The sequence below is a fragment of the Macrotis lagotis genome, chromosome 1 (assembly GCF_037893015.1).
Source record: "Macrotis lagotis isolate mMagLag1 chromosome 1, bilby.v1.9.chrom.fasta, whole genome shotgun sequence".
Lineage (NCBI taxonomy): Eukaryota > Metazoa > Chordata > Mammalia > Peramelemorphia > Peramelidae > Macrotis > Macrotis lagotis.
Genome location: NC_133658.1, coordinates 927,304,253 through 927,376,341, shown reverse-complemented (window position 1 = coordinate 927,376,341; position 72,089 = coordinate 927,304,253). Strand labels below are relative to the sequence as shown.

Genomic DNA, 72,089 nt, shown 5'->3' with positions numbered 1-72,089 from the left:
GGTAGGAACCTGAAGAAATTCTCATACTTATGACATTTTAGATAGGGGGAACCCCAGTGTTTTATATGTCTTTTTCATATCTAATCAGGAGTCCTTTAGTAATTGGATCTTTTGTGAGTTCTGACATGAAACAGACCTTATGGATGGATGAGAGAATCAGAAAGAAATGAATGGCACCTTTATGCACAAATGATTTGGCCACCAAAATTTTATGGGTCTTTGTTTCAATTTTATAAATGTAGATAGAGCAGTGAGGTGGCCCAGTGAATAGAGCACTGGCCTTGGAGTCAAGAGGACAGACTTTGAATCCAGCCTTAGATCCTTGCCATTTCCTAGCTGGATGACCTTAGTCAAGTCACTTAACCCAACTGCCTTGCATCCAGTACCATCTCCATTGGTCTTAATTTCTACCTGGTCACTGGACCCAGGTGACTCTGGAGGAGACAGTGAGACTGGTGCCTTAGCACAGCCCCCATCCCCCTTCCCAATACTATTCATGTACTTGTCTTGGCCTCACTTCTCCTGATTGAGGTTTTTTCTGAGAGTGAAGGTCAAAAACATCCACATCAAACATAAATAGACTGTTCATTGAATTCTGTTTTGGCATTTGGAAGGCTGCATCCACCCGTGGGTTTTGGCAAGATCCCAGAGAAACAAATTTCATTTCTAAAACTAATTTTATTGGATTTTTGGCCCAAGAATATGATGGTTAACAGAGGTCACTGAAATAGGTGGCAGCCTCTCCCCCTCCACAAATCAGTCCATAGATTTCTTCATTCCTCACTCACCCTTTAGTATTTGAGTGGAAATTTTCCCCCTAACCTCTAAGGAGGAAAATGTCCCACCCAGGAGGGCAGGAAGTGGAGGCTGCAGAGGAGGCAGGTGGGGCTGCTTTTTTGCTCTGGTTGCCCAGAGCTGGGTGCCTGGAGAGATGGTGGGAGGCTCTGAGCTCACTCTGTATAACCTTGAAGGGTAGAAATTCTGGTCTCTTCACCTGTGCCAGGCCATTGTGCCAGCTTACAAGTGATGGACGTTGTGGGATTCCCATTGGCTAGAGAATTGCCAAACACTCACCAGAGGGTGGATCAGCCCTTCAGCAGTTATGGATGTTGGCCACCTGGTATAGAAAGGGCTCCTTTGCCACCGAGCTCTGTCATTCCCTGGGGTGCTGGCACTGCCAGAGACCTGGGCAGGTGGGGAGAGATAGGCATTCCAAGGGCGGCCTGGAGCTTGGACAGAGCATGGTTGCCCCCCAAAAGTTCTCCCAGCCCAGCCCAGGGCAGCTTTCCCGGAACCGGTTAGGATCAGGGGGTGCTGGAAGGGAGAAGCAGAGAAGGAGCCTGGTGGGGGGGCAGCCTGTCCAGTTGGGGAGGTGGGGGTGGTGAGGAGAGGCTCCTGATGCTGGCTTTTAGCTGGGGAAGGGGTGGGGGGTTGTTAGGAGCTGTTAACCATAATGTCTTAAGCTAACAAGGAAATAATAACTAAAATTTTGTTTTATCCATGAAGCTTTATTCTCCAGGATCTTTCGAACCTGGGGGTGGATGGTATTCCATATGCCAACTTTTTTAATAGAATGAAGCATCATCTTTTTTCTTCACTTGATTTTTCTTGAGGGTTCTCTTGGGGGGGGATGTTTACTTTTATATGGTGACAATTATAATAATGATTTTCATGGCTTCCCATTTTTATACTCTATCAAGTAACTGCTTTCTCAATGGGGGAAATGGGGTGGGAGGAAGGGAGAGAATTTGAAATTCAAGGTTTGGGAATGGATTTTGCACAAAGCTCAGGGAAAAATTTTGAAATAAATTTAAATTAAAAAAAATTAAAAGCAAAATTATCTTTAGTTCTTAGTCCAAGAGCCCACATGACCCACTTGTTTCTAGTGGATGGTGTTCTCCCTTTTCCAAAGATTGCTCCCTGTTCCCCTGTGCCAGCTTCCTCCAAGATTCAGTTTTTGTGCTATCCTCTAGAGAAGGCCTTTTCTGATGCCTTAAAGTGCTGGCAGTTGCACCTTCCTCAGAAAAGGGACTCTACTTTATGCACTTTCCATTTACCCATCCCCATACCTGTTTCTTACAGAGTGGAATGGGAGCTCCTTGCCAGCAGGGACTGTTTCTTCCTGAATATTTTGTATTCCTGGTGCATAGCACAACATTTGTTATGTTTGAAATGTTGACCTCTGATCTCTGCTAGCTCTCTCTCTCTCTCTCTCTCTCTCTCTCTCTCTCTCTCTCTCTGCTTTGACATCTGGAGTCAGTCATATGTTGCTGTCTCCTAATTTAAAACATTTTAAAGAGGAAAAATATTTTATTTGATTAAGGATTTTTGATTGATTTTAAATATTAACAAAAGGTTAAAACTGTTCTATTTGTAAAATCACTCTAAAGGAATTATCAAATGTATATGTTAAAAGCTCAAAATTAATTTAGTAGATTTGTAAAGAATTCATTTTTGCAGTGAAATCCTCATTTTTATTGAAGTTAATTTTGTTCTGTGAAATAGAATCTACCAAATAAGGAACTGAATAAATAAAAACAAAACTAGTTCAGTTCTTGAAATTTTCCATTTGTAAATAAGTCTATGTGTGACAACTGACAAATTGAAAAGTGAGTTTTGACCTCTTTAAAATTCCGTGTTGAGATTTTTTTTTATCAGAAGGAAAGATATCAAGTAATCTGAATGTACTTAGAAAAGCCTGGTCATTGACAGACTCCAGAGATACAGAAGGACATCAGATTTCTCCAGAAGAAGAAGAAATGGACCAGAAGTTTATGTAATTGTTTACTTTCTTCCTTTTGCCTTGATTTGCATGGATTATTTATTTAAAGAGGGCTGTCCTCTTTTGATCTTTGTAACTTTCCCCTTGATTCTGTAAATGCAATGTCCATCCTTATGCCCCGCCCCCAGCCACGGACAGACCATTTGTTGCTTGCCCATTCTTCTAGTGACCCTTGGCCTCCAAGGCATGCTATCTCTTCCTCCAATATGCCCTTCATCTTTTTTCTATACCTCTTTAGTTGATCTGGTTCTTGTCCTTCGTTATCGAAGAAGACCCAAATGACACTACTACTTTTAAGACAAATTACAGTGTGTCCTACTGTGACTGGTCAGACCAGTATGAGATCAGCATGCTTTACCACAGATTGGGCACATTTAGTCCATTGAAACTCCTCGGGTGGGTCCTCTAAACTTATGGATGTCACGTTTCTTTTGAACTGCCATGCACCGATGGTGAGTGGAATCTTTTATGAAGAAGATTTTTTGTAGATTTTTTTGTGTCTTGATCATACTGTGGGATGCCTACCTGCTGCAGTAATTAGGCCAGGGTTGGGTAAGCAGACAATTTTTAGATCACCTTTTCTAGCCCCTTCCTCACATCAGGAGGTGAGCAGTGTGATCTTTTAAAGGGCTACTCAGTCACCGAGGCAGCTGCCGAATCCCACTGTTTCTTGCAGTGGGGAAACACACCTATGGCCCTGGACTGCCTATGTGCAAGGTTATGACTACATCTCCCAGTGTATCTACACCTGCTGCTTCATCACCTGGCTGTTGAGACTTTGAGGAATGGTAATATGAGTGATGTCTTTTGTTGTATGTGTAATTTGGATTTAAGAGAGGAAGTCATTTGCCTCACTCTCTCTTCCAACGTTATCACAATCCATCATAAGACAGTCAGGACAACTGGTGATGGCCTTAGATGCAGTGAATGACTTGTTCCAGAAAGATTAGTACCTTGGTATGAGGGCTGCTTTCCACCTTTGATGTCCATCTGAACCATCTAGCTCTCAACCTGTGGCTCCAGGAAGCTGTAGCATGCACAGCAGCCACATCCCTGCAAACCATTTCTGCAGGCATTTGAGGGAGTCTCAAGCTCATTGGTCAGTTGTAGGGGTCCCCCAAGCATATGAAGTCTTCCACTGGGGAATGGGTGGAAGAGAACAGTTCATTCCAATGATTATGAAGCCAGCTGAAGCAGGTGCTATGGAGTGCTTAAAGCTTAGTTAGTTTATCTAAAGCTATGATCAAAATGGAAGATAATGTTAAACATAATAATTTTTCAGAACAATAATCCTGGTAAAAATTGATTTCTTTAGAAAACACTCAGTCTTCAGATATCACTAAGAAATTAAGACTCCTAGGTTTTCTCTTCCTTTGTTAATCACAATCCCACAAAGATCATGATCAGGATGCTGGCAGACTTGTCCTGCCAGGAGGAGACAAGAAAAGTTCACATAATATTGAATAGGGTTGAGAGTCTTTGAGGAGCACTTTGGGCAACTTAATACTATGCAGCTCTCATGATCAGACCACAAAAGGAGGTGAATAATGTTCCCTTTTCTCTGTTTTGGTATAAAAATCAACTCTTTCCCAGTAGAAGGTTTGGTCATTTTTCTTAATGGCCTCCACCTTAAGGTTAGAAGTAAGATCTTAGAGAATAACTTACATATCTAACCTATATTTTTCTGTCATTTTATTGTAACCCTATTTTTTTGTTTTGGGGTTTTTTCTTTGGTTTTTTTGAAGGTAATGGGGTTAAGCGACTTGCCCAAGGTCAAACAGCTAGGTAATTATTAAGTGTCTGAGGCCGGAATTGAACTCAGGTACTCCTAACTCCAAGGCTGGTGCTCTATTCACTGTGCCAACCTAGCTGCCCCATAACCCTATATTTTAAGAGCTTTACAGTTTTAGGGTTGGCAACATTTACCAACTACTCTAATCCAACAATAAACCCAAGGATTTCTATTTGTATTTTTTCCTAAATAGTTAATTTGCTGTAGGCAGAGAGGGCCTTCTATTCCTTCTCTTTCCATACTTATTCCTTTACTCTGATGTCCCTTCAATCTCTGCTTCTCCTCCAGTACAATAGCTAGAAATCTCTTCTGAAGTCATCACATCTAATCCTTTCATTTTAGTGCTAAGGAAATCTAGCCCCAGAAGGATAAAATGACTTACCCAAAGTCACACAGTCCCTGTGTCTTGTCTGTTTCTTCTTTAATTTACTTTTGAGCTTGATTCCAGGGTTGGAAACTGAAAAGCTGCAAATATTCAGATGCAGAAGTGTTTTTCAGTGACAAAGTAATTATGTGACCAACTCTCACCTTCAGTCCAATCATGAAAATCACCCACTTTTTCTGACACTCCTGCTCACTGCAAGCACTAGCTCAGGGCCTAGCCATCTGTCCACCAGTTCAAAAGCTTGCTGAAAATTATCTTGGGAGTAATGGGCTCAATGAGTAAATTGAGGCCCACTGGAAAGAATGATGAATGTAAGAGTCATCCTCAGTTTGGCATAAATGATCTTTCTTGCTCTCAACATAAGGGAGATAAGGATGAGACTCCAACATTCTCTTTTCTGAGTTTGAGACCTCAACCCCTCTCTCTCTTGACTTTATAAAATCTCCAACAATTATGTTTTAGAAAAACATGCTTTAATAATGTATTTACAAGCCCTGTGCATCTTGTAACAAACATTTTCATCTTGTCTGATGCCCCATCTAGCCTCCTAAAGCCAGGTTCCCCCTAACTTCTTTCTTGTATCCTGATTGAAGCTCCCTCAAGTCTCAAGTCCAACACCCCCCACCAACACATCCTTGCACCTGTGAAAGAATTTTTGTTTACCTCATCTTATTTAAGCATCCTATCCCAGTTCCTCAAGCCCACGTTGGTTCAGTTGGTCCAGTCTGTCTCTTACCCACAGGGCTAGAGTCCCTCTAGTCCCCTTGGTCCCAACTTCCTGCAATAAAGCTTATCAGCCCTAAAACTGTAAAACTCTTTAAAATAAAGGATCAAATAAAATGACAGAAAATATGAATTAGACATTTTAAAAATTCTATTCTCAGAGATCTAACCTCTAACCTTAGATGGAGGCCATTAAGAAAATGACCCTCCTTAAATTGGAAAAGGGTGATTTTTATACAGAAACAGAGAATAGCAGAAAGTAATAACCTCTTTCTGTGGTCTGATCATGAAAGTTCCACAGTATAAAGTTGCCCAAACTGTTCCTCAAAGACCATCACCTTTATATAATACTCTCTGATCTTCTGATGTCTCTTCCTGACAGGACAAGCCTCCCAACATCCTGATCATTGTCCTAAGTTTATGATTAACAGAGAAAGGAGCTCCCCAGGAGTCTTAATTTCTTACTAAGTTTGGCAAGGTGACTAATATGAAGGTTGTATCCTCACCACAGAAATCAGGATTCCAGTGTTGACAATCTTATACTTTGACCAACTTTCCTTGACTGAGAGACAGTCTGAGTCTGTGAACTCCTTTCCCAAGGTGCCTCTCCCCCAGACTGGATCAGTAACAGCACCGGTCCTACCTGTCTGATGTGCAAATTGGGAACTTTTCCCTGCCTACTTCCCAAGACCTTTGAAACTGCTTGTTAAGCTTGTCTCCTGAACCACTGACTCCTGGGGGTCAGAGATGGTCTGTTACTATTTTATTTCTTCTCTTGCACCCACTCTTTTCAAACACATGAAGTTTTTGTTTTTCTTGTTTTGTCAAAAGTGACTGATTGTAAACATATTTCTGTAACAAGTGATTGGAAATTCCCCCATCTCAGAAAGCTTCCTTTTGAAGACACTGAATTAGAGAACAGAGAGGGGTCCAGTCACAGACATCAAAGTACCTCCTGGTACTTGGAGATGATTCCCTAAATTGAATAACAAAAGAAGGGCTTGCCTTCTTCCCCTCAGAAGCAAAGGAAATGACATTATTTAAGCCTCTCACTCTAGTCTGTCTTCCCCTGTCTCTTCAGCCAGGTTTGATCAGGTTACTCCTCTATTCCATAAATTTCACTGGCTCCTTATCACCACCAAGATCAAAAGAAAAATCATCTAACTTTGGGCCCTTCATAACCCATCCTCAGCCACCATTTTCCTAATCTTACATTTTATTTCCCTTCCACTATCCTCACCTGCCTCCTTGGATCCAATGACTTTGACCTCCTCAAAGGAACACTCCATCTCCCCACAAATAGATTGCTTTGCCTCCTCATGTACATCTGGTTTCAGGACAACAACCAAGCAAACTGGTGAACCATGTCAATGCTCTAAGCCTTGTTGCCTGAACCAATCCAAACTTAGGGACAATCTTTGGGACACCCGGCCCATCCTATATGAAAGGAAACCAAATAGACATTGCCCTGACCACATTGGTGCCCTTTCATTCCCACCACCCAAGTGGTTTATGTACTGACTAGACCACAGATATACTTCTGGATCTCTTTGTACTGAGGCCTGGTTCTGGGCAGGTAGTAACAAAGGGCCAGGGGTCTCTCCTGGATAGCAGCTGAGGTAGGATTGGGACCTCACTCTCCAAGTGATCTTTCCTTGTGTGGGGGGAGGGGGCTCCTAGGAAGTAGTGACATCCCCACAGGCTGTTCCTTCAGTAGACATTTCTTAAGCACCTACTCTGTGGCAGGGACTATATTATATGGTGGGTACAGAAATACAAATGAAAACAGACACTTCCTCCCCTCAAATGGTTTACAATCTAATGGAAACAAAGGTGAATAGGAGGGAGGTAGCGAAGGCTAGGGCAGAGGGAAAGGTGCCTAGAGAGGGGCAGGATGGAGAGGGAATCACACACACTCAATTGGATATAGAAATCTATCTTACCCTAGAGGAAAGGGTTGGGAAAAGGGGGACAGGGAGAGGAGACAGGGTGTAGGTAATAGAGGAGAGGGAAGATTGTAGGAGATTGTTAGATCCGATACACTTTTGAAGAGGGACAGGGAGAAAGGAGAGAGTAGAATATATGGGAGTGGGGGGAAATATGATGGAGGAAAATACAGCTAACAAGGGCAGCTGTGAGAAAAAAGTATTGAAACAATTTTTTTCTGATGGAATTATGATAAAGAATGCTAACTGGGGCAGCTAGGTGGTGCAGTGGATAGAGTACCAACCCTGGAGTCAGGAGGGCCTGAGTTCAAATCCAACCTCTCTCACTGAATAATTACTTAACTGTGTGACCTTGGGCAAGTCAAGTAACCCTACTGCCTTGCAGAAAAAGAAAAAGAATGTTATCCACCCTAAAGACAGAGATGATGGTGTCTGAATACAGGCGGAAGCACACTTTTTTTCTTGAGGTTTCTCTGTGGTTGTGTGTATGTGTATGTGTATGAGAGAGAGAGAGAGAGAGAGAGAGAGAGAGAGAGAGAGAGAGAGAGAGAATTATCTTTACTTTTACAACAGGACTATGATAGTGATACGTTTCATGGTGCACATTTGCATCCCCACCAAGTAACCAGCTTTCTTAGTAGGAGAGAATTTGAAAATCAAGGTTTTGGAAGTAAATGTGGAAACTCCCTTTAGTAGAAAGCTGCGGGAGGAGGGGGGCTGGGACCTTGTTTGGCTCGGGTTCAGGCTGGGAGCCCCAGATCTGGATGATCCTGGAGGATTGTAGGAGGGAGGAAGGCTGGGGCTCTGCCCGGGGTCCGAGGGGGCTTCGAGACAGAGAAAGATGTGCCTCCTGCCTGGAAGCCTCCTGCCTCAATTTCAGTTTTTGTTCTTAGAAGCCATTCTGCCCGGCCCCCAGTGACACCTGGTGGCTTCCTTCGCCAATAGGTGACAGAAGCTGTGCGGCCAGTCAGCAGTTGAGCATCGTCCCTCAGTGTAAACTGGCTTCCATGGTCTCGGGCTTCTCTCCTTGGGGACCATGGACAGTTCCCTCCTTCGCTTGTTCTGGTGGGCCTGATGCTGCGAGCTATCTGGGCAGGTGAGGAGAAGACAATAACCCCGGGGGAGACCTAGGGCATGGCATTTGTCCCCAAAAGCTCTTCCAGTCCCGGCCCTGGGTTTCCCGGGAACTGGCCCCTCAGTCACAGGGGAGGGCCAGGGGGTGCTGGGAGAAGGGGGGAAGGAACTTGCATGAGAAGGGAAGGGCGGAGGACGGGCGGCTGCCAGCTGTCTTCCCTCCCCCAGCTAGGCTTGGGCTCTTGGGGTCCATTCCTTATTTCGGGGGGGATAGATCGGTAGGTAGGTGTGAGGAGAGGGGAGGTTGAGGCAGGGTTGTCAGAAGGGAGTGACAGTCTTGGGGGGCAGTTGTCTGGGAAGCCGCTCCCTTTCCTCCCCTCTACCCCCCCTTCTTTCTTCCTCCCTTCCCCCACCTCCAAGGGTGGGAATAGAGAACCTGGAGCAGCTTTGTTAAAGAGCTTGGGAGAGGAGCCAAGGAGTGGGATGGCGATGAGGCCAGCAGGTGGGGGGGGGGGCTGAGGGTGAGGAGTGTGAGATCCAGGATTAGGGCCTAGTGGCGGGGTGAGGAGAGGGGGGTGTCTGGGAGAAGGGGCCCTCAGGTCTAGATTGTGGCCCATGAAGGCGCTTTGCTGATTGAAATGAAACTGAGTTCTTTGACCAGCAAAAATTTGTTCTCAGCCACAGTGACAGGAGAGACAGGAGCCTCTTGTGGTAGGAGCAAGAGAACACTTTATGGTGTGTCCTTCACCTCTATAGTTCTCACCAAGGCCCATGGCCAGCACAGACACCTCGAGAGTTAATCACTTATTTAGATATCAGTTTCCAGGCAGAGGTCATGTGAATGATCAAACCTGGGGGAGATGGAACCTTCCAGAAGTGGGCAACTGTAGTGGTGACCCCGGGCCAGGAAGGAAGATACACCTGCCAAGTTCAACATGAGGGTCTGAATGAACCCTTCATCCTGAAATGGGGTAAGAATAGTCAGGGGGATTTGAGAGAAGAGCAAAGGGAGGGGAGGGGCCAGGACCTTCCATTTCCCTTTTCCATTTTAGAGTCACCATCCTCATCCACCTGGACTATCCTGAGGTTCATTGCTGGTGTCCTCCTCCTCACTGCAGTCTCTGGAGCAGCTAGGTGGCACAGAGGATAGAGCATTGGAGTCAAGAGGACCTGAGTTCAAATCCAATCTCAGAACTTGACAAGCACCAGCTCTGTGACCCTAGGCAAGTCTCTTAATACTGATTATCTTGCATCCAGGATCATCTCTGGTCATCCTTTCCTATAACTGGCCCCTGGACTTAGATGGTTCTGGAGGAGAAAGTGAGGCTGGGGACTTATCCCATCCCCCCCATCTAATTCGTGTACCTGCCATGGCATCTCCATGAAGTCATCATCCTCTTCAAGAATGAAGGGCAGGTGTGACTTCTGTCACTTCTGGAACAGTTTCCATCAGATCATTCTGGCCCAGAAAGTGGAGAAGCTTCCAGGAGATCTGTATTTGTCCCTCACTAATTGTGAACTATACAGTTCCATGAGCTCACTCTCAAGACCCACACATGAATATTGTGATAGGCTCTGCTGTTTGGTGTCACCAGAATATTGTGACATTTGCTTCAATTTTGTGCAATTAAACAAACCAGGAAGAGCCAGTGCACCAAAACGAGCCAACCTAACTTTCACTTGAACTCTGGCTTTGTCCAGAATGTCATAAAATGTTTGCTCCTCTCATCCCTTACTGTGATGTGACCCCTATGCATGCTACAGCTTCTTGGAGACAGTTAGTTGGAGTTGAGTTAGTTGTCTCCTCTGGGCAAAGGGGAAGGCAGCCCTCACACCAAAGGTACTAGGCTTCCTTCAGCAATGCGAACCCCAGCAAATATTATGACTTATGAGAGGATCATAATGAAGAACTATGTTGTCTGTATAAAATCTCATCGGTAGCCTAACTCAGTTTTATGATTCTTTGTCCTTTCTGTATCAAATGACCCCCAAATTTTTATCAGGGTTAGTATCTTTAATGATACCATCCATGTGTGGGTCCAGTAAGGTCCTAGAAAATAAAACTTCATGGATAAAACTAACTTATTTCATTTTTCTCCTAACAAAATTAGGGTTAACAAGAGAGGCTTAGGTTTTAATTGGTTACAAATTAAGGATGATTTGCATGTAAAATATTCCATTGGTCTGAAAAGTATATTGTGGACATTTAGAATTTGGATACAAAGCATATATGAAATTTAAATACAATTTTAAAATATTCATTTTTAATTTTCAAAGAGCTGTCTTATTCCCCTTCATAAATTGAAAAAGTAACTTGAAAATTTTTGTTGCAGAGTTGTGAATACTCTTTTGCATTGAGACCATATTTAAGATAATATTGTTTATGTTTTTTTCCTCTCTAAAGGACATATCTATATTATAACAAAGGAAAAAATTTAGTGTGGTACTAAGTATAAATCTTTATTTACTGTTTGGTCATAAGAGTAAGAATTGTTCATAACCACATGTGCTAAAAACAGAAAAAAGGATGTTCACTAGAAAGAATAAGTAGTAATGAATATGGTTTAAAAGAGTATATTAAAATAATAAAAAGGAAATATAAAATGGATTTTGAAGGACTTGGAAAGAGAATAGAAAAGGTTAAAAGAAAAATAGAAGTTATGACACATCGGGTTTTCTGGAGAGATGGTCTTAAAATAAGTGAAGGAATGAACAAGTTTTAAATTTCATATGTGTGTGAGGGTATATGTGTATGTATTAGAACCCCAAATCAAAAGATAAATTATAAAATTTTTCTGGGAACTTAGTGTGAAACCTGGATTTGAAATGGTTTAGATTGTGCTCATATCTGGGGTAGAGTGAATCCTAGCATCATGAAAGGGAGCTTCACCCATTGGGTGAGTTCTTATAAAATAATCCAGTGTTTGGTTTCAGAAAAAGGATGGAAGCTACAAATCCTATACTGATAGTAACTATACTTTATAGGTTATCAGAGTGTAACTCCTTGTAAGGTCATTTTTTAATAGCATAAGCAACTTGACTTCAGTTAGAATCCACAGAAAGAAAAGTTTCTTTTGTTTGTTTGGTTTTTATACAGGGCAGTCTGTGATCAGTTTAAAAAAAAGAGAAGAATGTATGTATCTGGAGTTAAAGAATTATAAGTCCAGATTTGATTTGATTTAATCCAAATTGTAGTCCTGAAGGGAAAAAAGAACAGGATAAATAGATATTTATAGCTTAAACTATATGATTGTTTTTTAAATAAATAACTGAATATATATGGGCTGATTTTCTGTGTAAGGTAATCTGAGAACACTAAATAAGGAGTTTTCAGGTTTTCTGAAAACACTAAGTTAAGGAGTTCTCAGGGTCTTAAATGATGTTGTGATGTTCCTAAATGTTCTGATGTTAAAAAATTTTGTTCAGTGGGGCAGCTAGGTGGCGCAGTGGATAGAGCACCAGCCCTGGAGTCAGGAGGACTAGTTCAAATCTGGTCTCAGACACTTAATAATTACCTAGTGGTGTGGCCTTGGGCAAGCCACTTAACCCCGTTGCCTTGCAAAAATTAAAAAAAAAAAATCTTGTTCAGTAATTGTATCTACTAGTGCGAAGAAATTCTCTCATGCATTCAAGGTTTTGTGATTGTCCTTTTAATATCATAAATATTTATTGCTGCTTTTTAAAAGAGAAACATTGTCAGAAATAGACTATTTTGTAAAGAGCTTTTTATATAAGGCCACTAAATTTTCAAATCTGAAAGCTAATTTCTTGCAATCATGTGATGATACTGCTTGTAGCCATCATAGTAAAGTTTCTCTTTTTCAAGGTTACTATTTGTGAAACATTTTATCATTAGGTTAATATTGAAAACTTTTAAATTTACTGGAATAATTGCGAATAGAAAAGTTCTTGCTGTTTTGATCTAAATTTGTGATCATTCCATAGCAGAAGTAAGAGTTATATTGGTATTTTTAAATTCTCATATATATAAGATTAAATTATTTTCTTTTTGAAATTATTATGAGTATTTTGGGTAGTAGTGAATAAACTTATGAAACAATATGTAAAATCCATTAAGGTAAGAAGATAAGTTGTCAGTATGGAAATATTATGTTTACTGAAGGGTAATGAATTGTGTGTCATCTTATGTGGAAGCTGATACAGCTTAATGGTTGCATTTGGAATTTGGAAGACCTGTTGAACTATATGTAAATTATTTGAATGTTACCTAATGATGTTCTAATTGTTTTAAAAGGATTCTAGAAGCAATGGTTTGTCGCTTAGGTTTATTTCAACATGAATAAAACAATTTGTTACCACTTTTTTTTCAATTTTTATTTATTTAAGGCAATGGGATTTGAGGGGCTTGCCCAAGGTCACCCAGCTAAGTGATATATTAAATGTCTGAAGCTGACTTTGAACTCAAGTCTTCCTGACCCCACTGCACCCCCTAGCTGCCCCTGGATAAAATAATTTGTGATGCTCTCTTGTGCCACTGTGAGATTATATCAGTGAGCTGAACTCCCTGAAGTTCCGATTGTCTGAAATTTGCTTTTGAAGATCTTATGGAATTGTTGAATTGATATTATTTTGTTTGATTTCAGATATGATCAGCAAGGGTTGGGCCAGTGTTGATGTCTCCAACCCAGTGGGGTTTGGAATATGACATAGCAGCTGTTCAGCATGATATGAGGTTGGACTCTTGACTCAATTTCCCAAATATGACATTTAGAAATATCTGAATTGGCAGCTTTAAAATTAGTCTCAAGGCATTTGACCATCCACAGGACCTCTGCCAAGAAACTGGCAACTAAACAAATGATAGGATTTTTTTTCTTCTGTCTCTGATGTTTTGGGGGTTTATTTTTTAGGATTTTTTGACAAGGCAACGGGGTTGTGACTTGCCCAAGGCCACACAGCTAGGTAATTATTAAGTGTCTGAGGCCAAATTTGAACTCAGGTACTCCTGACTCCAAGGCCGGTGCTCTATCCACTGTGCCACCTAGCCACCCCATGTCTCTGATCTTTAATGTAAATTTCTATAATTATGTCAGGTGATTTATCTAAAAACCAAGTATAAAAATTTATGCCATTTTCTAATAACCAGTTAGGATAGTGTGTGGTTTTGGCATATGAAGTCAGCCATGTGTGGCTGTTTTCTATTTTTATTTTATAGAGAAAAATAGATTGTTCAGTTAAGAATTTTTTATTTTTTCTTAAATATTAGCAAAAGGTTAAAATAGTTTCATTTGTAATATCAGTTGTTAGATACTCTTCTAAAGGGACAGGGATCGAATATATATGTTACAAGCTCAAAATTAATTTAGTAGATTTTAAAAGAATTCACTTTTGTAGTAGGCTCCTCATTTTTAGCAAGGCAATGGGGTTAAGTGGCTTGTCCAAGGCCACACAGCTAGGTAATTATTAAGTGTCTTAGGCTGGATTTGAACTCAGGTACTCCTGACTCCAGGGCCTGTGCTCTATCGACTGTGCCACCTAGTTGCCCGACTCCTCATTTCTAATGTAAGTTTATTTTATTAGGTGAAATGGAGGAATGAATAAATAAATGAATAAGATAATATCAAAACCAAAACTAATTCAATTTCTAAATATTTTATTTAAAAGTAAGGTCTATGTGTGACAATTTGAAAATCAAAGAGGTTCCAAAATATAAGCTTTGAGCTGTTTAAAATTTTGTTTTGAGATATTTCTTTTACCAGAAAGAAAGATATCTTCAGGTAAACTGAATATACTTGGAAAACCTGGTCATTGACAGACTCCAGAGATGCAGAACATTGGATATCACCAGAAGAAGGAATGGACCAGAAGTTTATGTTATTGGTTACTTTCTCCCTTTTGCTTTTATTTGTTTGGGTTATTTAGTTAACAAGGACTGCCCCCTTTTGATCTCTGTAATTTTCTCCTTGATTCTCTAATTGCAATGTCTATCTTTATGGCTCCCCCCCCCATAGACAGATCATATGTTCATTGCATGCCCATTCCTGGGGACCCTAGGGCTCCAGGAGATGCTCTTTCTCCCGCCAATATGCCCCTGATCTTTTTTCTACATCTCTTTATTTGATCTATAGCTGACATAATAATGTCAGCTGTGACCAAAATGGGAGATAATGTTAAGTCTAATGATTTTTGAAAACTAGAATCCTGGTTTAAAAAAAAAGTGATTTCTTTAGAAAATGCTCACTCTTCAGATACCAGTACGATGAATTACACACTTAGGAAGACTATGATCAGGAGACAAGAAGAGTTCAGCTAGAATTGAATAAGGGTGATAGTCTTTGAGGAGCACTTTGGGCTTCTTAATATCGTGCAACTTTCATGGTCAGACCACAAAAGGAAGTGAGTCATTTTTCCCTGTTCTCTGTTTCTATATAAAAATCAACTCTTTCCCAGATGAAGGTGTTGGTCCTTTTTCCCTAATGACCTGCACCTTACAACTGAGGCATAAGATCTTAGAGAATAAAACTTTAAAATGTCTAACCTATATTTGTGGTCATTTTATTTTAGCTCTACATTTTTAAAGTTTTTTATAGTTTTAGGATTGACAACACTTAAAGAATCCTCCAGCTACTCCAATAATATGCCTAAGCTTCCCATTGTATTTTTCCTAAATACTTAATTTGCAATAGACAGAGAGGGGCTTCTATCTCTTCTCTCTTCATAATTGTTCCTCTCCAGGCTTATATCTCTCTTCTTTGTTCTGCTGTCCCTACTGTCTCTGCTTCTCCCGGAGTAGAGCAACTAGAAGACTCTCCTCAAGTCATCACATCTAATTCTTTCATTTTAGAGCTAAGAAAACCTTAGCCACAAAAGGATCAAGTGACTTGCCCAGAGTCATACAGCCCCTGTATCTAGATACCAGTGTTGGACACTTAAAAAATGTTGCGAATATTCAGCTACAGAAGTGTTCTTCGATGGCAAAGTAATTATGTGAGCAACTCTCATCCTCAGGTTTATCATGAAAATCTCCTACTCCCTCTCCCTTCAATTACTAGCTCAGGGTCTAGCCATGTAGACCCACCAGATCAAAAGTTTGCTGGAAGGAACCTTGGGAGATCCTAGAAATCCAGTGGGCTCAATGAATAAATTGAGGTCCACTGGAAAGGAACGTAGGAGACATTCTTCATCTAACATAAAGGATCTCTTTCTTGTTCTCAGCATTAAGGAGACAATCAGACCCTAATTCTCTTTAACTTCCTTAAGTCCAACACTTAGGCTTGGGAAAATCATATTTTCAGCAACTTGTTATCAAGCCCTGTATATCCTGTAACAAGAATTTTCATCCTGTCTGATGCCCCCTGGCCTTCTGAGGCCTTCTGAGGCCAGGTGCCCCTCAACCACATTCATGTATCCTGCCTAAATCTCCCTCAAGTCTCTGAAGTCCAAAGCCCCCTACCACATCCTTGCACCTGTGGAAAGAGTTTTTGTTTTCCCCATCTTATTTAAGTACCTTACCCAAATCCTTAGGGCTAGTACCCTTCCCAGAAAATTTTGAACTTTATTTTAACACTCATCAGCTGATATGATTATAGAACTTTACCATAAAGATCAGGGACATAAGAAAGGGGAAAATTCTACCATTTATTTAGTTGACAATTTCTAGGCAGACGTCATGTGGATGATCAAATGCCCTGAGACAGATTTCAAATCTGCTGGGTGAAATACTTCCAAATGTCATATTTGGGAAATCAAGTCAAAAGAGTCCAACCTCAGATTGTGCTGAATAGTTGCTTTTTTAATCTGGTCCTAATGAGCCTGTCACCTGCAGTGTCATAATCCAACCCCCATAAGGTGACAGGCCTCAAAACAACATTGATCTAACAGCAATTCCTGGGCTTATCATACCTGAAGTCAGACAAAATAATGTCAATTGAACAGCCCTATAAGGTCTTAAATAGCAAATTCCACATAATCAGAAATTCAGGTGAGTTCAGCTCACAAAGATCAAGCACCAATTATAACCTCACATTGGCACAACAAGAGAGGACCACAAATTATATTAGCCATGTTCAAATAAATTTGAGCAATAAATCATTGCTTCCAGAATCCTTTTAAAACAAGTAGAACAACATTAGGTAATGTTCAAATAATTTGCACCTAATTCTACAGATGTACCAGAATCCAGATGTAACCAAGAACATACATTAGAATCCAAATAAGATGACATATGAATCGTTACCCTTTACTAAGCATATTTCCACACTGAAAGCTTATATTCTCGGTTTAATGGATTTTACATTTTGTTTCCCAAGTTTATTCACTACTACCCAAGCACACTCATATCATTTTCAAAAAGAAAATGAGATTCTCCAGGACTTTAATCTTATCCATGAGAATTTCAAAATACCAATATAGCTCTTACTCCATACACTGGCGACAAATCTAGCTCAAACGACAAGAAGTTTTCTACTTGCAGATATTACAGTAATTTAAATGTTGTAAATATTAACCCAATGACAAAATGATTCACAAAAAGAAACCTGGAAAAACAGAAACTTTTCTGTGATGGCTGCAAGCAGTATCATCACATTATTGCAAGAAATTGGCTAATAGCTTTGAAAATTTAGTGGGCTTTATACAAATCAGAAAAAAGAACTTTGACAAAATCCTTTTTCTAAGTGTTTCTTTTTTTAAAAACAAGAAACATTTTGGTGGTAAAAGGACGATCACAAAATCTTCATAAATACATAAGAGATTTTATCTTTACAAGTAACTATACTACATAATACTTTTTAACTTTACAACTAATCATAATACATAATTGAATAGAATTATTGATTAATGTTTCTCAATGTTACAATATCATTAAAAGATACTTGAAAACTCCTTAATTTAGTGTTGTCAGATTACCTTACACAGAAAATCAACCTATATACACTCATACATACATATATAATATATATTGAGTTATCTAAAGAAGTTAGGGAGAAAATTTCCCCCCACAAACTGGAAGGGGTTTGAGGACTGAAGAAATCTACCCAGTGATGGGGGGGCTGCCACTTCCATTTTACTGACATCCATCCCAACTGTGACTCTGGCAAGTTTTGCAACCTTTCAGGTTCTGTAGATAACCAGACTAGGGACCCAAGAATAAAGAGGACATCAAATTTAAGTAAATGGGACATGACATCAGAACATAAATCTTTGTCTAACCACTAAAGGGGCAGGTATGTGGCACAGTGGTTAGACCCCTTGGCCTGCCATTAAAAGCCCATGGCCTAGGACAAGTCACGTCTCTCTGTTTGCCTCAGTTCCCTCTTTTGTAAAATTGGAGAAGGAAATGGTAAATCCCTTCAATATCTTGGCTAACTAAAGCCAAAATGACCAAAGAGAATCAAACAGAACTTAATAACAAAAGGAAAGAGCTTAATTTTTAACATCGAGAGGAGTACTAATGCAGTCTGAAATGTGAAGCTATGATATCCTAGTAAACTTTTTTTTCAGAAACAAATAACCAGGCCACGTTTGGGCAGATTTTCCCTCTTCTATGACTCGTCATCAACTAGGAAACAATATAAGTCAAATTTTATGGAGAGCATGATATCAGCCCAAGATGATAAGAATAATAATGTCTGTCCTTCATTTTTGAAAACCATGACATCAAGGAGGTGAGGCCATGATAAGTAAATGAATTGAATTTGAGTGAGGGGGTGCTGTGCTAAGTCACCAGCCTCATTTTCTCCTCCAGAGCCATCAGGGTCCAGTGGCCAGATAGGAATCGGGACAACTGGAGATAACCCTGGAGGTGAGGCAATCAGGGTTAAGTAATTTGCCCCCAAACACACAACTAATGGGTGTCAAGTGTCTGAGGCCAGGATTCCAACTTCCCTCCTGAATCCAAAGCCAGGGTTCTATCCACTACACCATGTATAGATGCCCCTCAACCAGGGATAGAATCTTTAGAGATCATCTTGATTAGGGATCTGAAGAACAAATTGTTCAAGGCCATAAAGACAGGAAGTCAACAAATGGAGACTTGAACCTCCATTCTCTCCCTCCAGATTCCATCCTCTTTTGATAACACATAGCTGGACTTGAGACTGTACTAAATTGAAGACTTCTCAATCTATCAAATCTTGTTGAAGACAGCACTATGTGAAAAGCCAATGAGTTAAATCATTCAGTTTACCATTTTTCTGCTGTTATTCTAATCAGACCAAGTCTTGTCCCATTCTTTCTTCTTCTCATCCCCATAGAACTTTAAAAGAAATTTAAAAAAGGGGCAGCTAGGTGGCGCAGAGGATAGAGCACCAGCCCTGGAGTCAGGACTTGCTGAGTTCAAATCCGACCTCAGACACTTAATAATTAACCTAGCTGTGTGGCCTTGGGCAAGCCACTTAACCCCATTGCCTTGAAAAAAAAAGAACTCTAAAAAAATAAAAAAAACTTCAACCCTTTTCATTTTTCATTATGTTTCCCTTCTACACAGTAAAACTCATACATCAGTTTTCTAGGAAGAATAATAGACAGGTCCTTAGATTTTTCCATTCTTTCAGTGACATCTCACCTGGGAAAGAAGAGGATGAAGACTCCTCAGTCCTTCTCTTCCTCAGTTGCTATCACTGTCCTCCCTCAGAATCTGCCATGTTCTCTCTTTCCCCACAGACTCCTCTAAGCAATAGTTCTGAAATACCTTGGCGAGGCATATATGGAGTATTCTGTTTGGTTTGGGGCACCACATTTTAGAAAAGGTTTGAACAGTGTGTCCCGAGGATTGTGTAAAGAAGACAAAGACTCAAATAATAAGGGAACCAGATAACTTGCTATAGAAATTGGTAGAAAGAATTGGGCCTGTTTCCCTAGGGGGAAAAAAAGAAGATATTGAGGGGAAAAGAAGTTTGTTTTCAAGTATTTGAAAGATTGTAGGGAAACTTAGATGAGTCCAAGAGAACACAAACTAGGATCTGAATGAACATTGCAGACAGGCTGGTTTCACATCCAGAAGCCTTAGGACTAAGGACAAATGCATTGGTGCCTCTGGAAGTAGCAACTTCCTTGCCCTCACTCCATTCCAATCCACTTGTTTCTCATGGCATCATCTCTTGCTGAGAACCTAGGTTTGGGAGAGAAGCTAAGGGTCCATCAGAACAAGCAAGAATTGGAGCCTTGTTTTCTTTCTCAGGCCCATAACAGGAAATTCTCTCAAGCTGAAAGAAAGATTGAGGGAGAACCTCAAAGTAACCTCCAGCTTCCAATCATTCTGAAGGACCTGCTTCACCTCCCATCCAGTCCTCATCCCAGGTACTCAAAGAGCCTCCCCTCTACTTTACATCAGCCTCTCCCTCATTCCAGGGACCCAGAATCTCACCTCTGGTTGTGAGAGAGACCTCTGACCCCAGGGCATTGTCATTGCCTAAAGACAAAGGAGATAAATGTCCCAAGTTGGGACAGACTTTCCAGAAACAGGAGAGGGAATCCAAGAAGGGCTCCTGGGGGAAACTTCTCCTTTGCCTACTTCTTTCCTATGTCCCAAAGATACCATGGCTTGTCCCCTCCTCCCCCCAAGAGCAAATTTCAACAATGATTGCAAAACCTTGACTTCCAAATTCACTCCATTCCTCCCACCCCTATCCCCACATTGAGAAAATCAGGTGTGGAGGTAAATGGGCAGGCAGGAAACACATACTACAGTAGAAACGTTGCAAAAGGAAACATAACCTCCCACCCCACCCCCAGACCTCAAGAAAAATAAAGTGAGAAAAGAACACTGTACTTCTGAGTGCATTCTGACACCGTCAGCTCTGTCTGTGGGGTGGGTCACATTCTTTATAGTAATTCTATCAGAAAAATTGCTTCCAATTTTTTCACATAGTTCCATTGCTAGCCATTTCCCTCCATCTTCCCTCCCACCCCCCCCAAATTATTCTATCCACTCTCTCCCTTCTCCCTGTCCCTCCTCAAAAGTGAGTTGTATCTGACTACCCTCTACCCATCATGCCTCTCTTCTCTCACCTACACCCCCTCCCCCCATGCCTTTTCCTCTATTTTCCTGCAGGGTAGGTAAAATAGATTACCCTAATGAGTGTGAAGAAGCTCCAGGCAGGATGCAAGGATGTAGTTAGGGGGCACCTGGCCTGAGGAGGAGGTCAGGAGGTATCAGACAGAATAAAAATGTTTATTACAAGATCACAGGGTTTGTGCTACAATGAAGTCAGAGAAAAGAGGGGGTGGGACCTCAAAATCAGAATACAAGGGGGTGGGGTCCCATCAATATCTCCTTTATTCTGAGAACTAGAAAGAAATAATTTATATCATACTACAGATGACTCCTATGTTTAACTTCCTTTCCAGTGGACCTCCATTTACTTATTGAGCTCTTTGATCTCCCGAGGTCACTTATAGCAATCATTTGATCTGGTGGATAGAGGACTAGACCCTGAGCTAGTGTTTGAAGGGAGAGAGGGAGAGACAGAAACACTGGGAGAATTTTCACGACAGGACTGAGGAAGAAAATTGGTCATGTATTTGAAAAAGTTGAAAAATTTGAAATATACGGAAAAACATTTCTGTATATTTACAATGTTTTCAAGTTTCCAACCCTGGAATCAAGCTCAAGAATGAAAAGGAAATTGAAGAACAGATGAAAAAGTCATAGGGACCGTGTGACTTTGGGTGAGTCACTTTACTCTGGCTAGATTTCCACAGCTCTGAAGTGAAAGGATTAGATGTGAGGACTTCAGGAGAGTTTTCCAGCTGTTGTACTGGAGGAGAAGCAGAGACTGAAGGGACAAAATTTGTAATCTTTAAGGTTGCTCAAATTGGGTTGAGATCCCCATTACCAATGATTCACTGTTTAATGTAAAATTTGTATCCTGATCTCCTTGGCTTCACCCTCTAATTCTGGGTCCAGGGGAAGGAAGTTTACCTTTTGCACACTGGATGACAGGCAAGACAGAAAAACTGGGGTTGGACCCTGCCTCAGGGCTACAGTCCTCTCTGACTATGGCCCAGTCAATGCTTCTTGACTGTTTTTTTTAACATAAAAATGGGCAGCCATGAAAAACATTACTACAAGAGTCACCATGTAAAAAAGTAAATATCCCCCCCAGAAACCTCAAGAAAAATGGTGAGAAAAAAAGTGATGCATCATTTTATATTTTTTTTAAAAAAGTTGATCTATTTAATACCACCCACCTCCAGATCTTGGAGACTAAAACTTAATTATTATAATGGAGTGGAGCACCATTACATCCTGAAATGTGAAGCTGTAATTTCCTAGTAAATTTTTTTTTCCAAAAAAAACAAAGAAACAAAAAAAATATGCACATTGGGGCAGATTTTCCCTCTTTCTGGTATAAGCAGACCAACTAGGAAATCATTCCATTTCAAATTTTAAGGACAGCAGAAAGTCAACCCTGGATAGGATCTTAGAGATCATCTCCTTTGTTTTACAGTTTAGGGATCTGAAGTTCTTAACAATGATGTTAAGAGATCTGTGCAAGGTCATAAAAACAGGAAGTAGCCAAATGGAGACTTGAACCTCCATCCTATCATTCTAAATTCCATCCTTTTTCCACAACACTGAGCTGGTCTAGAGACAAGTCCCGAATCAAAGCCTCCTCAACCCTTTAAATCTTGTTGAATACAGCACTCTGTAGAAAGGTGATATGAGGAAAATGTGGGTGTTTGGGTACCACAATAAGTGAAGGGAGGATTGTAAGTTTACATTACAAAGAGTGGGCTTGCTTATTGTTGCCTTATGGACAGGTGACCTCAAATATGATCAAAAACTGATGAGATTGACCCATCTGCTTTTAACTCAACCTAGAGTCTTGACCTCCTTTGTACATGCTCAAGGAGATCTAGCTATTCTTGCTCACAAATATAATGAGCAGGATAGGAAAAAGTATAGGAGCCAATTTCTCAATTAGATTTGTGACCCCAGCCTATGATTGGCATGAAGAGACAGGAACAGAGCCTTTCAAACTGCATAAAACAGTTTGTATTTGGGGGTTTCCTGTTGGGGGCGGGGGGAAGAGGCTTGGTGGTCGCTTAGCTGGGGAAACATAATCCCCTTATAAAGGAATGTTACAGAACTCGGCCCCTCATTGTTTAAGAGTTCATGGGAGGGAGGACAGAAGGGATAAAATAATCCCATTATAAAGGAATGTTACAGAACTCGGCCCCTCATTGTTTAAGAGTTCATGGGAGGGAGGACAGGGGGGATAAAAGTGTCTGCTGAGAGGTGGGGAGGAGCGGGAATGTGATCACAGAAGAATAAAGACTCATGACCCACCTCAGGCGCTCTGTCTGGTTCTTCCCCCATCAAAGAGTGGGGGCCGGAGGTACCCCGAAGACTCACCACGCGTTGGACTGGTGAGTAAGAGGACGGACTAGCATTAAGAAGCCGGCGTTGTAAATAAAAACCCGGCAAGTGGTGCCGAAACCCGGGACCTGATTTTGCTAGGGAACGTCTGAATCCGCTGGTCGGATTCTCCAGACAGCCTGGGTCGTTTCCGACCGGGAGGAAGGAGAGGGCGTTTACTCTCAGATATTGCCTGAAGGACATATCCCTATTGTGTTGACTATGCTTCCTTTCTCTTCCCTTTCTCCTTCCGCTCTAATCACGCTCCTTGCCGTGCTGGCCTGTCTGATTGTGCCCTGCTTCCTCCTTCTCTTTTGCCGAACGGGAACTTTGCAGTTCTGCCACCTGTTAGGATTGCAGCCTCGGCTAGTAGACAGCATGGGGGGCCGGAATAGTATTCCCGCCTTTGAGCCGGAGGAAAAAGAGGCCGTTGCAGCGCAGCTTTATAAACTCTGCGCTAAGCATGGCCGTAAATTACCTATCAAGATGTGCCGTGCTTTTGTTGAGAATATCTGGAACATCTGCCCTTGGGTGCAACATAGTGGGATCCAACCAGATAAATGGAAGGTGGTAGGGCAGCAGATGGCCTCCTATAATGACACCTGCCCGGGAAAACTGACCCCCAAGGATTTTACAGTGTATAAGATAGTGGATGCAGCCCTGCATCCCCAGAAGGTGACTTTGGCACGAACAATCAGCACTCAGGTGGGTAGCTCGTTGGCGGGATCGGATTCAGAGGGCTCAGAGGAAGAGGGAAGGCCACCCCCTCCCCTGTATCCGTGGGAGGAACTTAGAAGAAACAATGGGGGAACAAGGGGCCCCCAGGGAGAAGATTCAGGGCCGGAAGTTTCCGAGCGCGGGAAGGGAGGGGTGCAAACAGTCCTCAGGGGTGGCAGGAAGAGGAGTGTGAGTAGGTGGGACCGGGAGGCTGCTGACGAGGAGGGAGAAGTCCGCGCTGATTGGACAGCTGCCGCGCCCCAGGCTTGGCGGCCCAGCCAGGAAACAGAGGCAAAAAATCCCCCGTGTTCCTTGTCCGCCCTTCAGAGATCCCCTCAAGGGCTCCGCCCATCCGGCCTACTTGCCACCAGTGCCTCCATAGCAATAGAGAAAGGGGAGGAGGTGGACTGGGATGACTGGGGCCTCTACCCGGTATTTACGGACCCCCTTACCGGAGCCCGAGACTACCACCCTGTCCCTTTTAAGATGCTTAAGGAACTTAAGGAGGCCGTGACTAAATACGGCCCAAGCTCCCCTTATGTAAAAAGACTGATGCAAAACCTCTTTGCTACGCACCCTTGGACCCCTGCTGACTTTGACGAAATTGCAGCCGCGTGCCTGGATGCCTCCTTATATTTAGCTTTTAAGGCTCAGGCCCGCAGAGAGGCCTCTAAGCTGGCAAAATCCCGAGGTTATACTCCCCTGGATTTAGCCATTGACCTCCTGTGTGGAACTGGAGCCTATACTGACCCTGCTGTTCAGGCCCGGTATGGCCAGTTTGAGCTAGAGACTGTTAAAGAAACACATGTTGCAGCTTGGGATAAGATTGGAGCCATGAAAGGGGGGAGAGCCACACAGAAGTTGGTTGGGCTGAAGCAGAGAGCAGATCAGACACCCCTCTCATTTGTGAACGAGGTTAAAGAGACCTTGATTAATGCCCAACCCTACGGGGTGAGAGGAATTTCTTTCTTTTTCAGGCCTTCTGATCATCGTAGGGATCCTTGGAGGTGCTCCATCTGAAGGAAATCCGACATGGGGAATACTCCAAGTTATTCCCTCTCCCCTTCCGGTAGCACAGAACTCCCCGATCTACCCTCGCCTGCTAGTGACCAATACATCGATGGGGCTCCCTTCTGCCTCGGTGGGGCCCCTCATGTGTGGCCACAGGGGAAGACATCGAGGATCCCATACCATGGAGGGATTGCCAGATGGCGGGAGGATACCCCCTTGAGGGTGAACAAGGACGCTGATTCTGGGAATCACCCTACTTGTTGTCTGTTTCTGCCGCCTAGCTAGGCGACAGAGGGGTTATATGCTTCTTACTCAGAAAGCCTTCATGGCCATAGAGACGGGGGAGGATCCCCAAGTCTGGCTAGCCGCCATGCATGACATGTGACACCTAGGGGTAAGACGAGGTAAACCCCAAGACGGGCAACTTCTCCTCACCCAGCCACCTAAGACAGGCCCTGAGGGTGTCGGGCGCCTAGGACGGGCAAGGTCCTGGGTTGAAGGAGATGACCTAAGACAGGGTTCCTCGCCCCCGGCTATCAGAGGCCAGTAGAAATGACACCGCTTAAGGCTAACCTCAGCACCGCTTAAGGTCACACCAAGTGATAACCTTGTAAAACAGAAAGGGGGAGATGTTGGGGGCGGGGGGAAGAGGCTTGGTGGTCGCTTAGCTGGGGAAACATAATCCCCTTATAAAGGAATGTTACAGAACTCGGCCCCTCATTGTTTAAGAGTTCATGGGAGGGAGGACAGAAGGGATAAAATAATCCCCTTATAAAGGAATGTTACAGAACTCGGCCCCTCATTGTTTAAGAGTTCATGGGAGGGAGGACAGGGGGGATAAAAGTGTCTGCTGAGAGGTGGGGAGGAGCGGGAATGTGATCACAGAAGAATAAAGACTCATGACCCACCTCAGGCGCTCTGTCTGGTTCTTCCCCCATCAAAGAGTGGGGGCCGGAGGTACCCCGAAGACTCACCACGCGTTGGACTGGTGAGTAAGAGGACGGACTAGCATTAAGAAGCCGGCGTTGTAAATAAAAACCCGGCAGTTTCCCAACCCCTCCCTCCTACAAATAAGAGAGGTGTGCCATTTTGTTAAGATATCTTAATAAAAACCATTTTAATCACTCTGGACTAAATATTCTCAAGCCATTTATAACAGTTTGGGGTCTCATCTTGGGATATTAATGTAAATCTCTTTTCCTGGTAGTTTTCCAGGAACAATACAAGAAAATAATGTGTGCAAATAGCTTGATTTCAAGCCCACTTTCTTGGTGTTCTTTGCTGAGGAAATATCTCAGAGATTCCTGGGAAGATTGGCCTGGGTTTGGAGCCAGAAGTGATTAAAATTTCTGGGAGTAGAACCATGGTAAAGTGATGATTTCCAGGGTGGCATCAATGTCCAGAACCACCCTGGACTGGCTAAGAAGTCCTCTAGGTGGGAGATCTATCCCAAAGGAGAGGCCAGAGGATTGATAGGGTGCCACCAAGGAGGGAGATTTGGTTTCCCTCTCTAGGAATTTCCCCAAAATCTCAAAAGGGGCAGGTTGACTCCAGACTTGAGGAACAAGGGAGCCATGTGGCTGGTAGCTGGAAGCCAAGGAAACTGGAAGGAAGCTGATTGGAACTAGTACTCTGTAAGTTCAAATGTGCCCTCGGGAGTGGGTGTATTTGTTTTATGTCCTGTCTGGTATAAGTGTCTGTGTTAGTTATTTCTGGGTCTGGGGACTCAGCTTAAATTTTAAACTGGAGGAGCTGGGAGTTGGACCCAGGAGTTTCAGAAGGTGGGGGAGGACATAGGTGTGCATTGACCCCAGTGTGGAGATCAGGCCCTCCCTGAGCTGGTGGTAACTGTTTTGGTATGCAGAGTTAAAGAGAAAAGGAGAGGGAAGTTTTAAAGAGAAAAACCTGTGGTTTGGAAAGAGTTTAGAAGAGTTTAAGAGAGAATGAATGTTTAAGGGAAAGACTGAGAAGTTATAGGAGGGAAGATTTCTTATCCTTATGAGTATCTGGGGAAAATCCCATGATTTCACCCTGAGCTGGGGGAAGAGGGTGGTGGGTTGGACGACTGGTCTTGATCCCATCCACCATCTTGTTAAGACTTGAACTCTAGACTGAGTTCAGCTGAGAGCCTACCCGCCTGTGGAGGGGGGCGGGGCAAGAGACTTCAAGTACATAAGCTTTAAAGGGAAAGAGACTCCTCTGCAGGTGTGATGTGTGATTGGAGGGAAAAAAAGAAAATATAAGACTAGGGATTGGAGACACCATCCATTAAAAGGAAATCATGTTTAATTAATATCTGCTCTGGCCATGTGGCCTGAGTAATGACTCTCACTGTTTAAAGTTTCTGTGCTGGAGTTTTGGGAAGTACACTGAGGATTGTAAAAGAGGGATATTAGTGTTGTTACATTCTGACAAAATTTGTACAAAATGGGAGGAATTAAACTAGGTTGTTAAAGTGGTTTGGGATTATAAACTATATTAACACAATTGTAACTATTGCAAAGAGTTAAGCGGTTTGGAATTTTTAAACTTTATTGTAACACCTTTGGATTAAAGAAAAGTGGTTACTTGTGTTACTAAGAAGAGAAATACCTAGCTTATCAGGGATATTTATTGATTTCTTTTAGGGAAAAGTTATAATTCATTTTACTGTTAAACCTAATAATGTAAACGATTGTATTTTTATTTTAGATAGAGCTTTTGGAAGTGAGAGATGGATTCTCTGTACAAGGTACTCTAAAGTTTTTATCAAACTAAACTATTGGGGAGTTTAGTTGTAATTTCATTGGGGTTTTAAATGTATCATATGAATGAGATTGGATTCTGAAAATCTGGATAAAGAGGTCTGGAAGCCAAAAGTATAAAGATCATGGGATATTCACTTTGCTCTTGTTCTAAGGGAAATGAGATGTTTAAATAAGAATCCTATGATTAATGTATATTGACAATGTGTGTTTAATTTTAAAGAAGTCAAGAATGTGGACTTCTTTCTTGGTAACTGCAGACAGCTGATGGGGGGGCCCTGAACAAATAGCAATTTTCTGAGCCCCAGTGTAAAGTAATCTATTGATGAATAAGATGTATTTATCAGTTATGTGATATTCTTTTGTAACTGTAAAGAGATTATTTTCACAATATTTAGTTATCTCTTGTGAATATGTTGTCTAAATACTGTATTGGTAAAACCTGAGATTAATGTGATTACTTTGAAGGGAAATATCAAAAAGTATTACCCTTTCTGGGATAGATCTGTGGGTTCATGAATAATGTAATAATGGAAGGATTGCTTTGTACAATCTAGTAAAAGAAGACTAGAATGAGACCCCAGAACTTTGGGTTTCAAATGTTTTTTATGTTCTGCTGCAGCAATCTGCCAGCCTCATGGAGTTTGTTTTGCCTTGAATCCAAAAAAAAAAAGACTAATCCTCCCTAGATGACAGGATTCTCCAATTCCTCACATTCCCATGGGACATCATTCAGATCAGAACACCACAGAGCCTCTGAAGGAAAATCTTTGGCCATACCAAAGAGATTGCTTCACCCATCTATACAATGAAAAAGCAAAGTGAAGAAAATGCCTATATTGTCTGGACCCTGCCTTAACTCTCTCTTCACTCCAGTCCAGCCTCCACTCAACTGCCAAAGGGATCTTCTCAGGATAAAAGTCTAACCCTATCACACACCCAGCCCCACCATTTGACTCCAGGGTCTCCCCATCCCTTCTAGGACCAAATACAAAATCCTGCTTGGTCTTTAAAGCTCTCTGTTAACCAGTTCCTTCCATCCTTGCCAGTCTTCTTATACTTTATTCCCTTCCACTTACTTCTGGATGGAGGACACTGGACTTTGAGCTTTTCTTCCCACAGGACCTCTCTCTCCACTTCTCTCCTGACTGCCATGTCTGCAATGTGCACTTGTGTTCTCTGTCTTCCCTACCTTCATTTCAGATCTAGCTCAGATCCAACCTCTGCAAGAGACCTTTCCTGGTACCCCATCCACCCACTGTTTCTTCCCTCTGAGATGTCCTCCCATTGGTCTTGTATTTGTCTTCTATGTACATGTTGTACCTTCCAACAGATTCAGGTTGCCTTGAGGACAGGGACTGTTTTTAACCTTTCTTTATAACCTTACTACTTAGCACAGGTTCTGACCTACAGCTCTTACTGGATAATGGCTTGTTGACTAATTGTCTGAATGGACAATTAAAGGATTTAGGGTAGAAATCAAGTTCTAATTGTATTACCAGTGTGACCTTGGACAAGTCATTGATAAATTCCTTACCTTAATTTCTTCATCTGAAAAACAAGGGAATTGTACTGGGGGATCTCTAAGGTCCCTTCCATATCTATAAGATATTATACACAAATACAGGCACTGAGGGATTCAGGGGGTACATGGCTTGGGTGGGGATTGGGGGTTAAGGAGCCAACTGGAAAAGCTACTCAAGCTGCTTTGTCTAACATTGCCACAAGGGATCAAGCTAGGCTATAATTATAGACTCCCTATTAGCTCCAGCCCTTAGAGAATGTCTTGGCTTAACCTAGCCCCTTGATATCTCCTGGTCTCTATAACTCTCTGATTACCTCCATTGTTAAAGTCTGTAAATTTTCACATTTTCCTAATACTTGTAACTTGTGAGCTCATAGACCATTTCACTTGGTTCCCAGATCAATTTTCTCCCTTATTGTGACCCCAAAGAATGACTCACTAACAGATTCAATGCATTTTTAATGCATTAAAAGGAAAAGTAAATGAACATCAAATCAGATTTCAGGAAACTATTATTACGAGTTAATGTGGATTTGCAAGGGAAATGAAGAAATGACCATTTGCAAGAAAAATAATTCGTTAAGGAACATCACTAAAGATATTAGGAAGTTAGCCCATGTTCTCATGCAAACTTGGAATTCTCCCTTTGGTAGAAACAAAAAGATTAGAAACAAAAGGAAACATTATCAATTTAGGATTAAGGTCAGTATAGGATGGTTAGCATTTGGGTTTAGGGTCAAAGGATATGAACAGGGGCAGCTAGGTGGATAGAGCACTGGCCCTGGGGTCAGGAGGACATGAGTTCAAATTCAATCTCATGACAATAATTGTGTGACCATGGGCAAGTCACAGTTTTCAGATGAAGAAATCAAAGCTAGTCAGTCATAAGAAAAAATGCTCTGAAACATTATTGATTAGAGAAATGCAAATTAAAATATCAGTAGTACCATGTCACTTCTATTAGATTTGTCAATATGTCATAAAAGGAACATGATCAATTTTGGAAGAGATGTGGGAAAACTGAGAAACTAAAGCATTCATTGGTGATGGAGTTATGAATTGATCCAACCTTTCTGCAGAGCAATTTGGAATATGCTCAAAGGGCTAAAAAACTGCATATTATTTCATCCAGCATTACCACTACTAAACTGTATCCCAAGAGAGCACAATACATTGCCCCTCCCCCAGCCCCCACCAGCAATAGCAGACTCAGAAGAGCAAATAAAATGATCTTAGATGCCTTCAGGTATTATTTTCCCTTTCATCTGATCAGAACATCGCCACATTGTTTCCCCATCCCAAGACATCTCCCACCCAAATGTAAAGCTCAACTGAGATTGTGGAGAAAAGCTGGTGATTTTAAGACAAGGAATACATTCGATAGTTTTTTGCAACTAGAAAAAGGGGCCAGGTACAATGGATAAGATCCTTGGTCCTGGAGTCAAAAGGACTCCTGTCCTCTGACTCCAAGGCCAGTGTTCTAGCCACTGCTCCACCTATCTTCCCACCTAATTGCTTCATATCCAGAGTCTCCAGTCTTCCTAGTTCTTCATTTCCAGTCACTGAACCCAGATGGCTCTGGAGGAGAAAGTGATGCTGATGATGGGGAGATAAGTCAAAGGTCCACCAGAACAAGCAGGAATTGGAGCTTTCTTTTCTTCTTTTTTTTATATTGAAGAGAATAATCTTTGCTCTTCATTTAAACTCCACAGTTCCTTCTCTCCACATAAATGGTATTCTCCATCACAGGTACTCTAATGTTGTCCCTGATTGTTGCACTGATGGAATGAGCAAGTCCATCAAGGTTGGTCATCACCCTATGCTGCTGTTAGGGTGTACAATGTTCTTCTGGTTCTGCTCATCTCACTCAGCATCAGAGTTCATGGAAATCCTTCCAGGCTTCCCCGAATTCCTATCTCTCCTGGTTTCTAATAGAACAATAGGATTCCATCACATACATAGACCATAATTTGTTCTGTCATTCCCCAACTGTTGGGCATCCCCTCAATTTTCAATTCTTTGCCATTACAAATGAAGCCTTGTTTTCTTTCTCAGGTCCTTAACAGGAAATCTCTCAAACAGAGGAAAGAAAAGCAGATTGAGGAGACCCTCAAAGTCACCTCTCATCTACAGCCTGTCATCATTCTAAAGGACCTGTCTCCCCTCTGTGTGGGACAAATGCCACTTAAATAAATTTCAGGGATCTCTCAGGGTATGAAGAGAAAGTTTTATTCATTTCTCGAGGAACAGGCCACAATCAATTACAGAGATTGAGGCAAAAGCAAAAGGCCCAAGAATCACATTTATCCTAACTCCATTCCCGCCCCTCCCCACTGACCCACCCTCCTTAATGAGGAATGTGGTTTTAGAATCTAGACTCACAAACTAATCTAGGGAAAAGTATTAGGGGCGGCTCTGGACTGGGGCCCCCTGAGAGGACCGTGAGACGCCCAAAGGTCAGAACCTGCCTTAGGGTACTGGGATGGCCTCTGTATGGGCTGGCTCCACCCTCAGGGGGAACTCAGGAGGAGCAAGACCACCTACTAGGAGGAGTTAGGTCTGGGGATAAAAGGGATAGTACAGAAAGGCTCAGGGGGATTCTTAGTAACATCAATAAAGAAGTGAACCTCTCCTCGGGTGCTCTGCCTGGTTTGTTCTCCCCTCCCCCACCCCGGGTGGGGAGCCAGAGACATCTGAAGACCTTGGGTTAAGGTAAGTAGAGGGCGGTGGCTGGAGAGTCAGACAGACCCCTCCCGCAACAGTTGGCGCCCAATGTGGGGCCGTTAAAATTTGACCGCCTGTCCCCTTGAGCGGGCTCAAGAGGGACTGCCAGGCAGCCTCAGGTACTAGGGTACTTGGGAAGATGGGACAGGGTAGAAGCTTACCCTTAAATAGAGCCCGAGGAGAAAGGGGTTCTAACTTGCCAGCTTTACAAGCTGTGCAAGCGCAGTGGGATAAAGATACATCTTAAGACCTGCAGGCACTTTATAGATAAAATATGGGACATTAGCCCATGGCTCCAACACTCAGGCATAGACCCGGAAAGGTGGCCGGTAGTAGGACAACAGATGGCTTCTTCTCAGGAGTCATGCCCCGGGGTCTTAACGCCTGAGGATTTTACTATCTATGGAGCAGTAGGAGCGATCCTGTGTCCCCAACACCAAGCCCCTCTGTTACAACGGGACAGTGAGAATCAGGTGGGGTCCTCTTTGCTAGGCTCCTCCCATGATGAGAGTGGTGAAGGGGAAGCTCCTCCGTTGTACCCATGGGATGATCTCCATGGGATGGCTAAGGGGTCCCCCAGGGAGAGTGCTAAGGGGGTAGAGGGGCCTGGGATACACACAGCAGAAAGGATAAAGAAAGTGCAGAAATGGCGTACAATGGAAGAAGAGGAGGTGCCTACGTGGCACAGTAAAAAATCAAAAGAGGAAGTGCCTACGTCGCACAGTAAAAAATTAAAAGAGGACGTGCCTACGTGGTGCGGTAAAAATTCTAAAGAGGAACTGAGGGCGGGGCATTTTTCTCCCTCATCTCAAGGTCCGGAGAACACCACTCTCCCTATGGCAATGACTTCCTTGTCCCTAGGAGGTTCATCCTCGTTTCAATACGGAAAAAAGGGGCAACAGAGAAAACAGGGAGTTCTGGCTGCCAGTATAGCACAAGCAGCTGCCGAAGGGGAAGACATAGATTGGGAGGACTGGGGGTTGTACCCGATTTTAATAGAAAATGCGGGAAGTTATGATGAAAAGAGGAATCATCGCCCGGTGCCTTTCAAATTAACAAAAGAACTAAAAGAGGCAGTATCTAAATATGGCCCTTCAGCTCCTTATATAAGAAAGTTGATTACAAATGCCTCAGCAGGTTTCCCGTGGACCCCATTTGATTACAATGAGGTGATGGGAGCGGTTTTAGATCCATCTATGCATCTCGCATTTCAGGCTGCAGTAAGGAGGGGTGCTTTGCAATATATAAAACAGCATGACATTGCAAATGAAGAAGATGCTATGCATATGATCACCGGAACTGGGCCCTATGCAGCTTTGGACGCCCAGATAACCTATGATCAAGGGGTCTTGCAGGCAGTGGCTACTTGCCATGAGGAAGCTTTAGATAAATTAGGTGCTATGAGTGGATGAGGCACTGCAAAATTAGTGGGACTGAAGCAAAGCGCCTCTCAAACTCCTATACAGTTCATTAATGAAGTACAGGAAACAGTAAGGAGAGTTATGGGCACTGGGCCAGGCACTGATGTCCTTACATATCAACTTGTGAAAGAAGGGCTTCGACCCGAGTATAGATCTATAATTGCAGCCCTTCCCCCTTCAGCTGGCCTGTATGATCTGATTGACAAACTTTTAGACACTCCCGTGCAAGAACCCACTCAGATGATGGCTGCCTCTATCATAGATGCCAACAAGGCACTGATAACGGCACTGCAACAGTTTGGAAAAGCAGGGAAATGCTTTAAATGTGGCAAACCAGGACATTTTAAGACTCAGTGCCGAAGTCAGGGAGATCAGGTACAGCAGCCAAAGTGCCATGGGTGTGGGAGAACAGGTCATATTGTCAAGTATTGTCGTGCCCAGATGAAAAAACAGGGAAATGGACGGCGGGGGCTCCCAGCTGCAGGGGGCCCCCCCAGGAACATATGTAGCAGCACAGAATCAGAAAAATCCATATACCAAGCAGTAACTGTATGGGCCGCAGAAAATAACGACCCGATTAAAATGGCCCCCTGGGAAACCTTAGCAGTTACTGTTGAGCCACAGCCACATCCCAGGTTAGTAGTGGGATTATCAGGTTATTCAGATCATATCACACACTCTCAATTGCTAGATCCAGGAGAATCCACCATTTCTGTCACCAACCCTCATGCTTATGAGATATATTTAAATCCAGGTGACAGTGTAGGGAAAGCCATACTCCTGCCATGGCTACAGGCAGCTCAGCCGATAGATCAGCCTAGGATGCAAGTGAACTGGGTCCAGCCTATACAGCAGGCTCGCCCTATGATAACCCTCAGGGTAGAGGGCATTTTAATTGAGGGAATGATGGATACAGGAGCAGATTGCTCCATCATAAATGACAGACAGTGGGATAGCTCCTGGCCCACTGTTGCAGCTACCCAACTAGTGATGGGGGTAGGGGGAAACCAATCAGCTCTTCAATCCGCTAGGCGTCTTAAGTGGGAGTATGAAGAAGATACAGGGTTTTTCCGACCCTTAAAAATCCAAGGTCTCCCTTATGCCCTCTGGGGCCAAGATCTTCTCTCACAGCTTTCTTTGTCTCTTGTCACCCCGGAACATATTCAGGGAAATTAGTGGGGGCCACTATAACATCGGTGAGCAGCCCACCTATTACCTGGACTACACAGAAACCAGTCTGGGTAGAGCAGTGGCCCCTTACCTCTGAAAAGCTCACCACTTTACACCAAATAGTGGAAGAATTAAAGAGTACTAATAAAATTGAGCCCACTACAAGCCCTTATAATTCTCCTGTATTTGTGATAAAGAAGAAATCCGGCAAATGGAGAATGTTAATTGATCTACAGGCTGTCAATGCTTGTATGGTTACTATGGGTACTCTACAACCTGGCTTACCCTCTCCAGCAGCAATACCTCAAGGTTGGCAAATAAGCATAATAGATATTAAAGATTGCTTTTATAGCATTCCTCTCCACCCACAGGATAAAGAGAGGTTCGCCTTCTCTGTACCATCTATAAATTTTCAGGAACCATACCAAAGATATCAGTTTCGGGTACTCCCTCAAGGCATGGCCAATAGTCCCACTTTGCGCCAAATGTATATTCAAAGTATTTTGCACCCTATCAGGAAACAGTATTCAGGTAGCATGATAATTCATTATATGGATGATATTCTCCTGGCCGATGTGGATGCTGGACAGTTAAAAAGGTTGCAATCTGCAGTAATTGAAGTACTAGCTTCCCATGGCCTTTTGGTAGCTCCAGAAAAAGTACAAGAATATCCACCCTTTTCATATTTGGGTCACACTCTGCAGGGAGGAAGGATATCCCGTTTCCCTCCCCAAATTGACATGTCCAAAGTAAAAACTTTAAATGATTTCCAGAAATTGATAGGATCAATTCAGTGGCTTCGTGCAGTTGTACCTATACCAGATTCCCTTCTCACTCCATTGTATAACATTCTACCAGGCAGCTCTAATCTGATGTCCCCCAGAAGGTGGACAGCCGAAGCCAAAGGTGCCTTAAAGCAAATTATGGAAAAATACAAAGCCAAAATAGTACAGGTGGAAACATCACAGCCAATTTATTTCCTCATCCTAAATGATTTTACCCCTTTTGGATGCCTCTTCCAAGTACATGGAATTTTAGAATGGCTGTATTCAAAAAAGACTAAAGCGGTACTCCCTGATAAATGGGAAGAATATGGACAGTTCTACCTTACAGCTATGAGGCGTTGTTTGCAGCTGTTTGGCAAACATTCCATCATTACTAACCCTTATTCAGAGTTAACCTTGCAACAGTTAGCCTCAACATCACCCACTTGGGCTGTCATAATAACCACTTGCCAATTTAAAAGGGTCACTTTTCCCCCAGAGATTCGAGTTTTCCTCCCTCTGCCCTTAAAAAGGCCAGATCCTATCATTGCACACCAACCCATGAATGGACCTAATGTCTTTACCGATGCCACTAAGCATTCTAAGGCCTCGGTTTACATTCCTAGATACAAAATATTAAAAGTGTTCAATACTCCATATACCTCAGCCCAGAAAAATGAACTTTATGCTATTCATCAAGCTCTTTTATTATGCCCTGCTGAGCCTGTAAATTTAATAACTGATAGTTTATATTGTGCACAGGCTCTAATGAAATTGCCTGAAGCTATGATTCAAGGGAGATCTACAATAGCTACATCGCTTTCTGCGGTCCAACAGTCATTATTGGAATGCGCATACCCCATTTATGTAATGCATATACGATCTCATCAATCAGTCACAGGTCCAATCTATTATGGGAATTCAATTGCTGATAAAGCATTGATTGGTTCACTTTTTTATACCAGCTCAGCTAGCCCACCAAAAATACCATCTTTCTGCCCAATTGTTAAGGAATCTTTATGGGCTCACCAAAGAACAGGCCCGACAAATAGTCAAGCGGTGTTCCACTTGTGCCCCTTTCCGCCCACCTCCTAAAGAATTAGCAGTGAATCCCCGTGGGGATCGCCCTAATGCACTATGGCAGATGGACATTACACACATGGGCTCAATACTAATTCATGTTTCTGTTGACACTTTTTCTAATTTTATCATGGCCTCTATACAACCCAAGGAGACCACACGTGCCACTATTGACCATTTATATACACAATTTTCGGTTTTTGGAGTCCCTGGAGCCTTAAAGACAGACAATGGTCCTGCCTATACTTCCTCCTCGTTTAAGACCTTTTGTGCAGAGTTTAACATACATCATATCACTGGCCTTCCTTACAATCCTACAGGCCAAGCTATAGTGGAACGAGCAAATCGCACACTAAAGACTACTCTGCTTAAACAAAAAGGGGGAGATAGGCGTAAGATAACTAGAGGCGAATTAGCATTAGCTCTATATACCATAAATTTTTTGCATTTCCGTGATGATGGCACAAATTCTGCTATGAGATATTTAGGAGGTTTGGATCGTTGTGTCAACACCCAGAGCCCAGGCAAGACAAGCTTGCCCCAGGCTCCCCGTACCTGCTTAACAGGAACCACAGTCTTTTGGAGAGATCCAATAGGCGAGTGGCGCGGGCCTGGAATAGTACAGTGCAGAGGTCAGGGATTTCTTTCCATACTGCCAGATGGGGAAGACGAGGAGATCTGGGTGCCAATCCGGAGGGTGCGAGAAGTCTCTACCGAGACCAGTGTCATCGAGACAGCGGGGACGTCGAGGCTGGAAGCGCCCTCGGGCACAGAGGAACAAAAGGAGACATGACATCCTGGCGATCATCCTCCTGTTGCAGCTTCTTCCGGGACTAACATGGGCTACGCATCCCTGGGGCAAAGGCAGGAAATGGTACAATCTAACTTCACCCACTCGGAGAGCTGCTGATGAACAGGGAATGAAATACTGGGCAGTTGCGAGGGGAGTCCCTTCCCTCCGTGTCATTGGCTGGGGAAATCAAGCTGTCCCGCTGATGATGCGCGGAAACGTTACAGCTGTTTTAGGACTGGCTGACCATGGCCCATTGTCTGAACCAACGGAGAGGCAGCTTTCTACACCCCTCACCTTGATATCCATCACCACACCCATTTGCATGGTGGCCCGGCCACAGAACGGGCAATGGCCGGATGGGAATGATATCAGTTCTCCGGATAATGGGACTTCTGTCAAAGGGCATTGCATACCCTTAGAACTCTACAACAGCACTGAGACACCGTGGCGGGTACCGGACTTGGAAAATCATACCGCCGCGGTTATTTGCATTGTCCCCCGCTGATTCTCTGGTGAACAAAATGTATCATGTATTATCTGGGGAAAAAATTGTTATGCCCCAGGAGGGATGGGATGGGGGATGTTTTGGGCCTGGTGAATTTGGCCGTTTGAAATGTATGAGGAATGGCAGATCCAGGAATTAGAGAGCGAGGTGACTATGTTCGCCTCTACCGTGCAGACATTTATGACCAACCAAGTCCCCCTCTGGCATTACCAGCAGCATGTTGACTCTCTTCTTCAGAAGCAATTAGAGGTGTTAGAAACTACGGTTCTATGGCTAGGGGATCGACTAGCACTTATGGCAGGATATATGAAGCTTCAGTGTCATTACAAATATCAGCCTCTCTGTGTGCTTAATTTGCCTGTAAATATGTCACAGTTTCCTAATGATTGGGGAAGAGTTAGACAGGCGTTACAGGGGGCAATGCTAGCTTATAATACTTCCAGCGATATCCACCAACTGGATATGCTGATAGCTCAAATCAATAACATCTCTTCTCATTTTAAGGCTGAATGGGATGGCTGAGAAGAGTCATTCTTAAATTGGTTTGCAAGTACCCTTAAATTTAGATGGTTGTATTCCCTAATACCTGCAGTAGGAGTTCTTATTGCAGTGTGCCTTTTCCTTCCGTGCCTTTTGAAGCTATTATGAGACATTATCCTATGATCCCTTGAGGCGATTAAGGTAGACCTTTTGGCTCCTTGCCATTGGCTGGCAAAGACCCCTGTTTAAACAAAAAGGGGGAGTTATTAGGGGCAGCTCTGGACTGGGGCCCCCTGAGAGGACCGTGAGACGCCCAAAGGTCAGAACCTGCCTTAGGGTACTGGGATGGCCTCTGTATGGGCTGGCTCCACCCTCAGGGGGAACTCAGGAGGAGCAAGACCACCTACTAGGAGGAGTTAGGTCTGGGGATAAAAGGGATAGTACAGAAAGGCTCGGGGGGATTCTTAGTAACATCAATAAAGAAGTGAACCTCTCCTCGGGTGCTCTGCCTGGTTTGTTCTCCCCTCCCCCACCCCGGGTGGGGAGCCAGAGACGTCTGAAGACCTTGGGTTAAGGTAAGTAGAGGGTGGTGGCTGGAGGGTCAGACAGACCCCTCCTGCAACAGAAAAGAGCATAAAATTCAAACCAAAACCAGATTATCTCTTCAGCCCCAGGAATTGAGTGATCATCCAGACTTGAACAGATAGGTGGGGTCACAGTTAACTCTTCACCAATATCCCAGAGGTTGCTTTGTCAAGGGAGGAGGGGCACAGCGTAGTTTGTTGTGGCTGGCTTCCAGCAGTGACCTCCCTCCCGGAGGGGAGCTGAGAATAAGGAGTCAAGGCACCAGTGGTTTCATCTGCTGTTGATTAGAGACATTCTTTGCATTCCTTTGGTCAGGGCTGCCACAGAGCTAGGTGGTCTGGGGGCTGCTTCTGCTGCTTGGCGGATCAGATGGTCGGGAATCTACGGCTCAGTCTGGGAGAAAACCACAAGCAGACGCTCTGCCTTGCTTTAGGATGGGGGAGGAAGGGAAGCGGGCAAGGACCAAGGCCAGGGCTTGCACAGACTGGGTGTGAGGGCTCCTGTGAGTGAATAAAACAGATCCATTTTTGTAGGCAACAGAGCCCAAGTGCTTTCTGTTTGAGTCTCTAAAGGCTACTTAAGCCTATGGAATGGGTCGAGGGGAGGGAAAAGAGAAGAGGAGCGTGATAGGGAGTGCTGAAACCCCCTTGAGGAGAGGGGAGGGCGGATAATGATTACCAACCGACCCAGCAAAAATCTCTCACCTGACAGGCATCCATGAAGTTGTTAGTAGCTGCTGAGGGGGCAGGGGGAGCATCTTGATGTTTTGGGGGAGGCTGGATCCAGCCTTCTTCCTGAGGCAACTCAGGGTAGAGCCGAGGAGGCTTTGGGGGGAGGGTGGTTTGTCTGGAGGAGGATGGGGGGAGGGCTTAGGAGGAGGGGGGTGAGTGGATTTCTACTCAGTTTGAGTGCCCTCATTGCAGACCTCAGTGAGGTGGCACCGGCTCTCTGCCGGTAGAAAAGTCGCCACGGACCTCAGCTCTGCAGGCGAGTGTCAAAACAGCCCCCAAACATCAGGTTCCAGGATGTGGCCAGCTTCAGTCCAGGGAGCCAAAGCCAAAACTGCCTAGAATGTTATCTTACATTCTTTTTCAGAGAATTTCAGGCAGCGGGAACTTAGGAGTTGTTTTAGAACCTGTACTTGGGTATCTTGGGAAGAAGGGGGAAGATTCCCCATTAGGATAAGGAACTCCAGGGGGCTCTAGAAGCCGTGTGGCCACTGGGGTGGCAGGACCATCAAAAGACCGGTCTGTATGGGGCACTTACCTTGGTATCCTTCAGGGGGATCCTGAGTTTCAACACCATTTGTTGTGGCTTGCTTCCTTGGGGCTGACAGCGGGGACATCCCTTCTGGGAGCTGAGAATAAGGAGTCAAGCCACCACTGCCTTATGCCTCCAGCTCAGTTTTATTACTGTGTACCCACAATAGTTAACTATTCTCCAATCTATAATATTCTACTGAAGAAATCTCAGACTTTATCCCACTCACTTCACATCCAGTCCTCACCCCAAGCACTCACAAACCTTCCCCTCTGCTGTACACCAACCCCTCCCTCATTCAGGGACCCCAGAATCTCATCTTAGGTTGTGACATGCTGTCACTGCATGGAGACAAAGGAAGGAAACACCCCAGTCAAGGACAGACTTTCCAGAATCAGGAGATGGGAAGGGAAGAGAACCCAAGAAAGGCTCCTGGGGGTGGGGAGCCTCTCTTCTGCCTTCTTCCTTCCCATGTCCCAAGCATACTATAGTGTGATCCCTTACTGTCAACCCTTCACTTTGCAGCCTAACAATAGGCCCCTCCTTTTCCACCTAGAAAAGAAAAAGTATTTCAAGTGAAGGATCCAGGAAAGGAGATCATACTAAGGTCTCATCTGGAGTTCCCTGATTTCTCCTGGAGCCATAACAAGGACAACAGCAACTGCTTCGCCAGGATCCCCTCCCCCCCAACATCTAGATCCAAGAAGAAGAAACAAAGAAGGCCCCAGAAATGGTTCCTTCCCAACATCCATTCCAAGTCTGGTCTACAATTCCCACCCTGGGGACACCCAGGTTCTTTGGCAGAAATAATCATATTCATGTCTGATCTGAGGCTGAAGCAGTTGTGCCCTCCGCCCACCTCATCCAGACTGTTAGTCTTGCAGGGTGTCTCCCAGAAAAAGGTTCACTATTCACAGATCTCTTCAACCAGAGTCTAAGGGCCTATCTAACAGTCCCTAAAATAGGGAAAGGGAGGACTTGGAGAAAGAAGGACAAGCTGCCAGGCCAGGGGAGCCAGAATCTCCATGGTGCCTGTTCCCTGGGGACTCCCCCCCACTCCTGTCTTCTCACCTGGATTCTTTATTCTCCAGATCACAACTCCAATGACGACTGCAGGGAGGAGGACCCCAATAATGACCCCCAGGATGGTCCAGATGGATGAAGATGGTGATTCTAAAATGGAAAAGGGGAATGGAAGGCCCTACCCCATCTCCCCACCTCCCCCCTTTGCTCTTCTTTCAACTAGCCCTCACTGTACTCACCCCATTTCAGGATGAGGGGTTCAGTGAGACCCTCATGTTGGACTCGGCAGGTGTATCTTCCTTCCTGGCCTGGGGTCACCACTACCGCTGCCCACTTCTGGAAGGTTCCATCTCCCCCAGGCCTGGTCTCAATGAACTTTGTGTCCTGGAGCTGTTCCTCCCCATCCCTCAGCCAAATCAGAGAGATCTTCGATGGGTAAAAGTCCTGGGCCCGGCACCTTAGAGTCACCTCCCCATCATGAGCAATGTGTCTGGTTATTCGTGCAGAAGGTGGGTCTAGGGGCAAAGGTCAGAGGCATTACCAGATTCTCCCTTTCCCTTTCCCTCCAGGGCCACAAGAACAGGTGGAGTGAGGAGGAACCCCTACTATCTTAGCCCTGAAGTACCAGAGGTCCCTAAGGGTCAAGAGATGGGGTTGAAGCTGTAGGGGAGGGGGAGCACTGGGCTGAATGCCCAGCATACTGGGCAGGGCTGACAGTACCTTTCCTAGTCAGCGCCTCCTTCCCAATTTCCAGATACTTGTCCAACCACAGTTGGCACTCAAACTTCAGACAGACTTTATATCTCTCTGCCAGGCTCCTCTCTGCCTCCCACTCATGCTTGGAGTTCTGAGTCTGGTATGCCCAAGCTGTCCATGTCCAGGTCTTGGCATTCAGAGCCAGGTATTCCTGTCCATTGTAGGCGAATTGATAGAACGCATGCTGGAGGGTTCCATCGGGGGAGACCTCACAGCCCAGCAAGGTCTGGAAGGTGTGGACACCTGTTGGCCCCAGTCCCGGGTCAGTGAGACCAGACTTGCCTCCCATTTCCTGTCCCCACCCACCCACCCAGTGCTGGCTCTGGGATCACACCCTCCCCAAGAGCTGTGTGCTCAGGGTGATCAGGGGATGAACCCAACCCTCCTCCCCACCCCCTTGGGTTGGGCCTCAGGTTACGAACCCCCCTGGCTTTGGTTGTGGTTGGCCCGCAGGGTCTCCAGGTTCACTTGGTACACCCCTGAGTTCTTCTTCTCAATCCATGTCTCCTGCTCCCAGTACTCGGGGTCCATCAGGACCATCCGCTCCATCCACTGTGCCCGCGGCTCTGCCCTTGAATTTGTGACACTGCTGTCAAAGCGTATGAACTCCACATCGTCCACGTAGCCCACGGAGATGAAGCGGGGCTCCTCGAGCTCGGACCCGGCCATGGCAGTGTGGAAATACCTCAGGGAGTGCGAGGCTGAGGGGACCCAGTCCAAGGTCAGGGCAGGGACCACGTACCCCCGACCCTGGAGGCCCCATGTCTCCACGCACCCCGGGGGGATCCTTGTGGGCCCTCGGACTCCCAATCCTGAGGCCGCACCCTCTCCCCCCCCCCAAGCTGTGGGTGCAGTAAGCTGGTCCTCATGATTCACTGGACACATTCATGGGCCACAATCTAGACCTGAGGGCCCCTTTTCCTAGACACCCCTCTCTCCCCAGGAAACCCACCCAGGGCCGGGACTGGAAGAGCTTTTGGGGACAAATGCCATGCCCTAGGTCTCCCCCGGGGTTATTGTCTTCTCCTCACCTGCCCAGATAGCTCGCAGCATCAGGCCCACACAGAACAAGAGAAGGAGGGAACTGTCCATGGTCCCCAAGGAGAGAAGCCCGAGACCATGGAAGCCAGTTTACACTGAGGGACGATGCTCAACTGCTGATTGGCCGCACAGCTTCTGTCACCTATTGGCGAAGGAAGCCACCAGGTGTCACTGGGGGCCGGGCAGAATGGCTTCTAAGAACAAAAACTGAAATTGAGGCAGGAGGCTTCCAGGCAGGAGGTACATCTTTCTCTCAGTCTCGAAGCCCCCCTCGGACCCCGGGCAGAGCCCCAGCCTTCCTCCCTCCTACAATCCTCCAGGATCATCCAGATCTGGGGCTCCCAGCCTGAACCCGAGCCAAACAAGGTCCCAGCCCCCCTCCTCTCGCAGCTCTCTACTAAAGGGAGTTTCCACATTTACTTCCAAAACCTTGATTTCCAAATTCTCTCTTACTAAGAAAGCCGGTTACTTGGTGGGGGGTGCAAATGTGTACTATGTTTTTGTCTTTTTTTAGGTTTTTGCAAGGCAATGGGGCTAAGTGGCTTGCCCAAAGTCACACAGCTTGGTAATTATTAAGGGTCTGAGGTCAGATTTGAACTCAGGTACTCCTGACTCTAGGGCCGGTGCTCTATCCACTGTGCCACCTAGCCGCCCCAGCAAATGCGTACCATGAAACACATCACTACAATAGTCCTGTTGTAAAAGTAAACATAACTTCATTTTCATTTTAATCTTTTTTATTCTCTTATCATCGTATCTCTTATCATCTCTTATATATCATTATATTCTCTTATCATCCATTTTAGCTTTCCTTCTCATCACTTTTAATATACTTTCTGTTTAACCATATTTTAGACTATTCTTTCTAACAAACATTCCTTTTTATATTTTTAGTACATTTGGTTATTATAAGAATTTTAATTCTTATAACCGAGAAGTTGTAAAAATAAACTTAGGCACTCAGATCATTCCATCTACAGATGAAGGAGGACAGGTTACATCTGATATTAAGCTTTAACTGAAACCAAGTGTCATAATTGCAGGAAACCAGGCCATTAGAAGAAACAGTACAAACTTGTAGAGAGTAACAAAAAAAGGAATTAAAGTTACTCTTGGACAACACCTGGCTCTCCTGTGGTCCCCAAACCCCAACCCTGTTATCTCTCATTCTTCCTTCTATTACAGCGTTCACTGTACAGGGTCTATTTTTCCATTCCTGTTCATCTCAATAAACAATATCTTTTTGTTTTCACATGGGAAGGACAGCAATTTACATGGACAGTTTTGTTTTTAATACTGGCCCATTCTGTTCTTAAACTTTGACTAAGCAACCTCTCCCTCTTTAGCTGTGGCTCTTTTTATGTAGGTTTTCTCTCTGGCATTCCCCCCCATTTCTGCCTGTCTTTACATCTGAAGACAGCACAGGCTAGCTGCTATTCCAAAATGAAAGTTTATTTTTTAAAAATAGAGCAATACTTAGGTTTAATTGGTTATTTAAAAGTTTACAAATCATGAATTATTTTAAAATGTTCTGTTGATTTGAAAGGTATATTGTGGACATTTAGAATTTGGATACAAATTGTATGAAATGTAAATTCATTTTTAAATCTATGATTTTAAATTTAAATTTGAAAATTTTGAATCTATAATTTTAAATTTAAATTTAAAAATGTACAACAAATGTCTTATTCCTCCCCATAAATTGATTAAGTAACTTAAAATATTTTGTTAACTGGATTGGGAGTAGTTTAAAGAGTTAAAAAATAAAGGACATATGAATTATAACAAAGAAAATTTAGTGATAGATAAGGTTAAATATTTAAATACTGATTGGCAACTTAAAATCTTAATATACAATATAAGGTCCCTAAGTGAAATTATAATGGACCCTAATATCATTAGCTTGGTTAAAAATAATAATAATAATAAAAAGTTAAATTAGAGGTCTCTGTGTGTTGCTTTCACAACAGCTGTTTTTTAATCTCCACTGACCCAGAGAACTTCTGAGAAGAGGTCACTAGGCTTTCCTTGAGGTTTGGGAGAGCAAGGTCAGAACCTCTAAGATCTCACAATACAGGATACCAGTGCATTATCTTTGTTCTATTAAAAATTCTCTCTCTCTCTCTCTCTCTCATTCTGTCTCTGTCTGTGTGTGTGTGTATAATATATAATAAATATTATAAATATAAAATGTATAATATATATAAAGAAACCTTTCTGGTAATGTGGAACTCATTCCCAGATTTGATTTGAAATGATTTAGGATGTGCTCATGTTTGAGTCAGGAATCCTAGCATCATGAAACAATGCTGGTTTTCTGAGCTTTCATGAAATAGTCAAGTGTTGGTTTTAGAATAAAGAATGGAGGGGTGCCTAGGTGGTACAGTGGATAGAATACTGGCCCTGGATTATGGAGGACCTGAGTTCAAATTCAGCCTCTGACACTTAATAATACCTAGCCATGTGACCTCTGGCAAGTCACTTAACCCCACTGCCTTGCCAAAACAACAAAACAAAACAAAAAAGAATGGAAGCTGAAAATCTCATTCTGATATTAATTGTTTTCCAATTAGAAACTACAGAAAGAAAAGGGTTTTTATGTTCTGTTTTCTTTTGTTAAAAAAAAAAAAAAAAGCAACATATATACCAGGCATAAAGGACCTGTTTGTACAGATTTGGTTTGTTTTAAACCAAAATTTAATTTTAAAGGGAAAAGGAATAGGTCAACAAAAATTAAGAGATGTATTACAGCTATAAGATCATTTTTCTTTTTTAAAAAATATTTTTATATATTCTACAATTTCCCCCCCAACTTGGCTTCCCTCCCTTTACCCTGCCACAGAAGGCAGTCTGATAGTCTTTACATTGTTTCCATGCTATACATTGATCAAATTTGGATGTGTTGAGAGAAAAATTGTATCCTTCAGGAAAAGATAAAATATAAGAGATAGCAAAATTACATAATACACAAGACAATTTTTTTAATTAAATGTAACAAGTGGGGCGGCTAGGTGTTGCAGTGGATAGAGCACCAGCCCTGGAGTCAGGAGTACCTGACTTCAAATCCGGTCTCAGACACTTGATGATGACTTAGCTGTGTGGCCTTTGGCAAGTCACTTACAGAAACTAAAATAAATAAATTATATAAATAAATAAAGGTACTGATCTTTGGTCTTTATTTAAACTCCACAATTCTTTCTTTGACATGGCATTCTCCATGTGACCATCTTTCTAATTAGATTACCATGCATTACCGAGTAGATATATTGTATTAACTTCAAAGGTTTTAAATTGAAAAATGCTTAAGTTGGTCTGTGATACTGTGATGTTCATGAATGTTCTAATATTAAAAAATATTGGTCAATAATTGGGAGTTTAAAATTGTGCTGAAAACAAATAGAATGAATGAATTGAAAAAACTAAATTTCTTATGTATTAATATTGCTTATTGAAAGCAAAAGTTTTTTTGGCTATGACTTATATATTTCATATACTTGTTAAGTACAAAGAAAATATTGTAATCATAAAAAAAGGATATTAGAACCATCTGGTCATAAATCTTCATGAAGGATTTTCTGAAAGTCTGATGGGCATTTAACAATTTTCACCACTGTCACTCTTTAGTCAAAGTTTGAAAGGAATTTGTTTATTTGAAAAAATGTGAATATGTTCATTTGAGTTATTAGAGAATATAGTAGAGGAAATCTGGACAGGAAAAAGTTTAAATTGTTCCCTCTGTCCTGACCACGTAGCTTGCATTATTTAAGGAAATATACACCTCTAACACCATCCCATTTTTCAGATTTTTGAGATGAGGTCAATCTTATCATCATATCTCTTATCATCTCTTATATAGCATTATATTCTCATGTCATCCATTTTAGCCTTCCTTCTCATCACTTTTAATATACTTTCTGTTTAACCATATTTTAGACTATTTATTCTTTCTAACAAACATTCCTTTTTGTTTTTAGCACATTTGGTTATTATAAGAATTTTTATTCTTACAACCGAGAAGTTGTAAGAATAAACTTAGAGGGATGGCTAGGTGGCACAGTGGATAAAGCACCGGCCCTGGAGTCAGGAGTACCCGGGTTCAAATCCAGCCTCAGACACTTTATAATTACCTAGCTGTGTGGCCTTGGGCAAGCCACTTAACCCCATTTGCCTTGCAAAAAAAAAAAGAAGAAGAAGAAGAAGAAGAACAAACTTAGGCACTCAGATCATTCCATCTATAGATAGAGGACTTTTAGTTCCTTAAGTAACTCATCTCCCAACTAAGTTCTTGGGGGGTCATTTTGAAGGTTCTACAGGGCAATAGAATAGAAAGTCTAACCCTGTTACAAAAGTATCAATTGTAAAACTCTGGCAAAAATCTTTGCACAGAATGGGGAGTAATTGTGTAATTTAAATTGTCAAAAATGTTCCATCTAAGAATATACTAATATAACTTTAGGTGGAAGATAAACAGCAAATTCGTCAGTGGTATTCAAATAATTCATCTATGTGACCAAAGAACAATTGTATTTGAATAAATCTTAAGGCCCTGGTAAACTTTGTCATTTGTGGTAAGAGTAATTTAGTTAGATATATTCTCCCTGTCATAAACCAACAAGACCTTCCTTTTGTAAACACCCTTGAATTCAAGTAAGGTGGTATTTAGAATTTCTGTGGTGATTGGGATTAATTTATGATGCCAAAAATAAATTTTATACCAATTTAGGTTTGGTAAATTCTTATTTTAAGATTTATTTTGGGGGTACAGGATTTAGACATAAAAGACAATATTATAAGAAAACTAGGAGATCAAAGAATAGTTTACCTGTCAGATCTATGAAAAGGGAAGCAGTTTATGGAGAGCATCATTAAAAACAAATTAGATAATTTTGATTACATTAATTATAAAACTTTTGCACTAACAATACCACTGTAACCAAGATAAAAATTGCAATAAATTGGCAAACAATTTTTACAACTAGCATTTCTGACATAGATAAATAAGTCAAATTTATAAAAAAAAAAAAACCAAGCCATTCCCAAACTGAAACATGGTCAAAAGTTACATGGAGGCAATTTACAGCTGAGGAAATCAAAGAGGTCCATAATCATATGAAAAATTGCTCTAAGTCATTGCTGATTAGAGAAATGCAAATTAAAGCATCTCTGAGGTACCCACCTCACACCTCTCAGACTGGCCAATATGACCAGAACGGCCAATGATCAATATTGGAAGGGATGTGGGATATCTTGGACACTAATACATTATTGGTGGAGCTGTAAACTCATCCAACCTCTCTGGAGAGCAATTTGGAATTGTGTCCAAAGGGCAGCAAAAATGTGCATTCCCTTTGATCCAGCAATATCACTACTGAGTCCATACCATGAAGAGATCATGAAAAAGGGGTAAAAACATCACTTGTACAAAAAATATTCATAGCATCCCTGTTTGTGGCAAAGCATTGGAAATTGAGTAGATGTCCTTCAATTGGGGAATGGCTTAACAAACTGGTACATGTATGTCAGGAACACTATTGTTCTATTAGAAACCAGGAGGGATGGGAATTCAGGGAACCTTGGAAGGATTTGCATGAACTGATGCCGAGTGAAAGGAGGGGAACCAGAAGAACACTGTACACCCTAACAGCAACATGGGGGTGATGACCAACCTCAATGGTCTTGCTCATTCCATCAGTGCAGCAATCAGGGACAATTTTAGAGTACCTGTGATGGAGAATAGCATCTGTATCCAGAGAAAGAATGTAGAGTTTGAACAAAGACCAAAGAGTATTACCTTCAATTTTTTAAAAAGGTGCCCTTCCTATGTACTACATAATTTTATTATCTCTAATATTTTATTTTCTCCTCGAGGATATGATTTCTCTCTCAACACATTCAATTTCAATCAGTGAATAGCATAGAAACAATGTAAAGATTATCAGACTGCCTTCTGTGGCAGATGGGGGTGGGAAGGGAAGGTGGGGGGAAAGTGTAAAATTCAAAACCTCATAAAAAATAGCTAGAAACTACTATTAAATATAATTGGAAAACAAATAAACTGTTTTTAAAAAGATTTATATTTTGCTTTAAGATTGCATAAGAGACATATCTATCACTTTACAAGTTCACAATTAATATGTTTTCCTTTTTAACATCAGGGGTATTTATTATTTTTTTTAAAAACTCAGAAAAAAGATTTTTTATAAAAGTTTTTATGTGATTTGTATAATGTCTATTCAATTTTCAAATCTATAAACTAATTTGTTACAATAATGTGATAATATTGCTAATAGCTGTCATAGAAGTTTGCAAGTAGAAGTTTTTGCTATTTTGCTCTAAATTCGTTGCCATTCCATGACATAACTAGAGTTAGATTAGTGTTTTGAAATTATCATGCATAAGATTAAGCTCCTAAGAAATCTCATTTTTTTAAGATGGATAGAAGTATATTTGGATAGAAGTGAATAAAATTATGAAATAAAAAATGTTCTACTACTCTGGTGAATAAGATCATGGCATCTGTACTCATCCCACCAAAATGGTAGAAATGAGTGCCCCCCCGGTCAAATGAGAACTATCTTAAAGAACTTTGTTTTTCTGCCCTTAGAAGAAATATAAAGTTTCAAAAGCTACTATCTCCAACTTTTTTGTCCTGCAGGTGACGATATGTTCCTATTTGACTGAAAAGGGAAGATTGGTAGATTTAGTATTGGTTTTTGATATAATTTTGTAGCATTAGTTTTGTATTTTAAAATAAGATAGGGATTTTGTGATAATCATATTATTGTAGATTATGTTCTCAACCTGATATAGAAGCTGGGGTTTCTATACTTAAATTTTTTTTATTACTCATTTTTTCTCTCACCTCCTCTGTTTTCTGCAATGTTATCTAGTTATTACCACTCTGTTGTCTGTTCTATCTTAAATTCAGAACATATGCAAGTGTTTAAGAATCAGTTTTTAAAAGAATTCTGGAAGCAATGGTGTATATCATTTAAGTTTATTATATGGTGTATACCATATAAGTTTATTTGAACTGGATATAAGTGAACATATTAAAAGAGAAAACTGGTTTTTTAAATGTTTTCTATATACAATCTAAATACACAAGGGAACATGTCCTTTGATATTGCTCATCTCTATGGTAAATTGCTACAATCATGTCAGGTAAGCAACATTAAAATCAGTCATTTGGCCTCCCTTTATCTAAATTCTAATAGCCAACCAGGCTACCGTGTGGTTTTGGCATCACTTCTGCAGTGGAATTCTCATAGTTCTGGAAGTTTATTTTGTTAAGTGGTATGGCATTCTCCAAATGGGGGGATAATAATTTAAACAATAATGATGCCAATTAATCTCTATTTATAATTGGATTTTCTGCAAATATCAACATGGCAATTGGCAAATAAAAGTGTAAGGAGTCATGATCGAAGGGATTCCAGGATTTCATTTTCTAGTTATGAAAGTAATGACTGGTTTTAAAATTTTAATGTTAAAACGTTCTTTCATCAGAAAGGAAAATCTCTACAAGAAACCTAGATTGAAAGAGATCTCTGAAACAACATCCAAAGTCATAGAACTGCACCAGATGGCTCCAGAAGAAATGAATCTGAATCTCAAATTCTCTTTGCTGTTTTGCCCTTCTTATCTGCATGATCTATATCAGGGTGTCCAAAATGTGGCCCACAGGGAGATGTTATAAGCCCAGCGACCTCAGAGCTCTCACTAAAATGGGAACTCAAAATATATTGTCTATAATTTCAACAAAACCTTGAAAAAGAAGGCTGGACAGCCCTGAAGGGGACTGCTCCCTTTTGATCTCTGGACTTTTGGACATTGTAATTTTATCATCCACTTTTTTTGTACTGTTATGGACCTTGCATTGCCTGCTCATATCTCTTGACAAAACCTAGGTCCCAAAGATATCTCATTTTCTCTCTAATATACCCATCATCTCCCTTAATCTTTATCTGATTGATCTACTGATGATACTGGAGTATAACTTTGATCCAAATGAGGAATGTTGAAGTCTTATTTCTCAGCCTCCAGCTAATAGTAATAACTTTGAATGTTATCCCTGTGTTCAAAAATGTCGCTCTGCCATGGCAAAACTTGTCTCCTCTCTATCTGAATGTCCATTTGTCCTGGATCAATACTTCCTGGTCAACTTTGGAGTTGCACCTTTACCTGGGTCAACAAATCAAAGATAAGACACAGCTTGAGAGAAGGGAGCAGTTCTATGGTTTTTTGAAAACATTCCCTCTCCAGCCAAGGTAGGATTCTTATCAATAGGAATTTGAAGCAAACAGTATAACTTATGAGAGGATCATAACGGAGACCTATATCATCTATATGAAATCTCACTGTTGCCTAATTCACTTGCAGGACTCTTTATCCTTTCTGTAAAAAATGTCCCCCCAACACTTTGTAAAAGGATTGATCTTTTTTTTTTGATTCCATGAGGATGTATTAGGTTTCTGCTATTTGCTAAATGTTGTGCTATGCACCAGGAATACAAAGTGTCCAGGTAGAAAGTCCCTGCTGGCAAGGAGCTCCCATTCCACTCTGTAAGAAACAGGTACTGAGATGAGTAAATGGAAAGTGCCTAAGGTAGAGGCCCTTTTCTGAAGAAGGTGCAACTGCCAGCACTTTAAGGCATCAGAAAAGGCCTTCTCTAGAGGACAGCACAAGAGCTGAATCTTGGAGGAAGCTGGCACAGGGGAACGGGGAGCAATCTTTGGAAAAGGCACGGAGACAGGAGATGGGATCTAGAGCACCATGTCCTAGAAACAAGTGGGGCATGTGGGCTCTTGGACTTAGAACTAAAGATCATTTGTAAAAGTTTTTGCATTTAGATTTTCCAGCTGCGTCCAAAGGCAAGCTTCCACATTGACTTCCAAAACCTTGAGTTTCGCTTTCTCTCCCTTCCTCCCGTCCCATTCCCCGCCTTGAGAAAGCACTTAGTGGCTGTAGCCTAAAACTGGGAAGCCGGGAAGACTGCACGGTCACAGTCACCATGCAAAAGTAAACATCGCCCCGCCCAGGAGAAAGCTCTGGAAAAATGGCGAGAAAACAAGTGGCGCATCATTCCGTAGGAAGAAAAGTCTGCGCGTGGAATACCGTCCACCCGGGCTCGAGGGATCCTGGAGAATAAGGCTTCGTGCATAAAACGACCTTTTAAGTTATTTCCATCTTAGCCGAAGAAATTGGGGTTAACGCCTCCCAACGCTCCCCTCGCGTCTTGCCCAACTATAGGCCAGCATCAGGAGCCCCCCAGCCCAGCCCAGCTGGGCTCCTTCCCGGCTTCTCCTTCCAACACCCCCGATCCTAAGGGGCCGGTGCTGGAAGGGTTTCGGGGCGACCCCCCCCACCATGGTTCTCACCTACCGCAGGGCTCGGTCCGGGGCACAGTGCCCGAGGGAAGACGCGAGCGCCGGGGTGGGCCGCTGGTTTATGTACCCGGCAGCCGGCGATCCTTAACTTCTGATGGGCTGCCCGAGCCCTGCCACCCAACTGGCACCGGAGGAGCTCCTCAGGGGTCCCCGTGTGGTCGGAAGGCCGGCGCGCCAGGCTCGGGCCAGGGTCCCTCTTTTCCTCTGTCCCGCGGCGGCTCTGGGGCTCCCAGCCCGAGACAGAGCAGGAAGCCCCCGCCCGGCCCCCGGCTTCCGCACAGTGTTCCTCTCACTGGAGCAAAGCTGTGGCCTGATTTGGGGGGCGGGGCCCCTCTGGGAGCCCTGATTGTCTTGGGCTAAAATTCCAATAAAGGTAGTTTGGGAAATGAAGTTTGGGGACGGCTCGGTGGGGCAGTGCGTAGAGCCCCGGCCCTGGAGTCAGGAGGACCTGACTCCCATCGAGCCTCAGACACTTGATGATGACCCAGCCGTGGGGCCTCGGGCAAGTCACTTAACCCCTTTGCCTTGCAAAAACCTTAGAAAAATTTTTAAAAAGAAATGAAATTTGATTCTCTGGGATCATGCCAAGAACCCCCGGCAGGCATAGCATCCTTCCAAATGCCAACGCAGAATAAAATGAACAATCAGTATTTATGACGGGTGTGCACGTTTTTATCCTTCACTCTCCAAGAAGACCCTGAATCAGGAGAGGTGAGGCCAGGACAAGCACATGCACTGGATTGGGAGGGGAAGGCTTTTCTCAGTTACCAGCCTGTCTCCTCCAGAGCCACCTAAGTCCAGCGGCCAGATCGGAATCAGGACCACTGGAGATGGTCCTGGATGCGAGGCAGTTGGGGTAAGTGACGTGCCCAAAGTCACCCAGCTAGGAAGTGGCAAGTGCATTCAAATCCTGTTGACTCCAAGGCCAGCACTCTATTCACTGGGCCCCCTCACTGCTCTATCTACATCTATAAAATTGAAACAAAGACCCATAAAATTTTGGTGGCCACATCATTTGTGCATAAAGGTGCCATTCATTAGTTTCTGATTCTCTCATCCATCCATAAGGTCTGTTTCATGTCAGAACTCACAAAAGATCCAATTACCTAAAGGACTCCTGTCTGCTCTTCGGACTTGATATTTGATATATTTCATATAGATCTGAGAAAGGCATATAAAACATTGCAGTTTCCCTTAGTAGAGAATTTCCTCAGGTTCTTATCTAGAGAAGCAGAGCAGTATCCTGCCTTCTCAGGGTGCTCTTTAATTGCTTGTTTAGACAGCTGGAGATGCAATTAGAGGAGAACCTGGCTGTTTTACAGAGTCAGATTTCAGAGTGAGAGAGAGAGAGAGAGAGACAGAGACAGAGACAGAGACAGAGACACAGAGACACAGACACAGACACAGACACAGACACAGACACAGAGACAGACAGAGACAGAGAGACAGAGAGACGGAGACAGAGACACAGAGACAGAGACAGAGACAGAGAGAGAGACATCTATCAGTGATCCGAGCGAGGCCAATATTTCTAACTTAACAGACCTCATTTAGAGGTTGATGAAACAATTTTTGGTCAGAAATATTGCTTCCATATTAAAGAATATCAGACCTGTAACCTCCCAGGCCTTGCAGATAACCAGGCTGGGGACCCAAGAATAAAGAGAACATCAGAGTCAAGTAAATGGGATTTGGAATCAGAGTAGAAGCCTTTGTCTCACCATGAAAGGAGCAGGAATGTTGCACAGTGGTTGTCATTCCAGGGCACACTTGCCCTGGAGTCAAGAGCCCAGGCCCTTGGACAAATCCCTTTTCCCTGTTTGCCTCAGTTTCCTCTTTTGAAAAATTGGAGAAGGAAATGGTAAATCTCTTCATTATCACTAAGGAAAACCCAAAAGGAGTCACAAAGAGTCAATAAGAAAGAACAACAAAAGGAAAGAACTTAATTTTTAAAATGGAGTCAAGCACAATTACATCCTGAAATGAAACTGTGATTTCCTAGTAACCTTTTTTTCTTCCAGAAACAAAGAATCAGAGCACATTGGGGGCAGATTTTCCCCTCTTTCTGGTTGCATCAGATCAACTGGGAAATCTTTCAATTTCAAATTTTATGGAAAGCATAAAGTCAACCCCGGATAGGATCTTAGAGATCATCCCCCTTTGTTTTACAGAATAGGGATCTGAAGCTCAGCAATGTTCTGAGACTTGAGCAAGGTCATAAAGGCAGGAAGTAGCTGGGCTAGCTTAGAGACAGTTCTGAATTAAAGCCTCCTCAACCCTTCAAATCTTGTAGAAGTCCGCCGTCTGTGGAAAAGCAATGAAAGCATAGAATCATCCTGTTTCCCATTTTTCTGCTGTAAGACTGTTCAGACCAAGTCTTGTTCCATCTTTCTTCTTTGATCTTAATAAAACTTAAAATTTTTTTCTCTTAAAAAATAAAAAACTCCAACCCTTGAAATTTTTCCTTGTACTTCCCTTCCCCATAGCACAACTGGTACACTAATTTTCTAGAAAGAATAGAGACAAGTCCTTAGATTTTTTTCCATTCTTTCAGGGGCATCTCAGCTATGAAAGAGTAGGATGAAGATTCCTCAGCCCTTCTCTTTCTCAGTTGCCATCACTGTCCTCCCTCAGAATCTGCCATGTTCTCTCATTCCCCCAGTCTCCTCTCCTCAATAGTTCTGCAATACCTTGCCTCGGTGAGGTCACATCTGGAGTATTCTGTTCAGCTTGGGGTGTCCCATTTTAGAAAAGGTTTGGATAATGTGTCCAAAGCATTCAAATAATGAGGGGACCAGAGAACTTGTTATAAAAGACTGGTGGAAGGAACTGGGAGAAGAGAAGGTAATGAGGGGATAACATGGTTGTCTTCAAGTATTTGAAGGATTGTCTGGAAACTTGGATGAAGGAACAGTGCAGAAAAGGCTGATTTCCCCTCCATAAGGACTAGTACTATGGAGAAGTTCAATGGTGCCTCTGGAAGTAAACAGCTTCCTTCCCCCTCCTTGAAGGTCCCCTAGCTGAGGCTAGAGATGGTTAAGATGTTCAGAGAGGAGATGTAATAGACAGCTAAGGTACCATAAGCTATTTGTCTAGGATTCTGAGGTATCAGTCCCAACATCAGCAACCATGTCTGCAAGGGAAAAGGCCATTTCCTCTACCCACTCATTCAATTAGGAGAGGGAAAGAGCAGCAGAAAATATCCTACAACCCAAAGCATACAGATTCCTCCAGCTTAACGTGAGTTTTAGTAAAATGTTGTCTGTAGTTTTAGGGTACTGGGGTACATTAACTGGAGAGAAGCAGTGAATCATTCTAGACAAAAGAAAACTCTAAGGTGCAGAATCCAGATAGGGACTGAGAGTGAGAGACAGTTTCAGAGATGGACAGAGACACAGAGAGGAGGGAAGTGGGGGGGAGAGATAGAGAGACAGACAAGATAGGGACAGAGAGAGAGAAAGACAGAGACAGAGACAGACAGAGAGAGATAAAGAGAAACAGAAAGAGACAGACAGACAGACAATCAGACAGACAGACAGAGAGAGCAAAAACTTTCCAACATGGAGGGAAACTGCCTAAACTGCCTAAGAAGGAAGCCTGGAATATTACTTGATTCGGCTCTCTAAAGACAAGGACTGCAGGGACCAGGTTAAAAAGCCCTTTGAGATTAAAGAAGTCCTCTACCAACTTCCAGGAGAGGAGTATTAGCAGGAAAGGGGTGCCATTTCCAGGATTTAGGGGAGTAAAGGACCAGATTAATGTGTTCACAATGAAAAGTTGTCCAAAAATGAAAATGCCCAATGTTGAGGGGATGGAAGTTAACAGGTACATTGGTGCACTTTGGATGAAACTATAAATGGAAGTTGTCTGGGACTAAGCTTGAGAAATGAATCTTTTATGCTTGCCCTTTACAGAGCAGGACCATTTCGAGTCTCTACCACAACAAGATGGAAGAAAGCCAAAAAGGTTTGACATGTGTATCTTTCCCTATCCTTATCTATATCCCTATCCCTATCCCTATCCCTATCTCTCTCTCTTTATCTATAGCTATAGCTATCTATATAGCTATAGAGATAGATATGTTAATAACAGATACATATTTTAAATTATAGCACCTTTTTTGTAATGGCAAAGAACTGGAAACTAAACCAGTTTAATATTGACTAAACAAATTTTGGTATATGAATAAAAAGACTTTCAGAGAAACTAGGGAAGCCTTGTATGAATTGATGCAGAGTGAAATAGGTAGAACATTGTAAAAATAGATAATTGTGAAAATGTTACAAATTCTAACAAACACAAGGATCAATACTGATTTCAGATGCTACCTCCCTCAGGTGATGGACTCATATTCAAAATGAGACACACATTTGGATATTCCAATATGGGAAATGCTTTTGTTGGATTTATGTCTTTTTATTACAAGGGATTGGGTTTTCTTTTTTATTGGGGGGGTCTTTTTTTATATGGGGAGGAAAGGAGTGGAGGGAGGTGGGAAAGAGAAAAAACCAATTTTTGATAACTGAAAGAAGTTTTATTTTTTAAAAATAATTCAAATACAAATTAATTTTAAAACAATTAAACTCTATCATGAATTTAGAAAGTGGTTACAGTAAAGGAGACAACATGGTCTTGGGAGGTACAAGAATCCTAGAATGTATAAAAAAGAAACAATGGGAGGCTTCCAGTGGTGATTAAGCTACATTTGCAGAGCTTTCTAAGAAAAAGGGATGTATCCAGCTCAAGAATATCTTCATCCTGAGACAAACACATAATATTTAATATTTTATTATAATATTTAATATATTTAAATATTAAATATTATTATTTAAATATTTATTTATTTTTCCAATTATGTGCAACAATTGTTTTCAACCATCATTTTTGGGCAAAGGTTTTAAATTATACATCTTTCTCCCTCACTCTCTTCTCCCTCTCCTTGATAGATAACAATTCAGTATAGGTTTTCCATGTATAACCCTGCTAAACACAGATCCATAATAATCATTGCATCACACAAGTTTTATGTTGGGAGCCAGGGTCTCTAAGCTGTTTGACACAGTTGCAGCAAGAAGACTCAAGGCAGTCACACTGCCTGATGGAACAACATTTCCTTCTTCAATATATATAGGGATTCCATGTATACCCATATGTATAGGTCTATTATTGATTGCAAAACTTACTCATCTTAATAGTGGAATGACTATAAAGGAAGGATTTCAGAGAAATTCCTTGAATAAAACAGATTGTGAACTCTGTCCAAATTTAACAGGACTGCCTCTCCCTGAGACATACAAAAGGCTTCAACATTATGAAATCTTTGGAAGATACAGCACTGGGAGTTCCAGGGAGAATATATACAGGGAAACCAGATACAAGGTGGGTCACATAAAATTCCAGGGCAATTAACAGTTTTGCCTCCCCCCCTTATCATACACAGGAATATATGATAAAGATGGTGAGAGAATAGTTAGTATAGGTGACCAATATGTGAAGTCTAACAGCCTTAGTTTATTGGGAAATAATAAAAAGTCGTAGGAACTGTAGCGTCTACCAACAAGGGCTGAAAGGAAAATTGGTTATTGAAGGAGTCAATGGACAGGTGGACAAACAGAACTATCCTCGCTATAGGTTGTCAAGGGAGCATATCGAAAAATATTACATATGCGGCACAAAAACATAGAAGCATTCCATTAAACAAATTATAGCAAAGATTATTATCAGGAAAATTCTGCTTCATTAAAAACTTTACTATGCAGCAGCAAACTAGGCAACAGGCAGGTTGAGGTCATCACGGTCTGAGCAGGGACAAGAAAATTAACCGCATGATTGATAATCACACTTGTAACCACTACATGATCAAACTTGTAACCATATGAACTATGTGATTAATGATGAAAATTGTATACTTTTGTAACCAAGGAAATGATTTTAGTTTGCTTGTTTCATATGATTCTGAGACTATAAAAATAAATCTAAGCAGCTGACAGTCAGTCAACCTGCTCCTGCCTTTACCCCCTTGTTGACTCAACTCATTTTGCCAATTCTATCCCTCCTGTCATGCTTCAAGAACCCTTTGGAGGCTGGGTTAAATAGAGCAAAAATTCAGACTCAGATCCTTGGTCTCCAGCATCCTCCCCCACACTTCCTTTTCAAGTTCAAGGATCATTTCTATACAGAAGACTTCTGAATTTCTCTATATAGATTATATCTCTTGCCTATTTTCCAGTCTCACTTTCCCATCTGCCTGCTGCACATGTCTTGGATAGTCCATCAACATGATCCTACTCAAAGTCTGAAACATCCCTTTCCCATATCCCTTTAACTGTTAAGTATTCTTTTGGTCATTCAGTTTACCAATCTTGCAGTCATTCTTTTTTCCTACATTTATTTATTCATTTTCACATTACTACAGGAGTCTCGATGATAGATATAATTCCCCCCTCCCCTTACAAAGATAGTAAAATCTCTAGAAAAAAATAAAGTGAGAGGGGAATAAAAGGAAACTCATGATATATTGACAGGCCCAGTAGCCAGGGAAAGAAAGAAACAATCAGACAAGAAGGATGGCTGGGTACCTCCCCCTCAAATTCTGCATCCTGGGCCACAAATGATCATTCCACTCCTTCCTCTGGATGCGGGAGCCAAAGATGTGATCAGGGACAGAAGTGTTGACTGTTCTGGGAATAGGTCTGTGAAAGAAAAATTGGTAGCTAACAAAAACAATGCAGACTTGGAACAGCTTGTTTTGAGAGGGTGGAGGAGGAAATGGGGATTAATTGTTTAATGTGCTTAGGGTCACACAGCTAGGGTCTGTCACATATCTGGGACTGTATTTGCACTCTGGTCCTCCTGACTCCACTATATCCCCTCACTCCTCAAATTGCTTACTTTGAAGGAAGCTTAAAGGACCACAATATTCTTAGCTGCTTTGCTCCTTGACCGATCCTTATATCATAATCTGTCATCTTTGTCTGCCTTGTATTTCTTTGAATCTTTCTCCATTTCACAGTGATGTTGTTCTGCTTTCTTCCTTTTTCTTGCCAGGATACCCCACCCCCCAACAAAATCATTCTGCTTTGCATCAGTCACATGCGTTTATATTTTTCAATTCATTTTTATACATTAGTATCTAAATAACTTTGTTTTCTCATTTTCGGAGATTTCTCAGATGCTGTGGGCACTCAGTTATTCACTTTTCAAGGAATCCATCACAGAATCATAATGAGAAGTCACCTAAACAGTCACTTAAATTTAGTCCAATGTAACCTCCACCCCCAAAACAACTTTTTAATGATTCTCTTCATTTTTACCTAATTCTATTTCTCTCAAAAATTTCTTCAGTGATATTTTTTTAATTATGTCTTGGGAAGTATCTGGCTTTTGTGACTTTCTGCCATTGTTTTTCCAGTTCATCTTTTCCTCAATGTTCTGAGTGACTCAGTTCCTCCTCCTGCCAGATTTGACTTTCCCAGTAGCTGCTCCTCTAGATTTGAGCCAGCAAACCTTGCATCCCTTCTCCTTTTAACCCATAACAATGTTTTCCCATTATGATAGACTTCTTCTTTGGGTTCATATTTCTTCTCTTGAGAATTTCTTATCCTTTTTTCTTTTGCTATTTTTGTTGCTGTTTTTGATGATAATTTTGTGGCAATGGATGAACTGTCCTTTGATTTCTCATTCAGTCATTTTCCTGGAAATCTCAATTATTAATATCCTTCAAATTGAGGAAGATTCCAAAAGAACTGAAAGGTCTGAGTATTTAGGGGCAGCTAGGTGGCGCTATGGAGAGAACACTAGCCCTTGAGTCAGGAGGACCTGAGTTCAAATCCAGTCTCAGACACTTAATAATTACCTGTGTGACCTTGGTCAAGTCACTTTAACCCCACTGCCTTGCAAAAAAAACAGAAAAAATAAAGTTCTGAGTATTTTGCCACCATCATGCCAAATAAGTAAAGATAAAGAAGACAAAGGTAACTATCAGAAACCCCATCATTCTGGTATCCCAACTTTATAAAATCATTATGATAATGGTCTTGGCATACATAGAGGGAAGATTCTATTACAAAGGGAGAGAGGATCCCAAAAAGATCATAAAAGAGAGGGGAAATTCCACATGCAAAAAAAAAAAAATAGCAGCTCTTTTTGTAGTGGCAAAGAATTAGAAATTGAGGAGATTCCCATTAATTGGAGAATGGCTGAATTATATGAACATGATGAAATACTATTGCTCTAAAAGAAATGAGTGGACAGACTTTAGAGAAGCATGGAAAGACGTCCATGAACTGATGCTAAGTGAAGTGAGTAGAACCAAGAGAACATTGTACACATTAGCAACAGCACTGTGAGATAATCAACTAAAATGAATACAGCTCCTCTGAGCAGATCAGAGATCAAGGACAATCTTGAGAGTCCTGCTATGGACAATGCCATCCATATCTGGAGAAATGGATTTTGAATGTGGAACAAAGCATCCTATCTTCACTTTTTAAAAATCTTCTATACTTTTTCTCTCTTTCTCATGTTTTTTTCCTTTTCCTTAAGTTCTAATTTCTCTTTCATAACATGACTATTAAGTAAATGTGCTAAACATTATTCTACATGTACAACTTCAACCAGATTGTTTGCTGCCAAGGGGAGGGAAGGGAGGTTGGTAGAAAAATGTGGAACTCATAGGCTTGCAAATGGATGATTGTTGAAAACTATCTTTGCATGTAATTGGAAAAATAAAATAAAATTTCAATTTAAAAACATTAAGAGGATTTCTTATATTTCATTTTTTACAGAACAATTACACTCAATAACATCCATAATCTATAAATTGTTGAGCCATTCCCCAATTGATGGGCATTCCCTTAATTTCCAAGTCTTTGCTACTACAAAAAGAGATGTTACAAATATTTTTGAACATGTGAAACTTTTCCACTTTTTTATGATCTCTTTGGAATATAGACATGTTGTTTGTTCTTCGGCCTCAAAGAAGATCATGACATTATGGAGGTGATACCATGACAAGCACATGAATAGGACTGAGTGAGGAGGTGTTGTGCTAAGTCATCAGCTTCACTTTCTCTTCGAGTCATCTGGGTCCAGTGGCCAGAGAAGAATCAGGCTAACTGGAGATAGCCCTGGATGCAAGTCATTCTGGGTTAAGTGACTTGCCTCTTGGGTCTGTGTGGGGCAAAGGCCACTTCAATCCATTTTGGAGATTTATTAGGATTCTGGAGAATCGGCCCCCTACTCCACCATGGGAGATGGGAGAGGAAAAGGGTAACAGGAGACAGGAGCAACGGAGAATCCATGTGGCCCCTAACGTGCCCCCCCACTGACCCATCCACAGCAGTTAAGGATGGGGACTCTACAATCTCAGGGCATAAACTAATCCAAACAGAGCCATACCTCTCCTTGCCGAAGACTCAGTGGATGAGGAAGAAAAGTCAGTTTGCCTTTACATTCCAGCCCTAATAACATTCTCTGATAACCCAAAAGTTGTTTGTCAGGGAGGAGGAGCAGAAGAGATGCAGTTCTAATCTATTATACTCTACTGAAGAAGTCTCTGACTTCATCCCACTCAATCCCTCCTCTTTATTTTGATGAGATTTCTTCAAATTTCTGTAATATAGAATCACATTGCTGGTCCATCTGGTCATCATCCTCATGATTTATGTTGTTAAGAGGAATCCATCCCTGTCCCTTTAGGATCAACATTTTTGTCTGGTTGGAAGTGATTGTCACCATTTTATTAAAACTATACTAAGCCACCAGGGTTTTTAGGTAGCCTGACTGGCCAAAAGATCTAGGGCCCTTGCTATTTGATTAGTAATAATTTCTACAACTGCCTGGAAACTAATTATTCTGTTCAGCATATAGATAGGGGTTTTATATCCCCAACTCCCATCCTGTGCCCAGGTAGTAGACCCTTAAGTCTAGATAGCAACTCTCTGACCAACTCTTTGGACAACTGGGTGTACGTAATACTCCTACAAATCTAATAATATCCCTCTAGTGCTAGATAGTCTTCCAGGAATATAGTTTATAATACTGTCCCCCCCTTACTTCCAAGGGGCCCTCTTAAATAGACCATATAATCTTCATGATAATAGGTTTATTTCCAAAGCTGCTGTACCTCCTTACACTGGCAAGTTTTTATACCAATGTCTTTAGAAAGGTCTTCCTGGCTCCAAAACTGATCAAAATAAATCCCTGATTTTGTGCCATTGGACCAACCCCAAGAAGAGCTAATATACCCAGTGATGTTCCTTATATTATTTTTCTTGCAAATGGTCATTTTCACACTTTCCTTGCAAGTCCATACTAACTCATAATCACAGTTTGCCTTAACAAATGCCCCAGTTATGCATCTTTACAAGGGATTCAGGTACCATCATTAATCTCACGTGAATCTGAAGTCACCTATCTCTAAGTTGTACAGTCCAGAACTGGACATGTCTACACATTTGCTTCTCCTCAGGCAAATAACCTGGCCATACTGGTCACCCTGAACTGACCCAGTCATATGCCACTGGTGTTTCTCTCCTCTGGATCAGAATCCTGTGCCACAGTGCACCTCTGACCAGGGACTGAGAATCTAGGCCAGACCCAGGGGTATTGCCACCCAAGGCTAATTCTCACACTGCTGTGGACTACCACAAGTCCAACAGTCAGCCACACCAAAGGACTGGGCATTGACTTCTTTCAGCTAGACTCTCCTCCCATCTTTACTAATGCTCCATTGTCTAAATCATAGATAGGACTCTCCCTAGATAGGATATACAGACTCATGTGATATCATCAATAATCACCAATAATCTCCCTTTCTCTCTCAATGGAGAACATTTTCTCCCTGCCTCCCCCCCTCCTTTCCATAAGGAGAAGGGCATAAGTAGAGATGTCATACTTACAGAGTCAAAGGGGAAGTTACAGAGAAACAATGTACACATAGGCTGGAGATGGTGGAGATGAACTATTCTAATGTCTCTCCTCTCTTCTCTTCTCTCCCTTGGAGACATCCAATGTCCTTCAGCATCTTCTGAATCTGTTCCCAAAATCTTCTCCAGCTCTGGTGACTTCTTGAGACCTTGTCTTCTGGTAAAGAAACTGCTTATTCATATCAAAACACGTTTCCATCACAAAACAATGAGATTCTGGGCTTATTATAATTTACACTTTGCCTTATTGCCATATTGACACACAGACTTCACTTTTAATATAATAAACACTTTCATTAGTGTTTTACTACATGAGCAAACTCCCAATGAGAATGATCACATTGACTCAAGCTTTTAACACAGAAATTCAATGGTCAGCTTTGTTCTAAGAGTACCCAGCATCTGGTTTAAAACAATCTTAACCTTTACTCTCATTACAATAATGACTCAAACATTCTTAACCAAAATGAATTTTTTCTAAAATATTCCCAGAGTTTCCTTTTCCTGGTATACTTATCTAATACACATTCTTTTCCTTAAACTACTTTGAAACTATAATTATCCTGAGAATTTCCCATTCTTCTCCTAACCTAAATACCCCATCTAATACAAAAACTAAGGAAACTTGATTTCCTATCTTAACATGTAGCTGATAGCAGGTGTCAGAACCAGACACCTAACCCTTCTCTGGCTATTAGATACAATTCACCTAAAACTTCTTTTTCTGGTTTGCTTAGTAACTATAAAGATCCAGGACATTAAAGGGAAATTCCTTTATAGATATAACTATTGAATGTCAGTCTCCAGGAAGAGGTCATGTAGGTAAATCAGATGTCTTAGGCCAGATTTATTCTTGCAGGTGAGACATTATCCAAACGTCATTTTGGGGAAATCAATTCAAAGGGGTCCAACCTCAGCCATACTGAGAATCCACTTCTTCAGCTGCACATCCCTGTCACCTGACATCTTTAGCCCATTGGTTTCCTTGGCTCCAAGAACGTGACATTTACCCAGTAGCATTTCCTGCTGCTGACCATCCTGGTATCTGACATAAGAGAAAATTGATCAAACAAATGTCCTATGATCTAAAATAGTTGTTTTACCTAATTAGAGCTTCCAGCTTAGTGAATACAAATTCATTAAATTCCAATTATAATTTTAATGGAGCCCCAATTCATGAAACTCCTACCTAAAGCTCTACGCATCCTTCCTGGATCTTTGCCTAAAACCCGGAATTCTAACTAAGACCAGCCCTACAGGCCTCATATCCTCCCTCTTACTAGAGACATCCCTTTGTATGAAATTATATCTACTCTATCTCTATATAAAGATGGCATATCAGATTCCCCTTGGCTAGAGAGAAAACTCCTTCTAACCTGTTGTATTTTACAACAAATCAACACCTCCTTTGTCCAGGAGATTGCACAGAGAAATCTCAAATGATCTTCTTTCTCATATTACATAGTGCTTTTACTTCAAAGCAAACAACCAGTTTGGGGTGTGTGTGTGTGTGTGTGTGTGTGTGTGTGTGTGTGTGTGTATAATACCCAAAATAATCACAATTCACTTATACAACTAGAAACTTCTATATATAAACTTGTTTAGCTGCTAGCCATCCTCAACATACAAATTGTTATTTTTGTTTTGGCAAGGCAATTGGGGTTAAGTGACTAGTACAAGGCCACTCAGGGTCATCACTAAGTGACCAGGGCCCTATTTGAACTCAGGTCTCCTTACTCCAGGGCCTAGTGCTCTGCCCTCTGTGCCACCTAACATAAAATTACTTTTCAGACTTCTTTAAAACCATCAGAACATCTTAGGTAGATTTCAATTTCCAACACGTGTTATCAATTTCAACATAACAGAACAGCAAAAAGAGTAGCACACAAATTGCTAGATTGTACGAAGCAGTCCTTCCATTATTACAATCTATCCCAGGAGGGGTCAGACTTTTTGATATTTCCCTTATTTCCCTTCAAACCAATCACACATTAATCCCAGTCTTTAACAATACAGTATTTAAAGAATATATTCAAAATAGATAACTAAATACTGCAAATATAATCTTTTTGCAGTTACAAAAGAATATCACATGACTGGTAAATACATCTTATTCATCAATAAGTTACTTTAAAGCATCAGTCAGCTGCCTGCAGTTACAAAGAGAGAAGTCCACATTCTTGACTTCTTTAAAATTAAACACACATTGTTAATATACATTGATCATAAGATTCTTATTTAAACATCTCATTTCCCTTAGAACAAGAGCAAATTGAATGCCCCATGATCTTTATACTTTTTGTCTTCCAGATCTCTTTGCCCAGATTCTCAGAATCCAATCTCACACATTTGAAACCCCAATCAATAACAACTAAATTTCCCAACAGTTTAGCTTGAAAAAAACTTTAGAATACCTTATACTGAGAATCCAGCACTCACATTCCAAAAGCTCTATCCAAAACAAAAATTCTGGATTATAGCTGCTAAAACCCTTGAGAAGGCAAACAGTCATTCAAAAATCCCTTAGCCTAATTAGAATATTCCCTGCCTCCCCTTCTTCAAATAGAGTAAGCTGAATAACTTTTATAGAGGGACAATCCTTTGGGGGGGGGTTGATCTTCTATTCTTAAATCCTTACATGTCCCATAATTTTTTATAATAGCTAACATTATCAGAATCTATAGTGATAAACTCCTGATGCTCTGATGTTACCATATCATTCTGGAAAAAGATTAACTATTTAGTTTCCCCTGTACTTGCATCTCTTGATAACCACATCATATACTTTTAGGATTCAAAGAACAGCAATTTAAATGAGGCAACCCAAGGAAGTCTTTAGGGGAATTCACTGACTCCCCCTTTCCCGCTGTTTAACAAATCACACAAATAAATAGACAATCTAAACATATAAAGACAGATGAGGCACAAACTCAGATCACACAAATGCAACAGAATTTGCCTAACTGGCAATTTCAACAAATATCAAGAAATACAGGCCAATGAGCAAATTTCTGACGTCTCAGAAAAGCCGAGAGGGGAGATTTCAGACTCTCCTCTGACAATCTCTCCTTCCCAAAGGCAGACCAAATGTTTTCCTCTCCTATATCTTTATTTCCCCATACAAGACAACAATACTTAATCATTTTCTTCTTACTTTTCCCTTTATGTTTTAGTCTTATTTAACTTATTTACCTCGGGGGTAGTCTTAGGACAGTGCCCTTCCCATTTTAAATACTGAGAGAGACCTCTCAGGATCAAGTGCCTTTAGATCCAAGTCTCTCATGCCCAAACTGGAAGGGGTGACCCCCAACCTTCAATCACCCAAATGGACACTCCAGGAATAGAGTGCCTTCAGATTCCAAGGTCCAGGCTTACCCTCTTTTTTGGACCTCTGTGCACAAAAATTGCCGACTGCTTTTCAACCTCACTGACCAGTCAGGTTTCCACCATGGATTTGCTTTTCTTTTCCTTTGGAGTGTCTCTACTTTGAGTGACTTGCACAGAAGGGAAACCAAGACCCCCAGAAAGTGTCAAACTGCTGAATTTGGGCAGGGGCACCTTTTTGCCATGTCCCCAATGGGCATGCAGTTCTGAGACGAGCCCCCTTGTGTGGGACAAGTGCCACTTAAATAAATTTTGGAGATTGCTCAAGGTATGAAGAGAAAAAGATTTATTATGATTCTCAAGAATCAGACCCCTACTCAACCATGGGAGATGGAAGAGTAAAAGGATTACATGAAACATGAGCAACAGAGAATATACGTGATTCCTAACTTGACCCCCCCATCCTCATCAGTTAAGAATGTGGTCTTTACAATCTAACGGCATAAGCTAATCCAAACAGACCCATATGTCTCCTTCCTGAAGACTCAGTGGATAAGGAAGAAAAGTCACTTTGCTCTTTACATTCCAGTCCTAATAACATTCACTGATATCCCAAAAGTTGTTTGTCAGGGGAGGAGGAGCAGAAGAGATGCAGTTCTAATCTATAATACTCTACTGAAGAAGTCTCAGACTTTATCCCACTCAGGTCTCAGAAAGATGATCTGGAAGAGAATAAGGGCAGAAGAGAGGAAGGAAAGCAAGCTTCCCTGCTGCCTCCCTCCCTCCCACCATGGGGCCCCTAGGCCTTCCTAACCCCTCTGGGACCTCACTTCTCTCAATCTCCACAGACTAGTCTCCTGCCCAGAAGAGAAGGGAAAGACCCCTTCCCCTCTGGAATCCACCCTCCCCAACTTGCTCTGAGGAGGACCGAGGTACAGCCCAATCAGGGAGCCTGGTGCCAGAGAGAATGGGCCCTGGGTGCTGCAGACCCTCACCCCAGGTGAGCGCAGCCTGTCCACAGACTTGACGGAGGTCAGGGATGGAAGCCATCTTCATAGACATGGCGGATGGTCTATGCTGGCAGTGCCTCAACTCATGGATCATTTCCTTTTTCAACAAATAGGCATGAGATTGAATCCACAAGTCAACACCCTGCCTTGCTCTTCCACCTCTGGATGTCAAACTGAATCTGTGTCACCCAGGATCTCCAGTCCTAAGCCCTCTCCCTCTAATCACTGCAATCCCCTGTTTGATTTTAAGTTCTCCCTCATTACAACTGATTCCAAGGACAATTACCTTGCTTCTTAATGTCTATTCCTAGGCTCGCCTGCCTAGGCCCCTCCCCATCCACACAACTACCCCCCCCCTTTGTCTTTATAGCCAAGCTCTCCCTTGTGGCAACTGAAGGTCCAGGAAACCCCTCCACATGGGAGCCTTGTGTAGCCATGCCCAGGGCAGAGCCCTAGAGGCTTCCCCAGTCATTCACCTTGGCAAGATCTGGTTTCCTTCCTCATTTCGTTTCATTAGATCTATTTGTGTTTTTGCTTCGTTTCAATTCCAACATACTGGTTTGTACCCCCAGCCCTGACTTCACCATAGGTGTGTGACTCTGCTTCAAATGTGTGTCTTGAAAACAACATATTATAGGATTATTGTTTTTAAACCATTTTACCATCAGCTCCTGTTCTTTGAATTCATCCCATTCCTATACTTATGATCACTCCCTATATGTCCCTTCATGGTGTTTTCACTTGTTTATCCCCACCTTTCTCTCTCATTCCACCCCCATCCTTTCCTTCCTCATCAGTATTTTACTTCTGATCACCTCCTTTCCCCATATACCCTCCCTTTTATCAGGCCCTCCTTTCCCTTCTATGGTCCCTATCCCATTTTGCTTTTTTATAGGGAAAGATAGATTTCTCTATCCAACTGAGTGTCTGATATCCCCTCTGACTCCATTTTAATGAGATTAAAGATTAAGCTTTGTCTCCCATCTTCCCCTCCATTAGCAATATGGTCATCCTTCATGATGGAAGAGGACCATGTCATCATATACGTTATGTTTATTATAGGGAGGGGACTGTTGTGCACTCACTGCCTCCTGCCTCATGGCCTGATTTGATAAGAAGCAGGACCTCTGTGAAGGTCTTGATGCTTCCAGAATCCTTTGCCTAATGGATAGGTTTCCCTCCCATGTTATCAAGGCACCTCGGTGCTCCAGTAATTTCTTTGGTGACAACTTTGCCACACCGTCCCCTCCATTAGCAGTAGTTGTCTTCCTTCATAATGGAAGATAACCATGTTATCATACAGGATATGTTTATTATGGGGAGTGGAGTATTATGCACTCACTGCTTCATCCAGAACCTCATGGTCTGATTTGATAGGATTTCCTTCCCTTGTTAGCAAGGCACCTCGGCACTCCAGTGATTTTCGTGGTGACAGTTTTGTCACAACATGGCATAGCTAACCTGTCTCTCAACAGTCTGATTGTCAGTACTATGATTTTATGGTGATAGTGTGACACCAGGAAGGAAGAGCCAACCTGTTCCACCATGGACCACTCATCATTCTGGGACAACTTGGCTATAGGTTTTCAACAGTAGGACAAAGCTAAGCTGTTACTAGAGTCTATGCTGCTCCCTTCTACAAGTCACTCCCTCAGACTTGAGCTCACCAGACTGTGCCAGTATCAAGGCATGGCCCCCATGCCCTTCACAAAGAAAAGAAAACTCCCCCCTGGGGCTCCTGCTAGCTTCTCTGAGCTTGGTCTCATTATCACACTGGAAAACTCCCTAGGCTCATCTCCACCAATGCAGATTTGGGGATCTGAACTTGACTCCCTTTTGATTGATCAAGGGCCACTCACGTCTCTGTCAGGACCAACTGACCCATATTCAACTGCTGTTCACATGGAACTCTCCTTCACTTCTCCTTTCAAAGCTCCTATTAATGTGGAATTTTTGCCTCATTTAGTTTTCCCCCTCCTTTTTCTTCTAGTGCAATTTTCTTTCTCAACCCCTTATTCTGATTTTTGGGGTCTCTTCCCATCAAAGTCCCCTTATACCCATGAATAGGGAGACACAAACAGTCTTAGAGTCAGGATTTGAACTGTATAAGCCTAATAGAGGTAGTCCACGCATGGTGTCTCCAGGGAAGCAGATTTACTGACTTCCTCACACAGTGGTTTTTTGAGCAGTTAAAGCCAACATCAGCAATACCAAATATCTTATATACATATATGTGAAATACCTCATCTAGATTGGAAAATGAACATATAGAAAAAAATGTCTTCAAACATTACACTGGTGACATACAAAGAAATGGCAACAGCTATGAACTTAGCATATGCATTCAACCCAGTTTGGAAGGGATTGCACTACCTGAGGTGAGGTGCAGATCACTGCTGCCTTCCCTCACCTCTTTCCCCATATTTGAAAGTAAAATAAGCATCTCTTCTGGCTTTTTCTATGAAAAGGACTAGAATCATACAGAAATAACATATATAACATAGATCAGTGAACAAGTATTTTTTTTAAGTTTTCTTTCTTTTTTTTTTTTTTGCAAGGCAATGGCATTAAGTGTCTTGCCCAAGGCCATACAGCTAGATAATTATTAAGTGTCTGAGGCCAGATTTGAACTCAAGTACTCCTGACTCCAGGGCTGGTGCTTTATCCACTGCGCTACCTAGTTGCCCCAGAGAACAAGCATTAATATTTAATTTGTCTTATCTTTACTTTTTTAGGGGAGGCTCTGGCATATAGAAATATAAGCAGTTTGCCCTTATTGGATATCTTATGCTTTCTCTTGTTTCTTTTTTTATTTCTCTTGAATCTTAAATTTGGAGATCCTGCTTTTTCTTCAGGTCTAGACTTTTAATTAGGAATGCTTGAAAATCTTTTTAATGACCATTTTATCCTCTGAAAAATTATATTCATGTTTGCTGGATAGGTGATTCATGGGTATAAGCTGAAGTCCTTTACTTTCTAGTATATTACATTCCAAGCCCTCTGACTCCTTAATGTGGAAGCTGCCAAATGTCTGTAATATTTGTCCTTCATTCTTGAAGAAGACCATGACATCAGGCAAGTGATGACAAACAGATGAACTGGATTTGAGTGAGGAGGACTATGCTAAGTCCCCAGCCTCACTTTCTCCTGCAGAGTCATCTGGATCCAGTGACCAGATATGAATCAGGATGACTGGAGATGGCCCTGGATGTGAGGCAGTTAGGGTCAAGTGACTTGCCCAAGGTCACACAGCTTACAAGTGTCTGAGGCTGGAATGGAACTCCAGTCCTTCAAGGCCAGTGCTCCACTTAGCTGCCATTCCAAATCTGTGTAATCCTTACTACAATATTTGAATTTTTTGTTGGTTACTTTCAGTACCTTCTCCTTTACCTGTGAGTACTGGAATTTGGCTATAATGTTCTTGGGAGTTTTCATTTTGGAATCTCTTTCAAGTAGGGTTCAGTGGATCCTTTCAGTTTTTATTTTGTCTTATGATTCTAATATATCGAAACAATTTTTTGGATAATTCTTGAAAAATGCTTTCCAGGTTTGTTCCCTTTGGCTTTGAGGTATTCCAATAATTCTTATGTTATCTTTTCTAGATCTATTTTCTAGTTCAGTTGTTTTATTCAATGAGGATTTCACATTTTCTTTTCTTAATTTTTTGATTATGTTTTTCACATTTTACTGTCTCATAAAGTCATTAACATCCACTGAATGAATTCTAAATTTTCTTTGGTTATTTTTTGTACTTTTCCATTTGACCAATTCTGTTTTTTAAGGAGTTATATTCTTTTTTAAAAACTTATTTATTTATTTTGAATTTTACAATTCCCCCCTCCAATCTCACTTCCTCCCCACTACCTCCCACAGAAGGCAGTCTGTTAATCTTTACATTGTTTCCATGGTATACATTGATCTATGTTGAATGTGATAAGAGAGAAATAATATCCTTAAGGAAGGATAATAAAGTCTAAGAGCAAAATCACATAATAATATAACAAGTTTTTTTTCCTAAATTACAGGTAATAGTCTTTGGTCTTTGTTCAAACTCCACAATTCTTTCTCTGTATACAGATGGTATTCTCCATCACAGATAACCCAAAATTGTGCCTGATTGTTGCAGTGATAGAATGAGCAAGTCCATTAAGGTTGATCATCACCCCCATGATGCTGTTAGGGTGTACAATGTTCTTCTGGTTCCGAGCAGTTATATTCTTGAGTAAATATTTTATATCTTTTCCTATGCTATTGGCTCTTTTTTAAAAAATCACTCTCTTGCATTACTCTCATTTCCCCCTAACTTTTCTTTTATTTATCTAATTTATTCTTTTAAATGCTTTTGAAAACTCTTCTAGAAATTCTTTTTGAGCCTGAAGCCAAATTACATTTTTCTTTGTGGTTTCACATGGAGACAGTATCATGCTCTTCTAACTTTATGACTTCTTCCTCCCTATCAATACAGTAATATTTTATAGCCAATTTCTTTTTTCTGCTTTTTTTTGGTGACTTGGTGATTTTATATGAAAGATGGGCTCTGGTTCTGACTGTCCCATGTTCTTTCTGCTGAGCCTTAGGGAATTATTGCTTGTTTCCCTTCAGAATTTAGTTACTTACTTTCACTGTATAGTAGACATCCCTTCCTGCTTATTCTGTAATGTGGGCTATCCCTATCGGTCTCCCCTATGTGGAGGCTTAAGCTGCTTGTTTTCCCTTCTAATTTTTAATTTATTTTGTGCCTATTTTAAATGTTTGTTCCTCTGATTTTTTAAAGTGCATATTCAGCTTATTAATCTTCTCTTTTTTTAATATTC

The 72,089-nt window shown here is 41.9% G+C and overlaps 1 protein-coding gene across 7 annotated transcripts; it reads right to left on the bottom strand.

Annotated features, from left to right (window-relative positions):
- Positions 1–35,293: 35,293 nt before the first annotated feature.
- Positions 35,294–52,244, bottom strand: LOC141511373 (RLA class I histocompatibility antigen, alpha chain 11/11-like). Of its 7 annotated transcripts, XM_074220611.1 has the most exons (8): positions 52,009–52,242; positions 42,615–42,766; positions 42,006–42,284; positions 41,548–41,826; positions 41,067–41,342; positions 40,876–40,977; positions 39,811–39,901; positions 35,294–39,044 (listed from the first exon to the last, which is right to left on the bottom strand). In XM_074220611.1, the coding sequence occupies exons 2-7, from the start codon at positions 42,673–42,675 to the stop codon at positions 39,840–39,842; spliced, it is 1,059 nt and encodes a 352-aa protein (XP_074076712.1). In that variant the 5' UTR covers positions 42,676–42,766; positions 52,009–52,242; the 3' UTR covers positions 35,294–39,044; positions 39,811–39,839. The 7 variants fall into 7 exon arrangements, 4 of the variants coding, with proteins under 4 accessions (XP_074076712.1, XP_074076703.1, XP_074076701.1 ...); XR_012475323.1 differs by having other exon boundaries at positions 35,294–37,034; positions 37,269–40,977; positions 52,009–52,244; XR_012475322.1 differs by having other exon boundaries at positions 35,294–37,483; positions 38,066–40,977; positions 52,009–52,244.
- Between the last annotated feature and the right edge of the window lie 19,845 nt (positions 52,245–72,089).

What these genes read in the sequence shown, in the direction of transcription:
- LOC141511373 (XM_074220602.1), bottom strand. Translation starts at nt 42,675, where the DNA reads ATGGACAGTTCCCTCCTTCTCTTGTTCTGTGTGGGCCTGATGCTGCGA. An exon ending in GGAGGCGCTGACTAGGAAAG is followed by an intron (nt 41,343 to 41,547) that starts GTACTGTCAGCC and finishes CTTTGCCCCTAG; the next exon opens with ACCCACCTTCTGCACGAATA. An exon ending in ACCCCTCATCCTGAAATGGG is followed by an intron (nt 40,978 to 41,066) that starts GTGAGTACAGTG and finishes TTTCCATTTTAG; the next exon opens with AATCACCATCTTCATCCATC.